At 33.3% G+C, this 72,089-nt stretch overlaps 3 protein-coding genes across 5 annotated transcripts; 2 read left to right on the top strand and 1 right to left on the bottom strand.

The window, feature by feature from the left end:
• Positions 1-16,349: 16,349 nt before the first annotated feature.
• On the top strand, positions 16,350-17,510 carry LOC110655859 (salicylic acid-binding protein 2). The gene is given in 3 exon segments (XM_021812327.2): positions 16,350-16,790; positions 16,943-17,204; positions 17,207-17,510. Coding segments are annotated over 3 exon segments (792 nt in total). The 5' UTR covers positions 16,350-16,415; the 3' UTR covers positions 17,362-17,510.
• A 3,143-nt stretch (positions 17,511-20,653) lies between these two features.
• LOC131181386 (uncharacterized) lies at positions 20,654-21,426 on the top strand. The gene is made up of 2 exons (XM_058149433.1): positions 20,654-20,741; positions 20,846-21,426. The coding sequence occupies exons 1-2, from the start codon at positions 20,654-20,656 to the stop codon at positions 21,424-21,426; spliced, it is 669 nt and encodes a 222-aa protein (XP_058005416.1).
• A 14,530-nt stretch (positions 21,427-35,956) lies between these two features.
• Positions 35,957-41,997, bottom strand: LOC110655858 (methyl jasmonate esterase 1). 3 transcript variants are annotated; one of them, XM_021812325.2, is made up of 4 exons: positions 41,361-41,997; positions 40,986-41,117; positions 40,823-40,914; positions 35,957-36,460 (listed from the first exon to the last, which is right to left on the bottom strand). In XM_021812325.2, the coding sequence occupies exons 1-4, from the start codon at positions 41,865-41,867 to the stop codon at positions 36,370-36,372; spliced, it is 822 nt and encodes a 273-aa protein (XP_021668017.1). In that variant the 5' UTR covers positions 41,868-41,997; the 3' UTR covers positions 35,957-36,369. The 3 variants fall into 3 exon arrangements, with proteins under 3 accessions (XP_021668017.1, XP_021668018.1, XP_021668016.1); XM_021812326.2 differs by lacking the exon at positions 35,957-36,460 and adding an exon at positions 37,761-39,838 and having other exon boundaries at positions 41,361-41,996; XM_021812324.2 differs by lacking the exon at positions 35,957-36,460 and having other exon boundaries at positions 40,112-40,914; positions 41,361-41,995.
• Between the last annotated feature and the right edge of the window lie 30,092 nt (positions 41,998-72,089).

Below are 72,089 nucleotides of genomic sequence, written 5' to 3'. Positions count from 1 at the left end.
AAATTTATATTGCTGCGAAGCTCTCGACGAATGGAGCGCTCTGGTGCTCTCAGTTTTCTCGTGGGGTTCACGGTTTGCGAGAAATCTAGCCAAAAATCAAAATGGGCTAAAGCTTCTCAGACAAAAATTAGACAAACCGCTCGATGGATTTTGGTGTTCTTGGTGTCTATGGAAAGCTCTCGAGGTATAGATGGTGTTTGACACAAGACCTGGCCCATTTGGTGGCCGGATTAGCCGGATTTTGGCCGGGAAGCAGAAACATCGCGCGCGCACAGACGAAGCTTCGCGCGTCATTTTCGGCCGCTTGGAAGGCCGATCGGCGGTGGGGAGGTCTCATGGCTATGCGCCGGCGAGGTGGGGAGGCTAGGGAGGCGGCGGCGTAGCCTAGGGGTGAGGGAAGAGAGAGAAAACTAGAGAGAGAGGAGGAGGAATGGGACGCGCGGGGGAAAGGAAGAAAAGAAGAAGAAGGCCAGTTCGATTCGATCGGTCCGATCCGATCCGATTTGATTCGGCCTATCTGATTTAAGATACAAAATTTTGAATTTTTACTCTGCCTTGGGATCGAAAATGAGGCCCAAAAATTCCAAAAAAACTTCTAGAAAACTCAGAAAAATTCGTAAACTCCAAATATATTTTTAGTTTTGCCACGTGGTCTTTGAATTAATTTTTAAAAATCATCAAAGTTTTATATTCTCAGGAAATCAAACCCGATTTCGAAAATCCGAAAATTTTCAAATAATTTTCTAAAATTTAAATAAAATAAAAATATTAATATTGCTCACAAAATAATAAAATTTAAAATTTTGGGGTGTTACATTATTCTCCCCTTACAGAAAATTCGTCATCGAATTTTACACAAGGCAGAATAAGGTACTAAATTATACATTGAATAGATAAGGGTATTTGCTACGCATGTCCTGCTCTGACTCCCAAGTACACTCTTCCACTGACTGGCTCCTCCATAAAACCTTAACCATGGAGATCTGTTTTGATCTTAACTGCCTCACTTGATAGTCCATTATGGCTATAGGTTGCTCCTCAAACGTCAAGTTTTCTTTCAGCTCTACTACATCCGGCTGTAACACATGAGAAGGATCAGGAATGTATTTCCTGAGCATGGAGATGTGGAATACAAGATGAACGTGGGAAAGGTTGGGTGGTAACTCCAACCGATAGACAACTGCTCCAACTCTATCAGTAACCTCAAATGGTCCAATATACCGAGGTGCCAACTTGCCCTTCTTTCCAAATCTCATGACCCCCTTCATCGGAGAAACCTTTAGGAATACGTAGTCGCCTACTGCAAACTCCACATCCCTCTGTCTGGGGTCTGCATAACTCTTCTATCTACTGAAAGCTGTTTTCAATCGTTCCCTGATTAAAGGAACTATCTCTGAAGTGTACTGTACTAGGTCTACATCATGCAACTTTGCTTCTCCCATTTTCGTCCAACATAGAGGAGACCTACACTTTCTTCCATATAGTGCCTCATAGGGTGCCATCCCTATGCTGGAATGGTAACTATTGTTGTAGGCAAACTCTACCAAAGGTAGCTGATCATCCCATTGACCCCCAAAATCCAAAACACACATGCAAAACATGTCTTCCAGTGTTTGGATTGTCCTTTTGGACTGTCCGTCCATCTGAGGGTGGAAAGCAGTACTAAAGTTCAACTGTATGCTAAGTGCCTCCTGCAACTTTCTCCAAAATCGAAAAGTGAACTAGGGCCCTCTGTCAGATATTATGGAAGCCAGAACTCCAAGCAATCTGACTATTTCTCGAATATAGAGTCGGGCGTACTATGTAACAGAATATGTGATCTTCACAGGTAAGAAATGAGCTGATTTAGTTAGGCAGTCTGCAATTACCCATATCGAATCATATCCTTGTGTGGTACGAGGCAACCCAGTCACAAAATCTATAGTAATCATTTCCCACTTTCATTCTGGGATAGGAAGCTCTTGCAGCTTCCCTGACGGTCTCTGGTGTTCAAACTTCACCTTCTGAAAAGTCAAGCACTTGGACACAAAGTCTGCTATGTCTTTCTTCATGCCATTCCACCAATAGCTATCTTTCACATCATGGAACATCTTGGTGGAGCCTGGGTGGACATTGTACATTGTATAGTGTGCCTCCTGCATGATTTCATTTCTGAGATTGTCCACATTAGGCGCACATATTCTAGAACCTTGCACTAGGGCACCATCAATGGCAAATCCAAACTCACCACCTTCACCCTATTGTACTCTTTCAATGATCTTCATCAATTGTTGGTCTCTGTGTTGGGAAACTCTAACCCTGTCTCGCAGGTCTGGTCTCATTGAAAAATGAGCCAATAATACCCCCTCATCTGAAAGATCTAGGATTAGGCCTTGATCCATCAACTCATGTACTTCCTGAATCAACAGTCTCTTCTCCACTGATATGTGTGCCAAGCTACCAGAAGATTTTCTGCTCAAAGCATCTGCTACTACATTGGCCTTCCCAGGGTGGTACTGGATGGTGCAATCATAGTCCTTCAGAAGCTCCATCCATCTCCTCTGTCTCAAGTTTAAATCCCTCCGTTGGAAGATGTACTTCAAACTCTTGTGGTCGGTGTACATCTCACACACTTCACCATATAGGTAGTGTTTCTAGATCTTTAGTGCAAAGACTACAGCTGTCATTTCCAAATCATGGGTGGGGTAGTTCTGCTCATGACTCTTTAGTTGTCTTGAAGCATAAGCCACTACTTTTCCATTCTGCATCAAAACACACCCTAAGCCAACCCTGGAGGCGTCATAGTACACGATGTATCCTTCACCACTCATAGGTAGTGTCAACACAGGAGCAGTGGTTAGACACTCCTTAAGCTTCTCTCCTCACAGTCATCTGTCCAAATGAATGGAACATTCTTCCGAGTCAACTTAGTTAGGGGAGCTGCTATCCTGGAAAAATCCTGCACAAAACGTCTACAGTAGCCAGCAAGGCCCAGAAAACTTCGCACCTCAATGACTGTTGTAGGCCTAAGCCAATCAGTTACAGCTTCAATTTTCTTGGGATCTACTTGAATGCCTTCACTAGAAACCACGTGTCCCAAGAATGAGATGCTTTGTAGCCAAAATTCACATTTTGAAAATTTGGCATATAGCTGGTGCTCCCTCAAAGTCTGCAACACCATCCTCAAGTGCCACACGTGTTCTTCCTCAGTCTGAGAGTATACCAAAATGTCATCTATGAATACGATGACAAAACGGTCCAGGAATGGCCTAAACACCCTGTTCATCAGGTCCATGTAGGCTGCTGGTGCATTAATGAGTCCAAAAGACATCATCAAGAACTCATAATGACCATATCTTGTCCTGAATGCTGTTTTGGACACATTCTCATTCCTGATTCTCAACTGATGGTAGCCTGATCGCAGGTCTATCTTGGAAAAGAATCTAGCCCCTTGGAGCTGATCAAACAGATCATCGATCCAAGGAAGTGGATACTTATTCTTCACAGTCACCTTGTTCAGCTGTCTATAGTTAATACACAACCTCAAGGACCCATCTTTCTTTCTCACAAATAGAATAGGAGCGCCCCAGGGTGAAATGCTCAGACGTATGAAACCCTCATCCAAAAGCCCCTGTAGTTGCTCCTTTAACTCTTTCAATTCTGCTGGTGCCATCCTGTAAGGTGGCATTGATATGGGGTTTGTACCCGGCACAACATCAATGCAAAACTCTATTTTCGTTCCTGGAGGCAACCCTGGAAGCTCCTCAGGGAAGACATCCATGAATTCTCTGACAACAGGAACATTTTCCATGTTGACACCTTCTACAGATGTATCTCTTACCAATGCTAAATACCCTTGACATCCACACCTCAACATTTTTCTAGCACTAATTGCTGACACCAAATTATATGGAGCCATGCTCCTATCACCATCAAAGCTAAACTCTTCCACACGAGGTATGTGGAAATACACCTTTTTGTTCCTGCAGTCTAAAGTGGCAAAATGAGTTGCCAACCAATCCATTCCCAAAATTACATCGAAATCCATTACTGGTAGAGGAACCAAGTCTGCTGGGAGGATCTTTCCATCCACTACTACTAAACTACCCGGAAAAACCATGTCAACATCTATGTTATCACTAAGGTGGGTAGCTACAAACAAAGGGAATTCTAAAGTTGTAGGGTTCCTACCCAATCTCATGGCAAACACTGGGGAGACAAATGAGTGTGTAGCACTCGGATCTATTAAAACACGAGCCTCATAGGAACAGACTAGAAGAATACCTACCACAACTGCATTGGAAGCCTGAGCATCTTGGTGGGTCAGGGTGAAAACCCGAGCTTGACCCCTATCCTGGGTGGCAAAACCCTGATACTGACTTCTACCTCCTAATCTGCCTCCAAATCCACATCCCCCTTGTCCTTGGCCTTATTGGCCACTGAACTGACTACCTGCCATGCTGGAAGCACTAGGATACAACTGACGAGGAACATTTGCAACAGAATCTTGTGACCCCATTTGTGGCTCGCTGAACACGGGGCATTCCCTAGCAAAGTGACCTGGTTGGCCACACCTGAAACATACTCCTGAACCCATCAGACAAGGTCCTGAATGTCCCCTTCCACACTGTGCGCAAGGTGCCAAGGAGGATTCTAAACCAGACCCAGAACTGCTGTATCCCGAACTGTGACCACTGCTGGATCCGTACCCTGGTTTGAATCCTCGAGATTTGTGTCTAAATCCACTCCTCTTATTCTTACTTCTTCCTCTGTAATTAGTTTGGCCACCACTATCCGTAGCACCCATGTGGGAAACACCTGAAGAACCCTCTGCTCTATTTTTCTTTGCCTTTCCACTGTCATCTCCGGTGTAGCTAATCTCAATCTGTCGGGCTTGATCAACTACCACATTAAAAGACTGATCAGACATCATGGCCAGGTTTGCATACCTCCTGTCCAGTCCCTTTAGGAACCTTTTTACCTTTATAATTCTGTAGCCACTGCTGTAGGGGCATATCTGCTCAATTCCAGAAATTTTGTAGCATATTCATCTACAGACCTGCCATTCTACCTTAAGGCCTCAAAGGCCCACTGCTTTTGATCTCTGAAACTTTCTAGTACAAACCAGTTGATAAACAGTTCCACAAACTGGGTCCATAACAAACCTTCCACCCGAGGTAATATGTAGTCATTCATCCATTGTCTAGGCATAGGCCCCATGACATGCTGCACACACTCAATAAGTCTTTTGTCAGTCAACTGCAATTCTGTTCCTACCTGTCTGCAGGAATCCAAAAATCAATAGGCATCATCTGACACATCATAAGTACCAAGCACCAACTTCTTGAAATTGATTATCTGTTTGTAAGGTTCCCCTCTTGGTGTGGTGGACTGCTGCTGCTGGGGAGGGTGGACCATATACTGTGCCATCATATCGATGGTTCTCTGCAAACCAGCTAGAGTAGCTGCCATTGGGTCTGTGGGACCCTGTGCCATAAAAGACTGATCCTGAACTGGTGGCAACTACTATTCTACTTGAGTAGCTCTAGGACTCCTACCCCGCCTCCTCAGGGCAGGCGCCTCATCCTGTGCCGACACCTTATCAGGCACATCTAGTTCTGGTGCAGTGGCAGCTCTCCTGCTTCTATATATTTTCTTGAAATTCAGCAATATTAGCCTACAAAATTCAAAACAGCATGTTACACAGCTCTGTAGACTCATATTTATACATAATTATATGAAACATAAACTAGAAGCAAAGATGACAATGCAAGACGAATGTGGACCCTATTTTCCGCATGTGACTCCTAGTAGACTCTTCCCAACACTTTAGACAATTATTCCCTATGAATCTGGAGCCTAAGCTCTGATACCACATTTGTCACGACCCAACCTATGGGCCAGACTGGCACTAGGACCTAGGCCAGCCTAAAGCCCCCGAGGCCCGTAGTAAGCCTAACTATTCCTCAACCCAACTCTAAGGCCCATTGGGCCCAATTTCAAGAATTCAACCGGATAGAGTCCGGCCATAAAGTGGACCTTTCAACGGGGAGTTTTTGACTTACCCGACTTGTAAACACAATATATAATCAATTGGGGAGCTCAGCTCCTTCATCCAATCCATCAAACATGCATATAATAATACGTTTACAGGTCCAACATGATAATTATATTACAGACCCAAATCAAATAAATACTTCTAACACATGCGAAAATTCTAGGAGTTAATAAAATTACACAAACATTAATAAATAACCTGCGAAGGAGAAAAGCAGGTTAACCACAGCAAAAATCTTCCTGTAGCCTGAAAAATAATGAACAGGAGTGAGCGTTTGACTCAGAGAGTAAAATATCAATTTTAACCATAATCTCTATAACTATCTAAAGCTAATGCACCCTGTAGAGTGAAATGCAACATCAGCAATATTTTCACATCATAACAGCAAAAAGGTAATTTGGAGCACTCACACACCCGATAATGTCAAACACTACATATATGGGAGCTGATCCCCTATACAGCTCTCTTATTCCAACCTGTGCCAGCGAAGAACTCAGCTCGGACTTCCACTTAATAAACCAAATTGGGGTCCCAGCGAAGAACTCAAGCCGTGTCTACCCCGAAGGACCGGGTCCTAGCAAAGATCTCAAGCCATGTCCACCCGTCCTATCCATAGCCAACACTATACCATACGCACGCCAACGCATGCACACTGCTCCAAATTACCACAACAACATCCATGGCACTTTAACAGTTGTGAATGCAATATAAAACATGCCTAGAGTTTAACTACATAGATATATACATATAAGTGATGCATGGGCATACTTGAACATATAATAATATCGAAATTACAATTAAAATTAATATTTTACTCACAGACTTGACAGCAGTCACTGTGGCGGCTGGGCGGAGGAAGAAGGCTATATCGGCTCACCTGATAATTTTATTACAATCATTTAATAAATTTGACTCAATACAAACTAAGAAAAAGACCAAAAACGTCCTAAGTCATGCCGAAAATCCGACAGAGTCTCCCCTATACCTAGGATCTACCCAACCTGCAAATGGGTTTAAAACACACTTCTATATCCACCAACCATACATCCACATCTCAATCACATCACACAGCCCCTCCTGGGCCCATCCAAATAGTCATCAATTACAATATGTAAAATTACAATTTAATCCTTATAATTGACACTTTTTGCAAAAACTATCCAAATAAACTCTAAAAATTCTAAAACTTTGCCCCGTGGTCCTTAGCAATATTACTAAGCTAATGCAAAAAGAATCATAATTTTTTGAGCTACCACGAATATTTTATGGATTTTTAATCCCATTTTAGCACTAGAAAATTACGAAAAACCAAGGTTCGAGTTTACCTATGCCAATTCCGATCTTGGGAACGCGCTCGGAGCATTTGACAATGGTGGGGTAGCCAAAATCCTGATCCAATTCTAAGACTTTTTCGATAGCCGGTCTGTCTAGCCGGAAATTTACAAACCCGGACAACTATCGAATTTCTGTGAATTAAAGATACTTACACGAAGCCCACAACACGGGGGTTAGTATAAAATTTTTACGGAATTTTCTAAGCTCATTTAATGCTCGGAAAAACACTGCGAAGTTCCGTGGGACCCACCAAAAAACGGTGTCGAAAAATTTTGAAATTTATATTGCCGCGAAGCTCTCGACGAGTGGAGCGCTCTGCTACTCTCGGTTTTCTTGTGGGGTTCGCGGTTTGCGAGAAATCTAGCCCAAAAGTCAAAATGGGCTAAAACTTTATGGACAAAAATTGGACAAACTGCTAGATGGATTTTGGTGTTCTTTGTGTCTATGAAAAGCTCTCGAGGTGTATATGGTGTTTGACACAAGACCAGGCCTAATTGGTGGTTGGATCGATCGAATTTTGGCCGGGAAGCCGAAACGTCCCGCGCTCGAAAAGGGAGCTTCGCGCGTCGTTTCCGGCCGCTGAGGAGGCGTCGGGGCGGTGCGCCGGCGAGGTCGGGAGGCTAGGGAGGCGGCGGCGTAGCCTGGGGGTGAGGGAGTAGAGAGAAAACAGGAGAGAGAGGAGGAGGGACGGGACGTGCAGGGGAAGGGAAGAAAAGAAGAAGAAGGCCGGTTCGATTCGACCGGTCCAATCCGGTCCGGTTCGATTCGGCCAGTCCGATTCAAGATACAAAATTTTGAATCTTTACTCTGCCTTGGGACCGAAAATGAGGCCCAAAAATTATGGAAAAAATTCTAGAAAACTCAGAAAAATTCGTAAACTCCAAATATATTTTTAGTTTTGCCACGTGATCTTTGAATTAATTTTTAAAAATCATCAAAGTTTTATATTCTCAAAAAATCAAACCCAATTGCGAAAATTCGAAAAATTTCAAATAATTTCCTAAAATTTAAATAAAGTAAAAATATTAATATTACTCACAAAATAATAAAATTTAAAATTTTGAGGTGTTACGTTAGATTTTGATCTCACAGTTAACAGGCCTGTGACGCAATCCTTGTGCAGGGAACTCAACGACTTGGTATCAAAGCCAAGTGTTATGGGAGACTCAACTAGTTTAAATAACGTAATCAAATCCCTTCTATGGGAAATACTGGTATAGAACGAAGCTCGAGTTGCCTAAGTTGAATCTTGACTTGAATCCTAACTTCAAAACTTGTCTCGGCGGATGCAAGAACTCTTTAACGGATCAAACGGGCATCGAATTAAGAGAGTTGAGGAGGCAAGCAACAATTTGATGCAACCAAATAACAACAACGGATTGGAGGAAAGGTCTGATACAAAAGCTAGTGCAGGAACAGTTTTGCGATACACGAAATTGGATTTTCCAACATATGATGGGTCTGAAGATCTATTAAGTTGGCTCCACAGGTGCGAGCAATTATTCCTCAATCCAAAAACACAAGAGGCTGACAATGTAGGATTGGCAGCATTCCATATGCTTGGTGAAGCACAATTATGGTATTATAGACTAAAACAAGAAGAACCTGGTTTCTCGTGAATCTGTGTTTCGGTCCACCTCTGAAAGGCAATCCTCTAGGTGAATTAGTCAATTTAAAACGAACAAGTTCTGTTGAGGACTACCAGAGGCAATTTCAAGGGTTGTTAGCATAGGCCAAAACAGTCAGGAATGATCAGCAAGTTGACCTTTTTACAGCAGGATTATCAGAAACCATAAGATTAGATGTAGAAATGCATAATCCACCCAATTTGGTTACTGTGATGAATTTGGCAAGGGCTTTTGAAAGGAAACAGCAGTTGGGGAAAGGAAACAACCTTGAAAAAGGCACTTACTCGAGTTCTTGGTCAATCCCAAGACCATTGGCTCAGGTCAGTTCCACTTTTGCATTAAAGGCAGTTTATAATTTGACAAATACAACTTCTAACTTGAGTGTGTCAATTCACCTTTTATCAAAAAATTAAGTCGAGTAGAAATGGCCGATCAAAGGGCTAAAGGGTTATGTTACAATTGCGATGAACCATATTCTTTTGGGCAGCAGTGTAAAAAGTTATTTTGGTTGGAATTGGATGAGTCGGAAGAATCGATAACGGAACACAATGATCTTGTGATAGATGAGCCCACTATTTCATTGCATGCTATTACAAGATTACCAAATTCACACATGATGCAATTGGTGGCAACAACAAGTGGGTGTCCGGTAACAGTATTGATAGATTCAGGGAGCACACTCAATTTTGTAAGTCAAATCGCTGCCCAATGCCTCGATCTACAATTAATTCTACGCAAAGGTGTGCAGGTAGCAGTGGCAAATAGGGAGAAAATTCCTTGTACTGGACTTTCTGCAAAAATACTTCGGGTTGAGGATGTATTATTTCCCACAGAACGTTTTATTCTACCGTTAGATGAGTTTGAAGTGGTGTTAGGAGTGGAATAGCTTAAGACTCTGGGTCCCATTTGGTGGGACTTCGAGACTCTCACTGTGAGCTTTGTAATGGAATAGAAAACCACTTAGAGGTTGGCGGATTCAAACAGAATTTCGGGTAAGCACCTTACAGGGGCTTGGTATACTAAGGAATTTTGGTCAGAACTACTTGATGAATTTTTAGATTTGTTCCAAGAACCCACAAGTCTACCGCCTATGCGCAAGTGTGACCATAGAATTCATTTATTACCAGGAACAGCTCCAGTGGTGGTTAGAAAATATAGATATCCACATCTGCAAAAGAATGAGATTGAATACATGTCCATTTTTAAATTTATTTAAATTAAAAATTAAAATTTTAAGAGGCGATGGCCTTTTTAGCTCCTTAGATTTGTCATTGTTGACAATCATTGAAATTCATATTGAAATAAAGGAAAATGAATAAAAGTTGAAAAAATGGGGCTAAAATAAAAATTTCAATAGTAAAAAAAAAAAGTTATTTATGGTATATCAGACAAAGGTAATCAATTGAAAGAATCAAAATTCTTTATAAATAATCTCAGTCACTAACTTGTCATTTGGTGAAAAAAAAAATAATAATAAACTTTCAAAAAGTTTTATAGAACAATAAAGAAGCTAAAAGGGTAAATCAAAGTAAAAGCACTATAAAACCGTTAAATTTCTACTATATGTTAGTTGAAATCTCCAATCCTTAATTAATCTAAATAGTCCATATTAACCAAAATGAAGATGATTGCAATAATAATTCGAGTTGAACAAAATGAATAAAGAAGGAAATCACCTCAAACACATACTGCTTGGTTACTGGGGAGAACAAAAACAAAGTAATAACATCCCCTCCAAGCCTTCTAGCAAATTGGAAGATGCTCATGAATAATTGAATACCAGCAAAACTCAAATACTGATAAATGTATGAATAAATCAAAGTCATGAAACAACAAATATAAAACTAATATAACCAAAGACAAATTATTATGCATAATCAAGCAATTAAAAAGCAAATAAAATAACATAGATGAGTAATATAAATAAGCATGTAGTATTTTTTTAGGTGAAGAACAAACTCCTTGCAAAACCACAAGAGCAAACCCTTGCTCTTTTATAAATCCATTTACTCACAATAGTAACTTAATGCTCTAGCACATTTTTTATACAATAAATACTCTCTACAACTTTAAACTCACTCTCAGAACATAACAAATATAGCTAATCAACAAACTCTCAATAAATTAATTGTAGAAACTCAAGTTCTAGAGATAAAAAGTAAGGAAATGCTTTTGAACTCAATAAATTCTCCAATACAAAGTTATTGTTACTTTCCTTCAGTCATAAATGGTTCTCATTTATAGTTTCGATAAGAAAATTGCCATTGAGGATGCATTAAATACAAAAAAAAAAACCACTCAACTACTTAAAACCCTGTTTTATTGAGTTTCAGAAACTCAAGTTCGGCTGCCAAAATCCATTGCTTCGGCTGCCGAAAGTTGGAGTGTCAAAACAACAAGTTTAAAAACGTGACTTCGGCTACCAAAGTTCCCTACTTCGACTGTTGAAGTCGCCACTAGACTAAGGTGCAATTATAGCCAAAGCCTAAATTGATTTAGAGAAATTTAAATTTTATCTACCAAATTTATAATTATGATAACCAAATATCCTAAACGTTAATCAACACCCTAAAATTTTGTACTTTGGTAATTAAATTGATTAATTAATTTTTTTAAAAATGATAACCACATCAATTAAAATAATAAATTCAACTCATTTAAAACATATATAGATGGGTTTCTATGAATTTGGGTAATAAAATTTAAAGTTTATGACATATGATTACTATAATTATAAGTTTAGTGGATAAAATTTAAACTTCTCTAAATCAATTTTGGACGTTGGCTATAATTCTCAAAGGTTAGGATTTGCAGTAAAATTAGAAGGATTGGTATAATTGCAAATTTCTACAAAGTTTTTGGCATTTTATGTCCAATTGTAAATTTTACTTTAAATTTTAACTATAATTACACTCAATGTGAAGGATTGAGGTACTTAATTCAAAATTGAAAATTTTAGATAAAATTATAAAATTACATAAATATTTAATATTTTATGTCTAATTAACCTAATTTTTATGGTTATTGTTATGAGACTCATGATATTCATAATCAATTGCAAGCTCTAATGGTAGAAAGATAAGAAAATTCTATTGTGCCACTTAATTCAGTTGAAGCTTTACAGCATAAGTTTCAAAGCCATGATCTTCTTAAAACTGTTGAAAATTTTGCACTTGTAGAAGATTATGTATGCAGTATCTATCAAAAAAAATCATAAAAGATAAATTTTTATATCAATAGCAATATCGGAGGTCAATATCGCAATTACCATAATATTTCAATGGAAAGCGAACAAAGAAAATTCATCAATTGTCCATTTGAAATTTAAAGTCATAGAAAAAGTAATGCTTGGTGGTCAAAGACTAAGTATTTTTGAAGTTTTAATTATTAAGTATTTTCTTTCTTTATTTTTAATTTAACTAGTTTCAAGTATGTGTGTTTCATGTTATACTCATTATTTATATTCGTAATTTAATTTTTTTTTATATATATAATTTAAAAAAAATTCCTTTCTAATTAATGAATAATCTTAAAATATTCTTTTTTTTTAATTTTCTTAAAAATTTCTATATTATATAAAAAAATTAAGATATCTTTAAATTAATTAATGTTATAAAAAATACACATATATTATCTATCTTAGATTGAGACTACACAAACATGTGCAAGCATAATCACACAATATTTTAGTAATATATATGATATTTTAATTTGGCCTTAATTTATTGTGTGCATGCTCTAAATCGCTAAAGCTTGAAAGGAGTAATTAGTTATAAAGGGAATAAATTGACTTATTTTAAAATTATAATTTATAGAAAATGTTTGTATATAAAATTTTATCTACATAAGAACTTTTTTGTAAATAATAAAGTTATATAATTAATTTGTTTTATTAGATTTTATTAAAAACTAAACATATTTATGTTTACAATGGAGTTATATTTATGTTTCATGTCCATTGTGCAAGCTGCAATTCTAATTAAAAATGTTTTTTTTAATAAAATAGAATTGCAGCTTTTTAAATATTAACATAACCAATTAAATTAAAGTTTTTTAAATATTAACAAATTAGTTAGGTATTTTATTTTTTTAGAAAATATGAATTTCTTGTTTTAGTTATTTTTTTTATTAATTTTTATTTTGAATTATTTTGAATAAAATTTAAATACAAGTAAGATTAAAAAATTTAAATTTATATAATTAACTTTAATATATTTACTTTAAATAATAAAAAATATTGTAAATAATATAAATAATGAAGGACATTTTGGATAAATCAAATGTCCTTCCCCTCTCTTCACACATATATTATTGGTTCAAATATCTTTGTATTAAATTTCTTCAATAATGAAGTATTGAATTTATCAAGACTAATTAATTTTTAATATTTTATAAGTTTTATAAAACATATATAATTAACCTGAAAAATCTAAAGTGCTATTTAAGAATTTATATATATAATAATAAAATTAATTCAATTTGGTATAGTTCTATATAATGTTGATATTTTCTATTTCTAGTTATTTCCTATTCGATTTTTTAATTTTGTTTGATAAAATTAACTATGCTCACCCATATCAATAAGTATTAATATTATTAGTTTTTATTTGATATATAATATTTTACATAATTTCATTTTTTCTTATAATAGGGAGAAAAATTTTAAAAATAAGATTAAGAAATAAATTTTAAAAATAAGATTGAGAAATATATTAATACTAATAAATTATTTGTAGATAATAAATTAATAACTAAAATTTTCTTTTTATATAAAAAATAAAAAAAAATGCTAATAGAATAAAAAATACTAACATTAGTATATTATTATTTTTAATTGGATTGAATATAGTAAAAAATATAGATAATTATTCAATTTATAGTAAAATACTTTGTCAAACTAATTTATAACAAATTTTTAATTAAAATTTTTATGATTATTTTTTTAGATGTAAATATCAAATGTCAATAAAGGAAATTGTTTAATCCAAAAATAATAAAAATTCTATTAAATGATATAATGCTTGTATTCATATGAAAATTGAACTATTTTTAAATTAAAATATCGATTTGTATTTATATTTAGATGTAAATTTATAAAATTAAAATAACAATTATGTATTTAAAGTATGATTCTAATACTTTTTCTAAATATTAAGTATTTGCCAATTTAGAATAAGATTTTCGTACTAAAAAAAAAAAAAAAAGCATTATATTTTTTATATGTACACACATTATTTCTAACTAGTATTAAAAAATCGAAAAATCTATATTATAAAATTTTAATCATCCTATCAATTATATTGATTTTATAATTAAACTCAAGCCTAACATATTACGTTAATTATTAATTTTTTAAATAATAATATTATCTATGTAAATATTTTTTATTACATATGGAATTTATTTTATATGTTTTGTATGCAATTATATATTATATAAAAGTTTTAGGCCTATATAATTTTATTATATATTACATACTAATTAAATATTTTTTTATAAATCAATAAATACAAAGTTTTTTATAATATTTTTTCATTATTGTTATATGTGTGTGTAGTAATATTTACTTAGGACTTATAAATTCAATTTTAATTAGAACTAATTTTTATATTAATGTAATAATTAAGAATTTTAGAAATATATCTATAATTAAAAAATATGAATTTATTTTATATGAAATATTTTTTTAATAAACTTATAAGAATTTAAATTGAAAGAAAATTTTAAAAATATTGATAAAAAAATTCATATAAAAATTAATTTTTTTTCTTGATCTTTTATGTAACTTCATATATAATTGTGTTGAAGTATTTTTATACAAGTAATTATAAGATAGAGATAGAAATTTATTAGGATTCATTAAAAAATTGATACTTATAAATAAAATATCTTCTCATTTTTATAAATAATATAAATCATGAAGGTATTTTTATAAAATTTTATTTCAAATTATATTATAATAAAATTTAATTAAGTAGAATTTAAATACAAGCAGGACTAATAATTTTAAGATTTATATAAATTTTAAAATTATATAGAAATTAAATTTTAAACACCAAAAATTTTAAATTTATATAAACTCTAAAATTAAATTAAATAATAAAAATATAATTATAACTACTATAAATAATAAAGGAAAATTTGAGCAAAACCTATGTTTCTCTTCCCCCTCCCCCTCCCCACCTCGCACGTATATATATTATATAGATTATAGATATAGATAACTTGTAGGCTACAAACATGAAATATTAACTAAATTAAGATACAAATAGTGATCACAGAAGAGGTATATTCGTCTATATAAATTGTATTAATTAAATTGGTTTGTATTAATTAAATTGGTTGTGGGCTTAACAAGGGGTTCCTCATGAATTTGATAGACATTAGATCAAAGCCAATTGGATGAAAAAATTTTAAACTTCTAAATTTATTGTTTATTTTATCCAAAATTTTTAATTTTAGACAATTAAATCAAACATTTTAAAATTTAAGAAATTCTATTCAATACTCAAAATTTATCTCTAAATTTTAATAAGTAAATTATAATTTAATCCTTAAGGCTAGACAAAACGTATAACTTAGTTCTTATATTTTCAAAATAAAAAATTTTAATTCCTAAAAAAAAATCATGCCATCCAATTGACCGTTAATCATATAAAAAAATGATCAAAATACTCTTAAAAAAGAAACAGGGAACATGAGCTTCCCTACCTTCAATTTTGTTGTCACATATTGCAATCAAATCGGGACCCATTTTTGTCCACCAACCCGTCCCCAGACGAATCCATAAACGCAAAAATCAAAACTTTAGGGAGAGATTTCAAAGGTCAAGTCACATTCATAAACCCGATTAGATTATTATTTTCTGATGCAAGATTTTTTTTAAAATTTTATTTCAAGAACTCAAAATTTCACTAATCAAAATCTAAAAAACATATATTAGAAAGCTTGGAAAAAATTCCAAAATAATTCTGATAAATTCTTGACAAAAAGAATAATTAATTTTGGAAATGATAACATATTTATTATATTATTGAAATATAAAACTTAAATTAAAGGACTATATTGTATGTTTTGTTAAATCTTAAAAATTAAATTGTTTAATTTTAAAAATAAAAGTACTAAATTTTAAATTTTTGTCAAAACTCAAAAATTAAATTATAATTTATCAAGTTCTAATTTGGGTGTTAGATAAAATTTTTATAATTTTAAGTGTTTAATTTAATTGTTCAAAATTAAAAAATTTAGATGAAATGAGACAGCACTAAAAGATAAAAAGTTTATCCAGCCAATAGGCCTTATATCAATAATTTAAATGCGACAGTTTTTCACCTAAAATAAAGCACTAAATGATTTTTAGGTAAGATGAAAGATTAATTTTTCAACATAAAACGAGTATTAGCCATCTGCCAAAAATGGTTATTGAGCTCCATCAACAAAAGCATTTTGTTCTAGTCCACGGGGCCTGCCATGGGGCATGGAGTTGGTACAAGCTCAAGCCACTGCTAGAGACCACCGGCCACCAGGTCACGGCACTCGACTTGGCGGCTTCCGGCATCCACATGAAGCCAATCCAAGAAGTTCACACACTTTCTGAATACACTCAGCCTCTGTTAGAGTTGTTGGCTTCTCTGCCACCAAATGAAAGGGTTATCCTTGTTGGGCACAGCCTTGGAGGCCTGAATTTGGCTCTTGCGATGGAGAAATTCCCTGAGAAAATTTCTGTTGCTGTTTACTTAACAGCTTTCATGCCGGATACTGTCCACCAGCCATCATATATCTTGGATCAGGTTGGATTCTTGAACTAAATTATTATTGTTATTATTATTATTATTTAAAATATGAAAAATTTAATGAATCTTTTCAGATTTGTGCGGAGAGAAATTTTCTCATATGTTTATTTCTTTCATAATAAATAATAATAAAAAAAAATTTGATGCAGTACAACGAAAGGACCCCAAGCGAAGCATGGCTGGACACGCAATTTTTACCCTACAGCACCTCTCTTCAGCATCAAACTTCAATGTTTTTTGGCCCAATATTCATATCCTCCAAGCTCTATCATCTAAGTCCCATTGAGGATCTTGAATTGGCAAAGACTTTGGTGAGGCCATCATCACTGTTCCTACACGATTTGTCCAACGCAAAAAATTTCTCTAATGAAGGGTATGGATCAGTTAGCCGAGTATATGTCATCTGCGAAGAGGCAAAGGAATTCCACTGGAGTTTCAGCAATGGATGATTTCAAATTATACTGTTGAAGAAGTGATAAAGATTGAAGGTTCTGATCATATGCCTATGTTCTGTAAACCAAAAGAGTTGTGTGATCGTCTCTGTGAGATTGCCCAAAAATATACTTGATTAAAGTTTTTTTTTTTTTTTTTTTGCACAATATGCTTAATTAAAATTGTGATATTATATGTAAAAGACCAGTATCATTAGATCTTTTTAGGTGGGTATGATGTGAAAGTTGGTTTTGCACAATAAAGTACGTTATGTGTCCTTTTCAATTGAATTTATGGACGGGATGATTGATTGCCTTTGAATTCTTTTTTTTTTAAGGAGCCTTTGTTTTTTTCTTCAGATATATTTAAAAAAAAAAATAAAAATAAAATTTTTATTAAATAGAGATAAAATATAATTTTAAAGTATAAAATTTTATACTACTTTAATTTTATATAAAAAAAATTTAGATGAATCACTTATAAAAAATATAATTATAATTTTCTTGATTTGAAAGATTTGATCACGTTAACATAGCATTTTATTTATCGATTAAGAGAAAATCATGTTTCACTAAGTGATAATCTATTACTTTTTAACTTTATGATTTTTCTATAAATTCGATTTAGAAAATATCAGATTTTGATATTCTCATGAATAAAAAATTTATAATTTCTATCATTAAGCAAAACACCTAATTCAATGATAATAATAAAAAAAAAAACTCAAAAAGCAAATCCATGCAAAAGAAATAATATTAAATTTTCACAAAAGATTAGTGTAGACACCATATTTGTGCCTTTAAAAAAATTCAAAAAATTACAATTTAAAAAAAAAAACTCTAAAAGTTAAAAAAATATATATAATTTTATTGATCAAGTTATTATTTTTAGATAAATTTCAATTTTAATTTTAATTTTCAACTTTTCTTAATCTTGATTTTTAATTGGATTTTAATTCCATCTTCTTGTCAACTTTGATTTGTTAATTTAAAATAAAAAGAAAAAAAAAAAGAAAATGAAAATTTTTAATTTTGACCTTTAAATTTTATGTGTTAATTTTAGACTATTAAATTAAAAATAATAAAAACAAAATTTGATACTTTTTAATCCTAGCCCTTAATTTTTAAAGCTTTTATTTTTAGCCATTGATTGAGTTAAGCATTTTAGTACTCTTTAATTTTCAACCTTGATTTCTTTTTTGTAAGGAAAAATTTTCTATCATTGGATCTGATGCTACTGGGAAGTTCAGGGGCCTTGTCCTAATACCACAGGAACCTGTAATACAGAAAAAAAAGATGAGGTGGATGGCTTTCTGACAGGTCACTCCGATGCTCAAGTCAGAGGATTGTTTTTTGGAATGTTTAGAGAACTTGTACTAAGATTTGGAGAATTAGAATACGCATACCTGTTTCTGGTCACTTAGTTGGTATTTATAGACTTTTTAGGGAAATAGTCATTGCTTCGTTTATAGAGGCAATCTTAGCTAAATTTTCAAGATTGTCTCTATGAATCTGCTCTTTGCTTGATTGCTGGCGTGATTATCGCTCGGTCCATGAGATTCGGACTCTGCTTGATTATTGGCATGGTTGTTGCTCGGTATAACTTTCGTTCGCCTTGTTGGGTGAATGAAGGTTTTATCTGGTCTTATTTTTATTCGGCTCGTTTGACCTCTTGACCATCTAAACATTGTCGGACTTTTTTACTGTTACATTGGACATAAATTTGATTATTTGACTTGGATTTTGGACGGGTAGTATTAGGATCAAAATTAATTAAAGTAAAAATAAAGATAAATTAGTATAATTTATTTTCTACCTTTAATTTAATTTATAAGGATAGATTCTTAACCCTTGGATTAAAAAAGCAATAAGGACAAAATTGTCCTAATTTGATCTTGGCCTTTGATATATTTTTTTTTTTAGTTTAATTTGACAGCTTTAGAATAAAAAGTGATAAAATAAATTGTCTGCCTTAATCTCCACCCTCCATTTAAAGTCTTAAATCTGAGCCCTTAAAATTAGTTGGGTCCCTATAAATACCCTACACTATTCAACCAGAAAAGGAGGGAGTTTATCACTATTGTTTCACCCTTTCCCTTTGCCTTCTCATTCTCTACCCAATACCACTCTTCTATGCAATCCCCTATTTTCACAAAGCAAACCCCTCATCTCTTCTTCCTAAACTCCATTCCCTCACATCCTTTCCTTTGCTTACAAAGCCATTTACACTATCAAAATCAATTTCCCCTTTCTCTGATCTTCAACACTATTTCACACCACAAAATCAACAAACCCAAATCATCACGTCATTTTTCCCTCTCTTTACTGAAATTAACATACCCATTTCAATCGACTTTTCCCTTGCAGACCCTCTACACCATTCTTCTCTAGACCTCATTTTGTTCGTCAAACAACATTCCCTTCTCAGTTCTCTTCTCCTTCACCAGAGACATACCACACTACATGCTCACTCCTTCAAAGACTTGCTAACTGATCTCCTTTTGGTGTTTGACACACGGCTTCCTCGCCACTAGCACAAGAGGATAAAGGGAATCGATCACCGTTTCGTCACTTAAAAGGCCGGGTATAAATTCATTGGGATCTAAGGATTTGCCATAATTGCTTGTGCTATCTTCCACGAATAATAGACTATTCAAAGCTCTTAAGTCTCGTTGAAGCTAATATTTCATTTTGGGGTTACTTGCTACACTCCCATCATGAAAAGATGTGATTAAACCATGCTATTGGAAGTGGGTATTTAGTGATGTGATTTGAGAATCTATTTCCTTTCTCTTTTCATTCTATTTGATCTTATTGACTACTTCTTGATCTTAGTTTAGGAATGAGTTTCATTATGGTATTTAAAAATGATATATAATGGTGTTTCTTTTTTACTTTTTGATTTTACTCAAGCATTGGATATTCAACAACAAAGTTGACACTCATTTTGCCCTTTGATGTTTTGTTTTATTATGTAATAATTCTTGCATTTTGGTTTTGTATCATAAACAAATCTCATTATCTCACTTGTGAGAATGTGGTGATAATATTCAATAGCGGGGTGAGGAGGTGGTGTTGAACTAGTAATGTATTTAGTAAATGAAAGTTCCCCAGTTCTCATATGAGGTAATGCTTGTATTGTAGAAGACTGCTGAGCTGGATTAAAATAGGTGGCTTGTCATATAAGTTGTCCCACAGCTGTTGTAACTTATTTTTTCTCTTTTCTCTTTTACTTTCACATGCGCAGCATGTGTGCTAGACTTGTATATAAAGACACAGACTCTGTATTCTGTTTCTTAGAGGAGAATAGCAGTTACCATTTTTCTCAATTCTTTCTAAGCAAGTTTGTTCATGGTATCAGAGCGAGTTCAATTCTAGGGTTTGTTTCTTTGAGCAAATCTAAAGAAGCTGGAAGATTGAGTTGAGGAAATGGATGAAGAAGTTGTTAATCGAGATCGAAATTCTGCGACGGTAGAACGCGAAGCTACTCGGAATCAGGGTAGCGGAGATCCAATGAGTTTGCTAGGGTCCGACTATCCGATTCTAGTTTCGGCACCATTGATAAGGAGTAATTTTCGATCTTGGTGTCATGCTATGAAAATAGCATTGGGAGCCAAACAGAAGTTAGGGTTGTGGATGGTTCTATTCTGGAACCAGAAGAGGGATCTGAGGGTTATGAGAAGTGGAAACGATGTGACTACATGGTTACATCCTGGATCTTAAACTCTATGTCGAAGGAGTTGGTAGAGGCATTCATATACACTGCTTCAGCTAGGGAATTGTGGAATGAAATAACTAAGATGTATGGAGAGAATAATGGACCTTTGATTTACCATATTCAAAGGAAAATAAGTTCAATTAGTCAAGGAAATGGATCAGTGGCTAAATATTTTACAAGATTGAAAAAGCTTTGGGATGAGCTTGCGTCGATTGAGTGCTTGACTGCATGTAGTTGTGGTGTTGCAAAAGAAATTGCAGATATAACTGATAGGAACAAATTGATGCAGTTTCTCATGGGACTTGATGAGAGTTTTGAACAGGCAAGGAATCAGATTTTGTTGACAGATCCTCTTCCATCAATAAACAAGGCTTACTCGATGGTTATAAAGTTTGAAGCTCACAAACAAATTGCATTTAATTTTTCTGAATTAACTGGTGAGGTGGCTTTATTTTCTAAGGGGCAAGGTATTAAGAAAGAATAGAAGAAATATGATCCTAAGAAGGGACATTGCAATTACTGCAATATGGATGGGCATATAAGGGAGAATTGTTTCAAGTTGGTTGGATATCCAGATTGGTGGAAGTCTAGGAATAAGAATCAACCTAGACAATATAAATCTACTGCAGCACAGGTAGTTAGGGCAGATCAGTCGTTTACAAATATTAATGCAGTGGATACGCCACTAGAGGCTTGTGAAGATAATCACAGTATTAAAGATCTAAGTGTGAGATTGGGGTCAATTCAACAAGAATTACCAAGGTTGATAAAGGGAAAGGCATCTGTGGCAGCTAATGTTATGGGACCTGTCAATAAGAATTATTTAGGCAACACTATTCTTCATATTATCACATCTTTTGCTAGTAATTTTAGTCTTATTAATGCATGTTGTGTAAGTGAATTAGATGTCTGTTCATGGATCATAGACACAGGTGCCACTGACCATATGTCACCTGTCCAAAACCTTTTTAATTCCTTTCAAACCTTACCTAACCCTATCACAGTTCATTTACCTGATGGTACTAAAAATCAAGTTTCACAAGTAGGTACCATAATGTTGAGCTCTAACATTTGCCTTCATGATATTTTTTATTTGCCACAATTCAAGTACAATTTACTATCAGTCAGTAAATTGTTAAAAACAACTAGAATCACACTTATTTTTTATCCCTCTTTTTGTCTCTTTCAGGACCTTCAAACTGAGAAAGTGATAGCGGTGGTACATGAAGTTGCAAGGCTCTATAAGCTAGATAAATCTGGTTTTTTGGCTTCTAGTATAAATGATTGTTTGTTGAGTCTGCAAAACAATTTCTTGATTTCTTCACCTGTAAATACCATGATCTCTAATTCAAGAATCAATAAAGAGAATTACACTTGTTCTAGTTCTAATGTTGTTTCCAAAGTTGATATCTCTACTTTACATGCTAGATTAGGGCATGTGTCAGTCAAGAAAATGAATCACATTTTGGGAATTGAAGGGTGTATTTCAGGAGACAAATCTTTTGATTGTTTTGTGTGTCCTTTGGCAAAACAAAGTAGATTCCCTTTTCCTTTTAGAGAGACACAAGCACAACATGAGTTTGAGTTAGTTCATATAGATATTTGGGGACCTTATAAAGTTACTTCAGTCACTGGGGCCAAATATTTTCTTACCATAGTTGATGATAAGACTAGAGCTACTTGGACTTACATGTTACATAACAAGTCTCAAAGTGTTGCTACTATATCTAAATTTCTTCAGTTGGTTAACACTCAGTTTGATGCTATGGTCAAGATTATTAGGACTGATAGTGGTGCTGAGTTTGTAAATAGTAATTTTACTCAACTGGTGTCTGATAGAGGTATAATTCATCAAAGAACATGTCCCTATACCCCACAACAGAATGAAATTGTTGAAAGAAAACATAGGCATCTTCTAGATACTGCCAGAGCTTTAAGGATACAAGCACAATTACCTAAAGAGTTTTGGTCAGAATGTGTGTTAATAGCCACATATATCATCAATAGGTTGCCTATGCAAAATTTTAATTGGCTCACACCATATGAGCTACTTTACCATAAACCACCAGATTATAGTCATATGAGAGTGTTTGGTTGTTTGTGTTATGCTGTCAATCTCAATCCTTACAAGGATAAGTTTGATGCTAGGGCAATTCAATCTATTTTCATTAATTATTTAGGAGTGAATAAAAGGTATAAGTTGTATAGTTTGAAGGATAAGAAAATATATGTAAGTAGAGATGTCAAATTTTTTGAAAATCATTTTCCCTTTCATTCTGTTTTTTCTTCTACTCCTATTATTTTTTCTGATTCTGTTGTTCTTCCCAAACCAGTTGATAATATTGCAAATGAGCCTTTATCAACTGTCACAGATATTACTACCAATGATAATGATTCTCATCATTCCCCACTTAATTCTTTACCTTCTTTATCTTCTCTACCTCATTCTAATGACTCATCTTCTCTTTCTTTACCTTCACCTCATCCTCCTTTAAGAAGATCAACTAGAACAGTTTCTAAACCAGCACGGTTAAAGGATTTTGCTAATCTAGCTTCTTAGAGGAGAATAGCAGTTACCATTTTTCTCAATTCTTTCTAAGCAAGTTTGTTCATGTATTACCCAAAATGTGGGTTTTAGAAGATTGTGTCTAGCATGTTGAGAAGCTCACTATTTTATGATAAGTGATTCATGATAACAATAAAAATCATAGGGTGACCCTCCAATTCTGTTCTTCAAATCATTTTTAATTAATTAAATTGAATGAAAAATTTTTATATATTTTTTTAAAAAGTGGTTGTAAGGGATACCCTTAACTACTTAAATGGGGGAATACTCTCTCTCTCTCTCTCTCTCTCTCTCTATATATATATATATATATATATATATAGTGGTTGAGGGGGTACCCCTCAAACTAATTAAATAGGGGATACCCCTTAAATAGTTATTAATTTATTAAAATTATTTAAATAATTTTTTTTTATAAAATATCTTCTTTTAGTAGTTAAAGATGGTATCCCTTAAACTACTTAAATAGGGGGATACCCCTTAAATTGTTCCTAATTTATTAACATTATTAAGTCATACAAAATTTTTCTCTAAAAATATCTTTTTTAGTAGTTGAAGGAGGTACCCTAAACTACTCAAATAGGGGTACCCCTTGAATTTTTTTATCAAAAAATAAAAAAGAATTCTTTTATTAAAAAAATAACTTAATTCATTTTCATCTTAGTAATTTTTAAGACTTTCTTCAATTCATCCAATAGAATAGCCCTTATAAAATTAGTTTATGATTTTGAGGTTCTTCTATTCTTTTTAGTTTTTTTAAATTTTGGAAAGGTAAAAAAATAAATAAATGTTTGGTTAGAAAGAATAGCAAATAAGAATATCTTAAGTTTAGTCTAATTTTAATCAAGTTAAGACATTACCTGAAACCTAGTCCACTTCTAGTTGAACTTATTTGATTTGTTATGTGAAAGTTTTTGTTGAGATAGAAGATGTATGGATAAATGTGCAGGCCAAGATGACAAATTTGTACAAGTTGTATTGTATTGAAAATTTGGGAAATGTCTAGCTTTTAGGGAAAACTTTGCCAATTTTTTATGAATTCATAAGTAATGATATATTTGATTTGGTCTATATTAAATATTTTATTATTAAATTATGTTTAATTTATGAATGATGAAATGTGTGTGTATGTTTTTAGTTTAATGGAATTAATAAAGGTTAATATTGTGATTAATTAGTGCCGATGATGAGACTTTGATCTTTAGGCATTGATTGACACATTCTTCGGGGTACTAGTTAAAAAGTATGAAAGTTTTAGCCTAAGTTAATTTATGTTGTTAATGAGACTTTGATCTTGTTTAGCAGAGTATACATTAGTGGGTCAAACTGTTTAGGCATTAATTAATACATTCATTTTAATTGTGGTACTAGTTAAAAAGAATAAAAATATAGACTAATACTAATTCAACTTCTTTTTTATAATTATTAAAATATATTTAAATTATCAATAATAAAATACTTTTTTTAGTTTAACTGAATTAATGAAGATTAAGATTGTGATTAAATTAATACCAATGATGAGACTTTGATCTTATTCAGTGGGGTACTTGTTAACAGGTCAAATTCTTTAAATATTAATTAATACGTTCCTTTTAATCAGAGTATTGGTTAAAATAAATGAAAATTTCGGCCCAAGTTAATTTAATGTATTAATTATAATACTTAAATTTAATAAAAATTAAAATTAAAATTTTTATTGTTATAAAATGGCTTTCACTTTTGATAATATGGACCCACTTTTAAAATTCATATCTTTTAATTTTAAGCAAATTTAACTTTTGGCTAGCAAGTCAGTGTCCATTTTTATTTTTTTCACACCCATTTTAAATTTTAGTAAATTTAATTTTCAACAAAAGATTCTAGATCCAATTTCATTTTTCTGCAAAATTATCTCTTAGGTCCTCTTTAAAATATTTTTGAATTATAATTGTTTTTCATCAAAATTCATCAGTTATCAAATTTGAAAGTCTTTTTTGCATTCTTATATTTTTTATATAAAAATCGGCTACTCTTTTTTAAAATTATTCTATAAAATAAAGTAAAATAAATGAAGTCAAAATTTACTTTTATAGTTGCTTTCACTTACCTTTTGTATTTGACTTACCATAATAGAAATACATTTATGTGTTCCTACATTTATGTATTTTCATTGTTTGAAATTAAATACAAGGAACCAATATCATAATTTAAACTCCATTAAATTTATTAGCATTAAATTACTGTGAGCACACCATTAAATTTACTTACCCTATTTAGGGAAGATTTTGGGATGCCTGATACCCACGTATGCAGATCCCAAACCTTGAACCCTTAGATTAGAAGTAAACATTTTTTTCTACAAAAAAAAAATTTCAAAATAATTAATTTTCTTTAATTTTCCTTCAAAACTAAAGTGGTGTTTCCTTACTTTTCACATCGATGAGAATTGGCTAACGATTGCAAAACCCTTGCAATAAAGAAACCAAATTCTCTAAAGGAGATGACAAAACAAAGATCTATCAACAAGAATAGACAGAGAACAAATATAAATATGTTTCAAAATGATGCAAATTTGAATATTATTGAGAAAAAAAGCAATGAAAAAGGAGAGATATAACCACCGGTAAAAATTACCATCAATGACTACTATATATATATATATATATATATATATATACACGGAAAATAGTGTTTCCCAGTTTAGGTTTTCTTTGAAATTGAGATTGAAAAATAAATTGTTTTTTAAAAGATTATTAATCTAAATATTATTTTAAAATTTATTTAAAAAATTATTTAATTATTATAAATATTTTATAATTAAAATACGTTAAATTTATTTTAAAACTAAAATATTTTTTTAAAAAATACTATCAAACATATTTTTTATAATAATTTCTTTTTTGTATTGTCACGAAGTGATTGATGGCAAATCATTGAATACAAATACCTAATCAAATTCAAGTTGAATATAAAAAATGATAGTTGGCAGACAATAATTAATGCTGCATGAGCATTTAGCTAGTGATGATTGCTACTATTATTAAAATAAAGCCTTTGCACATATCCAAATCCTCTCATCAATTGCATTATTAGCATCTTCATGCATACCTAATGGGAAGTCAAATTAAGAATGAATCTTTTTTTTTTCCTGATGAATACTGAAAAGGCAACCTGCATGCTGACCAAGACACTAATAGACAACTTTCTCAGGAAAACTTCCCATTGAGACTCAATGGGAAGTGAGGATCTCTTTCACCTGCCTTTTGTGAAAAATTATTCATCTAATCGTTGCATGTAATAATGGATATACTTTTAATGTTGATTATGAAAAAATTTACATAAAATTAATCATAATTAATGATTATATATATATATATATATATATATATATATATATATATATATATATATATATTTTCCCTTCAAGTTCAAAGGATATGTGGAGCATATTTTTTTACTCTTTGCTATTTTTTTTTATTTTGATTTTATTTTCTTTTAAATATATATACTTGGTATAATTGAAAGAAATGATTTGTTTTACTTGTTAAAGGGAATGTATTTTAGGCATAAAATTAAATCATGAAATTGAAAATTATAATCAAAATTTAAGAATATTAAAATTAAATTTTTGGGTATGTGAAATGTATGTATATTGTTTATTTATATGTGTGTAAGTGTAATAAATTTAATAAAAAAATATACTTCTAAAATTTAAAAAATGGACAAGGCTAAATATGTCATCAAATACTTGTACTCTTTTATTTTACCTAACAGACATCTCAATTAACTTTTTAGAAATTTTAAAAAACTTAACATTTAAATACAAAAATGCACAATCAGCAGAGGATGTTAATTCACGCGCATAAAAGCGAGTGAGTAAAATAAAATCTACGTGGTAAATCTGGTGGCTTTAATTGATCCGTCTTTTTTCTTCTTTCCTTCAAAATTCTCTTTTTCTTACTTCCTGTTCTTGAAGACTCCTCCTTCCTCCCATCTGTTGCCTAAAGTTTGGTCACACTCCAAAACTTTACACATTCTTTTGCAGAGACGGTGACAACGCCTTGTTTGGATAACAGAACCAATAAATGCCATATTTTGGTGACATGAATTGAAAAACAACCATTTTTCTTCATCTTCGAGTTAGAATATGCTCTAGTATCTACAACTATAGTAATGCATACAACACTCTAATGAGAAAACGATCTATGCATAATTCACAGCCAAAAAAGAGCTTCAATTCACGTTTTGATTACGAAATCAACCCACTAATAATAAGACAATGCCTTAGCTACTATAACTAGACAATTGTAGCATGTTTTGCATGAAACAAAGGTTCTTCAATTAAGTCACATAATAGTCACCTAGTTCTCAACAAGATAATTGCATGGCTCATAATCAAATGTTTCATTTGTTGGTGCCACTCGATTTGGAGCTAAATAAACACTTCCAACACCAACCTTAGCCTTCACTTTGATCCTTCCTTTAACACATCACTTGTTATTAAAGGGAAACTCAGCAGTAAGTCTACCCATTTGCCTCTACAGATCAACAACCGATTCATTTGTTATTTTACCCTTGGCACCCTTCTTTCCATCAACAACTTTCAATTCCAATCTATACAAAGCTTAAGCATCACACTTATTCATCTCATGTTCATAAAGATGCCACTAAAAAGTGTTCACTGGTTGTGGATGCATATAATAAGATCTTTCAGCCCTCTAAATTCATTCATCACTTACTTCCTTGATTCATGCCAACCATGACCACTATAATCTAGCAATAGCCTTAGCTTTCTACTCCCACTCTCAAATGCTCTGCATGGCTTATAAAAAAAAATCCATTCCCTAATTAAAAGATCAAAGAGCTCAGGTGCATTCCATGGAGACCTTGTAGTTGCATATGCACCTGAAAATGACTTGTGTTCCATCATTCAAGAACTACATATGAAGATGATCTATTAGGCTACATTAAAGTTATAGCTGGAGCACCTTTAAATGTCCAAATGTGTAGTGCAACTTACAGCCTCAAGAGTACACCTCTACATCTATTTTGTAAGTGTTTCTTACAGCAATCACAGTTCTAGTAGAGTCACCCTCCACAAGTTTAATATACACCGTCACTTTCCCAAACATGTACTTTATTTTTTATTGAAACCCAACACCTAATGATAATATTATTTTTGTGGCTTGAAATTTGGATATGTTTTTTCATAGACCCGAATTGTGATTCGACTCGAAAGTTTCGCGTTGTGACCTGATTGGGATAAAAAGTGAGATCTGTGGTGGTAGCGGAGGCCACGGGCCGATAGGGTTAGGGTTTGAGAGTTCTAAGTGATTGTATCTTGTTCTTTTCATCGTAGTGGAACTTTTTCTCTTGTCTTGCCAGTGGACGTAGACCTTACGGTTGAACTAGGTTAAATCATGTGTTATTCTTCTTCTCTTTTCTATATTATGTAATTGTGCGATTTATATATGTGCCTTAGATTTGCATGCTTGTTATAACAAACTGGTATCAGAGCTTTGTGCGCAAAACTTAGGGTTTACAGATGGCATCATCTTCAACAAAATATGAGATAGAGAAGTTTGATGGTGGATCAAGTTTCAGTCTATGGAAGATTAAAATCAAATATTCTTTGATCCTGCAAGGTCTATGGAATGCAATCGAGGATAACTTTCCAGAAGGTATGAAAGAGGTAGAGAAGGCTGATATGAAGGAGAGAGCCTTGAGTGCGATTTTCATGAGCGTAATTGATAATATCCTACGCGAGATTGCTAGTGAAAGCTCAGCTTTTGCGGCATGGAAGAAATTGGAGGAGTTATACTCTGCTAAATCGTTGACCAACCGCCTATATCTGAAAAAAAAAACTTTACAATCTGAGAATGAGTGAAGGTACGCCCATTAAAGAACATTTGGATGAATTTAATTCAATCATTATGGACCTGAAGAATATTGATATTGATATAGATAGTAAGGATCAGACCCTTATTATGTTATGTTCTTTGCTACCCTCCTATGAGACTTTTGTTGATACTCTGTTGTATGGGAAAGATAGTGTTTCACTAGACGATGTTAGTAATTCTCTAAAATCAAAGGAGTTGAAAAAGAATTTTCCAGATAATAGAGAAATATTTAAGGTAGAAGCTTTGGTGAGTAGGGAAAGAACACATTCAAGGGAGGGTTCTTCCAGCAGGAAGAAATCTAAGGACAGACCTAAGTCAAGAATGAAAAAGGCAAACTATTTTGAGTGCGGGGAGCAAGGTCATTACAGGAGAGACTGTCCCAAGTTAAAAAATAAAAAGGGAAAGCAACCAGAAAGTTCAGCGAATGTGGTTGACAGTTTTATCGATTCTGATAGTGATGACAATGCTACAAAAATTTTATTCGTGAGTTCATATCATGGACAAAATTCCTAGATTCTTGATACTAGTGCTACTTATAATATGTGTCCACACAGAAACTAGTTTGTCACTTACAAACAGATGAGTAGCAAGGTGTTTCTGGGCAATGATCATGTATTATCTGTGGAAGGAATTGGTAACATCAGATTGAGGATGTTTGATGGCGTTGTTAGAACTACAGAGTATTGGCATGTTCTAGGACTAAAGAGGAACCTGATTTCTCTTGGGACACTTGACTCTCATGGATTCAGATACCATGAAGAGAATGGAGTTCTCCAAGTGTGCAAGGGCTTGATGATACTCATGAAGAGTAGTTTGGTTTCAGGATTGTATTTTCTTCAGGGTAGTACAGGGTTCAGGGGAAGCTGCAATAACATCCAGAAGCAATAATCAGAATCAGACTCAATTGTAGCATCTGCATCTTGGTCATATGAGTGAAAGAGAATTATCCGTGTTAAGCAAGTGGGATTTATTGGACGGGCAAAAAATAGAATCTGTGGACTTTTGTGAACACTTGTGTTTGGAAAACAGACGAGGGTGAAGTTTGATAAAAAGGCAGTGCGCAAGAACAAAGGAACGGTGGATTACATCCACTTAGATCTATGGGGTCCTAACAGAATCCCTTCCAAGAGTGGTGCCAGGTACTTTATAACTTTGATTGATGATTACTCTCGGATGGTATGAGTGTATTTTCTAAAAACAAAAGATGAGGCATTTTCAACCTTTGTAAAGTGGAAGACGATGATTGAGAAGCAGACAAAAAAGAAGGTCAAGCATCTTAGAACTGATAACGGGTTGAAATTTTACAATCGTGAGTTCGATGTATTCTGCAGCAATGAAGGTATAGTGAGACACCGCACTTGTACAAGGACACCACAACAGAATGGTATTACAGAACGCATGAACAGAATGCTTTGTGACAAAGCACGAAGCATGCTCTCACATTCAGGATTAGAAAAGGATTTCTGGGCTGAAGAAATTAATATAGCCTATTTCTTGCTTAATAGATCTCCATCTACAGCTATTGAGTGCAAAACTCATTTTGAGATCTGGTCCGGTTCACCTGCTGATTACTCTCAGCTGAGAGTGTTTGGTTGCCCTGCTTATGCTCATGTGAGAGATGAGTAGCTTGAGCTGAGAGCAAGAAAATGCATATTTCTAGGGTATACATATGGAGTGAAAGGCTATAGGTTGTGGTGCAATGATCCAAAGTCTCCAGGATTAATTATCAGCAAGGATGTGATATTTAATGAGTCTGCTTCATTGGATAGTCAGAGGGAGAAGTCAATAGCAGAATCAGATCACGGTGTCAGAGAATAGGTGGAGCTTGATATTGATATTTCAGCAATTCAGTCTAGTGATTCAGAGGATGAGGCGCAAGATCCTGATCAACAAGAGAATGCACCTGAGCAACAGCAATAGGAACCATATAGCATTGCAACTAGTAGAGAGAGAAGACAGATTAGCCACTGCAGAGATATGCATATACAGATCTAGTTGCATTTGCCTTGTCAGCTGTTGAGCCAGTTGATGTGCATGAACCTAGCAATTATAGAGAAGCTATTTCTTGTTCAGATGAAAATCAGTGGGTCAGTGCTATGAGTGAAGACATTGAATCTCTTCACAAGAATCAGACTTGGGAGCTTGTAACATTGCCTAAGGGACAAAATGTGGTAGGTTGCAAATGGGTGTTCAAGAAAAAGGAAGGCACTCCAGGGGTTAAAGCACCTCGATATAAGGCACGATTGGTAGCAAAAGCCTTTACTCAGAGGGAGGGGATTGGCTTTAATGATCTCTAGTTGTGAAGCACAGTTCTATCAGAGTATTACTTGCTATGGTTGCTCTTCATGATCTAGAGCTTGAGCAACTAGATGTGAAGACAGCATTTTTGCATGGTGAGTTGGAGGAGCAAATTTATATGAGTCAGCCTCAAGGATTTGTCATTCCAAGTATGGAAAACCGTGTTTGCTTGCTTAAGAAATCTTTATATGGTCTGAAACAGTCTCCTAGGCAGTGGTATAAAAGATTTGATACATTCATGGTTCGTAATGGCTTTAATCGTAGTTCATATGACAGTTGTGTGTATCATAAGAAGCTTTCAGATAATTCCTTTGTTTATTTGCTGTTGTATGTGGATGACATGCTTATTGCTACTAAAAACATGTTACAAATTAACATTTTGAAAAAGCAGTTGAGTGATGAGTTTGAGATGAAGGAATTGAGAGCTGCAAAGAAGATATTGGGAATGGAAATTACCAAGGATAGAAGTGTTGGGAAGTTTTTCTTGTCTCAATAGGCCTATATTGAGAAAATGCTTAAGCGTTTCAACATGAATAATGCTAAGCCTGTGACTATTCCGTTTGCTGCCTATTTCAAGTTATCTGCAGATATGTCACCAAAAACAGATGAGGAGATGGAGCACATGTCTAGTGTTCTTTATTCGAGTGCTGTTAGTAGCATCATGTATGCTATGGTATGCACCTGACCTGACATTTTACATGTAGTTAGTGTTGTGAGTAGATACATGACGTGTCCTGGAAAAGAGCATTGGCAGGCAATGAAATGGATTTTGAGGTATTTGAAGGGTACTACAGATGTTGGCCTGACATTTGATAGGGCCAAGATGAGTGATTTAGTTATTAGCTATGTGGATTCAGATTTTGCAGGGGACTTAAACAAGAGGAGATCTTTGACAGGTTATTTTTTTACTCTTTCTGGAAGTGCTATCAATTGGAAGGCAACATTGCAAGCTACAGTTGCTTTATCTACCACAGAGACTGAATATATGGACTTAACAGAGGCAGTAAAGGAAGTTTTATAGTTACAAGGTTTGGTGGGTGATCTTGGATTGATACAGAACAAGGAAACAATGTTTTGTGACAGCCAGAGTGTAATACATCTCACAAAGAATTAGATGTACCACGAGCGAACTTAGCACATTGATGTCAAATACCACTTCATTTGGAAATTGTATCTCAGGGGACTTTAGTTGTGCAGAAAGTCTCTACACATGATAATCCAGCAGATATTATGACCAAGGGAGTCCCAGTCAGCAAGTTTAAGCATTGCCTAGACTGGGTTGGTGTTTGTACTGCTCAGTAATGCACTTGCGAGGGCATATGACAAGACAAAATGTTTGTGGTTATTTTATTGATGATAGAAGGAATTCAAGCTAAGGGGAAGAATTGTTATTTTTATGGCTTGAAATTTAGATATATTTTTTCATGGACTTGAATTGTGACCCGACTCGAAAGTTTTTCGCTGCCACCTGATTGGGATAAAAAGTGAGATTTGTGATTGTAGTAGAGGGTACGGGTTGATAGGCTCGGGCTCGAAGCCTACCACTGATTTTCTTGGGGGTGCAGGGGCAACGCTCCCGCGGTATGGATCAGTATAAATATTGTAATATTCTACCCTTTGTGGCAGAGTTGTGAGATATTCGAAAAATACACTGGGGTTAGGGTTTGAGAGTTCTGAGTGATTGTATCTTTCTCTTTTCATCATAGTGAAACTTTTTCTCTTATCTTGCTCATGGACGTAGACCTTACGGTTGAACCACGTTAAATCCTGTATTATTCTTCTTTTCTTTTCTATAGTGTGTGATTGTACGATTTGTATGTATGCGCCTTAGATTTGCATGCTTGTTATGATAGATAACCTAACAAAGGATTCATTAGCCTAAACTAATCAGGACTAAATAATCACAAATGGGTAGCTGCAGACTATAAAAGAGAAACTAAAAGAATATCAATGCCCAAGGCTTTTGAGCTTTACATACCATAATAGTCGTCAAGCTAGAGGCTAAGAAGCTCTCCATCATAGATGAAGTGATCAAGAGCCCAATTGGTTTGAAATAGCTCATCGAATTTCATTGAGCTAACCAAACCCACCAGCACAATGGCCACAAGCACATATATTGCAGAAAATAGAGAGAGAGAGAGAGAGAGAGAGAGAGAGAGAGAGAGAGACGATAAGAGGAGAGAGAAGTAAGGGAAGGTAAAGTTTTCTCCTTCTTCAATGAAATTCTTGTTGAAACAAAAATACTAGCCTTTTTATAGCCAAGTGCTTTGGCTTCTTCTATAAGAGCTTCCTCATTTTCCTTCATGAACAATGCCCTACAAATACAATACGTTCCTATAGCTATAATGTCAGCTTAGATTGAATTACTTCCATTTAACTGTCATTCGCCACGTCTTCGTGCGTGTATTAAACAATACTTGGATTGTCCAATTTTGTGTTTGAATATTAATTCTTTTTTTTTAAGTTCAGATGTCTAGTGGACAAAAGAATTAATTGAAGTGTTTGTTAAGTAAATGTACAAATGTACAAGTGTCTGATAATTTTTTTGGACAAATGGGCAAAGATCTCAAATCCTGTTCAAATTCATCAGCAGACAATCAGTTTAATAACAGAAAAAGAAATTGAGGGAAGATTCACAAGATCAAAGCTCTCCAATCTTCTTGAAATTTGTAAAATTTTGATAAGAATTTTGAAAACTGTTTACATAATTTAATAGTTGAGCTCAAGGTTGCCTCTTGCTTATATTCTTTTTTAACTTATTGTAACTTTAAATGTGTGACTCCAATAAAATTTTTCTAACTTCACCTTCTTGCAAAATATTTCTAATTATAATTAATCTATTTACTACTGTTGTCAAACAAATGCTCTGTACATTCTATCCTTCAATCTCTCTCATTTTCAAGGAATATTCCTTAGTTTTTTTTTTATTTAATTACATGATGTATTCAGATAAAATCCTTTCAACAAAGATGCTCCAAAATTTAAACACTTGATTATGCAATTTTTTTTTATAAATTTTAATTTCAAACTATGATTTTTTAAAATAACTCTTAAAGAGGCAAATTTTCCTTTTTTTTTTTTGTCGTCTTCATTTTTTTTTTTCATTTTGGTTTACGTAGACATAATATATCATGTTTTTCTTCTAACTTCACCCACTCCCTTTTTTTTTCGTCCTTATTTTTTTTATTTTTTTTAAATTGATATAAGACACACAAATGACTCAATAACGGGAATTAATCGCTATTAAAACCATGACAATTTTAACAGAGTCTGTTTTCCATATAAACCACTCACACACCTAATCCACAACCGATGTGAGATCCCAAAGGACTAACCCATGAGGTATGCCTGGTCACTCACAATCCTCAACCCACAGACTACTACGAACTTAAGACTCCCTCACTTTTCACTAAGGTTCCTTTTTTTTCTTTTTTACGTAGAAATAAGACGCACAAAAGGCTCAGTGACCGGAATGTATCACTGTTAAAACTATGACAATTTTAACAAAGTCTATTTTTCCATACAAGCCACTCATACACTCAGTCCACAATCGATATTGGATCCCGAAGAGCCCACCTCTGCGTATAAGGGTCCACCTCTTTAAAGAGGATTTGGATAGAGTTGACGAGGAGAGTATTCCTCTAAAATATGACATTTTCTAAAAATAATTTTTTTCCTTTTGAAACAATTGGATCATGAGTTTGTTTTTTTATTTTCGAATTTTTAGAGCCGTTTACTTATAGAAAATTGAAATAGGATTTTAGAAATTTTTTTTGAAAAAATTTTAAAAAAAAAATTTCTCATTTAAATGTGTCAGTTTTTAAATCTAAAATTGAAAAATATTTTTCAAATGAAAAACAATGACTTTTCTATAATAAAAGTTATACTATAAATCTTCATAATTAAAAAATTAAATAATTATTTGAAAAAATATTTATTTATAATGATAAAAATTAATTATATAATTATAAAATAAATAAATAACACATACTAAAGTAATTCTAATAATAAAATGAGTTTTAAATATATTTTATAGTGATTTATTTTTTTCATTATGAAAGTTATGAATAATTTTTTAATTTTTTGAATTAGAAAATTGTTTTTTATTATTGAGAAGTGACCACATTTTCTATATTTTTCTTTCTTTTCTATAAAAATTGAAAACTAAAGTTTTTTTGAAAAATAAAAATGAAAAATAAAAAATTATTTTCCATAAATGAACATGTTCCCAGCTTTCCATTTTTAATTTTTATGGGAATAGCCTTCACATGTTAAAGAAAAGGGGCTTATAGCCCATGTACATTGCTTAACGTCTGTTCATACAAGCCGACGACCAAATACATCAACCTAACACTATTTTGCAACTAAGCCCATTAACCCCAAGGCTCGAGGCCTCTTCAGCTAGCAAACCTAAGAGGAACCTGATTCTTGTAACCCAAATAGGACCCGACGAAGCAATTCTCTCTGCCACAGTTCAATCGCACAACACAGCTCCAAGCACAACATTGGCATGCATGGCAAGAAGATCGATCCTCAAACCACCAAAGCGTTGCAAAATAGAGAAGGAACACATACAATAGTAAAAAGGCCATTAACCCAAAGCAAACCCGAGAGTGGTTCAAAGGGGAGCAGCCCATCGCATCGACTAAGGACAGAGACGACAATGATAAAACACGTCGATGTCTCAGTCGCGCCCTACCCACTGCCCAACAACATAGATAACGAAGCCACCAACCTTACACCTTTGGCCTAATGTAAGAAACCACACAATATATCTGCACAAGAGTGGCAATTTCCATCCTCATAGGTTAGCGCAAACCTCCTTAAGAAGCTGCTCGATTTACAAGAACCACCAACAAAAGAAAACCAAAATCTATGTACACCCCAACCGATGGTAGGGAGGATGAAACACCCACAAGTGGTCAGGGAGGAGAATACCCCCTACCCGAAAGGGGCAGAGGTGAGCCACAGAGGAGGCTAGCAAACTAGCACATTTGTGTAGAAAACTAGAGATCAAACGAGAGGATTTCCTCTGTCTAATAAGTCTTTTTGCGCAGTTTTTGTTACTGATTTATCATAATGTCATTTTTCTCATCTTTGACTCTGAAATTCTTTGCCACAAAATTCTTATTACTCTCATTCTTGGTCTTTTTTCTGACATTCTTTGTTTATAAGAACAGCGACAATGTGTTTAGGTATAATGCCCGTAATAGGTACAAAATAATTTTGGGGAACCCTTAAAATAATAAAAGCTGGAAGAAAGAGTTTTATGTGACTGTTCTGAAAGAGGATAATTCTTCAAGTTCTTGGGATTTTGACACTAGTTGAGCAACCACCAGTCACGGGGATTTTAAACTCCAAAACCTCAACCTTTTGGCCGCTAGATCACCCAAAGGACAGACATTGGGGGAAACCTCAAAGCAAATGGGAGGCTACCACCTTGATCAAGGAGAGCTCTACTCTCCCTTCTTATGTTTTGGCCATGTAATAAAGTGAGAACTTAATTGTAAAGTCTTTAAAGTTAGGGGGTTAAATATGAGATATTTAACTCTCTAAGAGTACATGATTAACTAATTTGAAAGGATAAATTAGTAACTCTAAGAAATTAAACCCATATATAATGAATGTTATGGAAACTAATCAAACTTAGTTATTAGTACTCACCGTAAGAGAAAGGAGCTACCACTCTAGCCATAGCGTTTAGAAATTTTCTATTACATACTTAATGTGAATTATCATTAGACAGGTTTTTTAACCTAAACCTGATTCATCATAAATTAAATGAGACCCACCTATTAAATACATAGAACTCACGTATTTATATCCTAGGTTCATAGTGAACTGGGTCTAAGTAAGAATTTCCTATCGTTAGCCATCAAATATGTTTTTGCATTCTCTCTCTCTCTCTCTCTCTCTCTCTCTCTCTCTCTCTCTCTCTCTCTCTCTCTCTCTCTATATATATATATATATATATATATATATATATATATATATATATGTATGTATGTATATATATATATATATGTTTTTGCATAATTATTATATAAAATATATATTTTAAACTGCTATTATTAACATTTAAATTTATCTTATAATAAAAAAAATTAAATTACTAAATTCACCGTTTTCGATACCTGCATAACCTATTGAATTCCTAATAATAACATGATACATATAATAGTGTATATTTGCATTAGTTGTATTTTAATGACTTTGTATAATACATATCTGAAGGACGTCGAGCCGGCCACAATCATACCAGATTTATCAAAAGGCCAAAACGTTGTCCAGTGAAAACTATGGATTAGTGAAGAGAGTTAATTTAAATCCTGTGCAAGGATGACAAAGTGGTAACACAGGTATAAGAATAAGTTATTGTGGAAGAAGAGATGCATGCGAGAATTTGATAATGAAATGTGCCATCCTTTTCTCTTTCTTATGAAATCTGAGTCTCTGTTTTCAGTTCCTCTCTTCCTTTAATTCATTTTTGCCTTTAGTTTACGTTATTTGGGATCAGAGCTGTGATCCTCAGCCATGGTAGAGGAAACTTGTTTTCAAGAATGAAGGAAAAGAATGCAGCAATGATATTAGAACAGGAGCATCATCGAGAAGCCCAACTACAATGTATTGATGATTAGGGTAAATCATCATCTATTGATTTTAGAGGCCTTGATAAGACATCTGATGGGGCCACAGTGAAGGTAGTTGAACTTTACAATCAAGAAGAGAAGTCTGGGTCGGAGTTGGACATAAGTGAATTTATAGCCTTGAATAGACGTGAAAGCTGCAGAAGCAAATATAAAAGTTGGAAACATGGCTGGCAATTTGAAAGGGAAGAGGAAACATGATCAAGTAATAATAATATCTGATTAGGGTCTCTTGGACAACAATAACATAAGCAAGGTTTCCGGGCATGCAATGCATGCAGAATAATATAAAGTTAAAAAATCTGAAGAAGTTTTGGTAGTTTGGTTAGTGAGGATTCTGGCCATACCGTGCAGCTAGAACATATTACTAATATTCCAAAACATGGACAATTTGCTGAAGTGCTGTTTAGTGAAGACATCTTCTGAAGAGTTTGAGGAACAAATGTAGGAGAACGATGACATTATAATCAGAGAAAATGACACAGATTCGAAGGCTGGTGGGAATCTAAATGATCTGTCATCGTTCAAGCTTAGGAAGCATTGCAAGGAGAAGCTTTGAAACTTTTTGAAGAAATAATACAAAAACGAGGGAGCTGGAATCTTAGGGGTAGCGTCTTGGAGCTGCAGTCCTGTAATCACATAATGCTCAAGGAGAATGAGTATGAAATTGGGCAAAGTCAGAGAAAGAAAATACGTTCATGTCAATGAAGAAGCTAAGCATGTGACTTGTTTCTTCTCACTCTAAGGAATTTTCTCTGTTTCCTCTACTGTTTTCCGTTTGGATTCTCCGTAATTTCTCAAAACGATCTATCAATTTCTTGTTCATTGGCAAGGTATGTCTCCAGCTGAAGCAACATGGGAGTTCGCTAGTAAGCTGCAATTGTGTTTTCTAGAGTTCCTTGAAGACAAGGTACCTTTGAAGCCTGAGGTATTGATGCAAACATGAATTGGTTACTGAAATGCAGTGTAGGAGATGGCATGAAGCGGATAGGCCTTAATAAAACACGTGTTTAAGCCAGCAAGAGCAAACAATGCCATAAGGGATTTCTGGTAGCAGTTACAAGAGCTAGAGAAAGGGAAATTCTTACCTACCATGGACCCAAGAAGCAAACATATGGGACCCATGTGGGTCTCACCATATACCCTATGTCTTGGGTCCATGATAGACCAAGTCTAGACAACAAAAATCCTAGAGAGAGTTAGTGCCAAGATTAGCTGGTTGTCATAACCGAATGTAGCTGAGCTACAAGTTTATTACAGTATCTGTTAGGCAGTTGTAACTGTATACATAATCTCTGGTATAAGAACCAGTCATTGTAGAAGAAGAGATGTATTGGAGAATTTGACAATGAAATGTGCCTTACTTTTCTCTTTCTTTTGAAATCTAAGTCTCTGTTTTCAGTTCTCATGTCAATTCCAGTTCTTGAAATAAGAGGGCTGTTAAGATGAACCAGACCGATTACTAGTTTGATTCCCGATTAAAGCTTTGGGATCGGCTGGATTGGCCTATTTCAAACAACAATGATCATGAGATGCATAACAGAATTTCCCTAATTCATAGTTTAATTATTTCATTATATCATTATCATATTCTTGTAAACTATCAGGCCTATCACAATAGCTCCTGAATTAGAGATTTAACAATTTATTGTTTTATACAGTCCCATCATCTTCATCTGATGCAAGTTAAAGAGAAAAAAAAATGAAAATAGCAATTACAGAAGAATAACAGAGAAGGAAGAAGAAGAAAAGAGAGAGAATCAAGAAGAAAGAAGCAAATCCAAGAAGAAACAGTTATTCCATTCATGCTTTCAATTACAGAAGTTTCTCCTCTTTATAGAAGAACATGCAACGTTCATAACAGTAACCCAACAACTAAAACAGATTCTTAACAAACAGCCACATGCACAACTTCTAAACAAACTAACAGAACTCTACCCAAAGTCACGAATCATCATCATAAAGAAGGGTCACTAAAAATGAAATTGTACCAAACATTTTGAAAATTATGGCCTGCTGTAAACTGGCTTAGCATCCTACAAGTGGCTCTTTTATGGGGTCAGATTTATCAGTATCTCCGGATTTTCAGGCTTCATCATCAGCATAAAATATCAAACGAATTAAGATTATTGAACAATTCTTAGAATAATCTAGTATCTAATATCTTGTTTATCAATATTATTTTATCTGCATAAATGATAGAGAAAGTGCTAAACAAAATACAATACAAAATTATGTTGTTCACCCTTTTTTTAGATCTTATTAACATATTTGCTAGTCATATGAGCAAGTGGTAATTAAGTTGAATGGCATTTATCTCCAATCTCCATAAGGCAAGAACACAGATCATGAGGTTTAGAAAACATGACCATATGATCAGAGCCGGGGATTACCTTTACCTCATCAGGAGGATTATTTTCAATCATCAATTTCTGCACAACATCATTTTCTTGATCACAAACTATGTAAACTCGATAAACAGATCCATACCTTTCTTTAGTAAATATTATTTCATTATGAGCTGCTTCTGGATCACTGAAAAGAGGTGAAGGTCGCACCAATAGCGTTGCCAGTACCAAATTCTGAACCAGTTCAAAATCATCATTAAAAGAGGACTATGCAGATGCATTTTGGAAGAAGAGGAAGTTGTTACCTCAGGTGGAGAAAAGCGGTAGTACTTGGAAGCCAAGAATTTGGGACCAAGGATTGTGGCAGTTGGAGGGTTGTTGGGTCCATCGCCATAGATATACTTTGAATCCATGGGGGAAATTGATTCTTTAGGATACTGTACATTTTTGCAAAGAAGATCAGAGTGCAGGTTCTTAAGGATAAACGTTTTTTCATCATGGGTAAATAATTAATTAACACTTGCTCAAATGGCAAATTAGAAAGGTCGCTTCTCATCAATTAATCACATCAAATCAAAATTCCCAAGAACCAATCAAGGATTACGCCCAAAATTCTTCCTAATTTTGAGCAGCCCACATATTGATAATTCATTATCAAGAAATGGAGACGCGAATAGTACCTTTTGTGCTATAGTTTTGAAATCAAAATCAGGACCAGCCATAGTTGCGGCAGCAAAGACTCCAGCAGAAATTTTCTCAGGGAACTTTTCCATGGCGACAGATAAGCCAACACCACCCAAGCTGTGGCCAACTAGTACCACCCTCTCTTCTGGTGGCAAAGACGCCATGAACTCCATCAAGGGCTCAAAGTAGTCCAAGAACGAGCGGAGCTCATGAATTTGCTTTGGGTGCACGCCAGAAGCAGCCATATCCAGAGCAGTAACACTATGACCAGCTGATTTCAAGAGAGCGGAAACTTTGTACCAGCACCAGGCTCCATGACAGGCTCCATGGACTAACACAAAATGCCTGTGTCCTGCATCACTCTGCAATTGTTTTGAACAAGATAAATATCTTTGGGAGTCATCAGGCTTGTTGAAAATGGCAACTCCCTCTGGACCACGTATGGTTGTCTTCAGGGAAAAAGGGATGGACTTCGGAGAGAAAAGTAGAGAATTGAATAGCATTTCCTGTTCTAAAATTCAGCAAATATATGATAATAGAATGTGATTCGGACCGCAGAGGATGTCCTTATCCTCTTTGGAACTTACAGGAAACTGAAGTGACCACAGAATTGCCGGTGACTTGCAACTGTCATCCTTCGCCGTAGGTTATTTAATTTCCGTCTCAAAACTTAACTTTAATTTATTAAACATGCCTACCTTTGGAATTAATTATAATTATATTTTTATTATTTAAATTAATTTTAATATTTAAATAAATTTAAAATTTTTAATTTTAAAATTCATACAACTATCAATAATTCACATTACGACATCATTAATAACTTTAGTGACAGTATTTTTATTGCTCTATATTATTTTATTACTAATAATTTTTAACAATGTAAAATTTATTGCTAAATTCATGAATAATTTCAATTCCAAATATTACTATACTTAATATAAATTAAAATTTTAATAATAATTATACTTATACCAAAAATCATATTATAATTTTTAATATAATAATTTTATCATTTCAACCCTATAAATACTATTAAATTATTAAAAATTATTTAATTTAATAAAATAAAATAAATAAATACCTTAAACGCTAAATCTCACTTTCACTGATTTATTTTTATTAATTGTTTTAAGTATTTACAAATTTATAATATAAAATAAATAACACTTAATTTAATTATATAAAAGTGTGAATAAGGGGGAATATTGAGATTACTAAAAATTACTCAAAATAATTCAATTTTATGAAATAAAAGATGAAATTTAATTGACCATTAATATTTTTTTATTAATAATATTAATTTACTTAAAAATAAAATATAAATAAAATATGACTCGAAGTGGCAATAATTAATTATTATTACTATTAATAAAAATATAACTAAAGAAATAAAAAGAAATGCATTAGAAGTTTAAAGATTCACTTTTCACACTCAGGGTAAAGTAGATGGACATGTATTAATCTATATTAACCTATTTCACATTGTGATTTGCAGGTTTTTTAATTTTTTAAATTATTATTATATAAAATTAAAGAGTATCTCTTTATTTATTTATTTATATTTATTTATTCTATACAATTATTCATAAAAAAAAATAACATTTATTAATTAGATAGTGTTAATTGTCATTTGAAAAAATTATTAAACTAATATTATATCATATAAAAAAAATAAAAAAAAATTATATAAAAATAAATTAACGAGTCACGAGTGTGAATAACGCGCATCATACGTTCAAAAGAAATTAATTAAAATAGAGAACTATAACTTGTATAGTAAGTCCACGTACTAAAAAGAATCAAATTACATTTTACTCTTTTTTTTAAGTAAATTATCATTTTACTGCTCTCTTTGTTTTTTAATTTTTTTCTTTTATTTTTATATTTAAATTAATGAATAATTGTGCATCAATAAAATTATTTTATTTTATTTTTTAAATTTATTAATAAAATTATTAATTATTATTAATTAAAATTTAATTAATTTGAAATTTGATTAATTTAATTATTATATATATATATATATATATATATATATATATATATATATATATATATATATATATATATATATATATATATATATATTAAAGTTAAGCCTCGAAAATAGTTTCACAGTAGTATGACATCTACGTTAATAAGAAGCATAAAAAATCGCTATGTAATAAAGTCTCTTTTTTTAGTTTTTTTAATATGTTTTATATATAAATGATCTTGCTATATTAAATATTAACTTTCTATTTAAATGTTTTAAAATCTTTTTTTTATAAAATAATAATAATTATATAAATTTTTTTTACTATATCTTTTAAGAATTTTAAAATTCTTAAGGTTAAAATTTTAGGCATTTAAAAAATAATATTTTTTAGATAAATATTTAGTTATAATTAGAAGAAGGGTGAATTATTTTTTTTTAAATTATATTAATATATATATATTAAATAATTATTCACTAGAAAATTATTTAAAAATTTAAACATATATTTTATAAACAAGAATTTTAATAATAATACTTTAAAAATTACTATTTATCCTTTTACTAATTTATTAATCAATTTATTTTAAAATTTCAAAAGCTGCCTTAAAAATGACTTTATAATAGTGCGCTATATAACTTAATGAAAGTATTTAAAAACTGGCATGTGGTGTATTCTAATCTTTTAAAAGTTTTAAAATTTTTAAATTTAGAATATATATATATATATATATATATATATATATATATATATATATATATATATCTTTTTATGAGTTAGTTAAAATAAAAAAAAAGTTAAAATATTTTTTAATTATTAATTACATAAAATATTTAAATTTAAATATTAAATAAACTATAACTGTTTTTTAAAAAAAAAAAATAAAGTATAACTGAATTTGAAATTCTATCTTATCATTATATAACCATTCAATTTATCATTTATTTCTTTAGCACTCATAAGTGGGTATTTAGATTTTTGCATGAAACGGGAAATAAGCTTCTATTGCAGCTTCAATTAGTTAGTGGAGTGCTTTAAATTCTAAATCATCTTCAAATGCATCTGTCACATTTTGAAAATCTTATAAAACGTGTAGGAAGCTCTTCTAAGTTATAAATAGAATAAAATGCAAGCATTTCAGGTTCACATGGGCTACTAGGAGGAGCTCCAAGTTAAGCAGAGTTGTCTGAAGTGATAGATGACTGGGAGGAAGCTTATGATTGAGAATATTCAAGAGGTTAATAGAATTTGAAATCTGGACAAGATAGGGCGACATGTGATCTACACCTGTCTTATTGTTTTTTCTTTTTTGTTCAAAATAGTTACATCACCCTTTAAAATTTGGGTGTTTTGTTGTCTTAACTCATATTTTAATAATAATAAATAATTAGTGTGCAACTAATAATATTGGAAGTGTTTGTAATGAGTTTGTAAGCTCCAAATTCAAAATTGTCAAATTACTTCAAATCAAAACTGAAGAAGAGCAAGATAAGAAAATAAACCTTTTTGGGATCCTACAATGTAATATTTATTTATTTTTATGTCTTGTTAATCCCATTTTATTAATTGTGTTGGCTCAAGTCTAGATGTTATTAAGAAAATCTTGTTTAATTTAATTTTTACCTGATTCTTGACCAAGAGGGAATTAAATAAATTTTTTATTTTTTAAAAAATGTAAAATTTATTTTGGAAAGTGTTTTAGTTGAAAAATACATTGAATTAGCTTTCTAATACTTCAAATATATCAAAAATATGATTTCAGAGTTAAAAGTTATGTATTTTTCAAGTTTTTGGGTAAACTTGATAAAATGGACTTCGACAGCTAAAATGGGGGAATTAGGTAGCCGAAATCTCTTTTTCAAAAATGATATTTTGGCACAATAAACTTTGACAACTGAAGTATGGGACTTTGGCAGTCGAACCTCAGATTCTAAAAGCCATTAGAATGCGTTTTTAAGTAGTTAAACCGTTAGTTTTGCATTTAATGCACCCTCAATAGTCATATTTATGCCAAAACTATAAATATAAAATGTTTTTCATCTGAAAAAAGTCATAACAATTATTTATTTGTGAATTTATTGTGTTAGAACCTTCTTTCACACTTTCTCTCTCTAGAACTTGAGCGAAAACATTTAATCCATTGTGATTTCTTTTGAGTTGTAATTTCTTTATTGTTCTGAGATAGAAAGTGAGTTTGTCGAGTGATTTATTATTTCTCTTCATTAGAGAATGGTTGTAGAGTATTAAATTACTTTTGAGTAAAAAGGGTATATAAAAGTGCTTGGGTTTGCACTAAAGGTTGCAAGGGTTTGTAGGAGTGCTAGAGATTGCACTCAAGATTATAAGGTGTTTGATCTTCACCCAAAGAAGATTGTTATAGTAGAGTGAATTCTCAAAGAGGGCCTTGAGAAGAGAGAACGTAAGTTTGGGATAGTCGAACCTATATAAATCATTTGTGTTATCATTCTTTCTCCACCCTTCTTCGTGTTTATTTTTCTTAAATTTCTTTTAGCCTTCAAATTTGCAATTAGAACCTAATTCAACCCCCCCTCCCCCCTATTCGATTGCTATAAGGGACAACAATTATTATTATTATTATTATTATTATTATTATTATTATTATTATTATTATTATTATTATTATTATTATTATTATTATTATTATTATTATTATTAAATTCTAGGGCACATAAGTGCCTTTGTTGTATTGAAGAATTTTTATGCTACAAAGTTTAACTTCTTAGGGTTAATCATATTGGCCTCTTTCAAATATGAACTATTTTTTTTATTGATTTTCCTTTATAAAAACCCTCAAATTATGAAAAGATATGTATTCTAAATTATAGTGAGACATAATTGGTTTCACTTTTTCTACAATTACTTTGTCTTGGATTCATTCAGACAAAGTTGATATATTAATTCATTCAGACAAAGTTGAAGATGTCTAGACACACTCTAACAATCTTTAATGTGTTATTTGTAGATGATACTTTACTTTTTGAGAGAACTACTCATAGAGAGGCCGAAGCTATAAAGGAGATTCTTTCCTAATATACAAATGCAACAGGGCAGTGCATCAATTATAACAAGTCAAGCATTTTTTTTCAGCAAGCTAATCCCTCATCAATTAAAGAAGCAGATCCTTGATTTTTTTTGATATAAAGGAGATGAGGATGGAAGATAAGTATCTAGGGTTGCCTTCTTTTTGGGGAAAATCAAAAGTACAAGCTCTTTACTTCATTAAGGAGAAAATAGAAATAAAAACTCAAGCTTGGAAGCAGAAGCTCTTATCTCAGGCAGGAAGAGAAACTCTCATAAAATCAGTTCTATTTGCCATTCGTAATTATTCTATGGCTATTCTAAAATATCCTAAAACTTACTGTAACCAGCTAAATAGTATTGTTTCCAATTTCTAGTGGTGAGAAAAGAGAAAGAAAACAAGATGCATTGGATAAGTTGAAGAGCTTTGTGTCCAAAATCTCAGGGTGGTATGGGTTTCAGATATTTCAACTTATTTAATCTGGCTTGTCTTACCAAGCAATGTTAGTGTCTTCTCCAAAATTCTAACATGTTATGGACAAAAGTTATTGAAGGGCTTTATTTCCCTCATTCTTCATTTTGGCAAGCATTATCTTTTAGGAAAGGTTCCTGAATTTGGCAAAGACTCCTAGCCAAGAGGGATGTTCTAAAGGAAGCTTTCAGAGCTAAAATAGGAGATGGTAGAAATGTATTGATTTGGTATGATCCTTGGGTTCCCTCAATTCAACAGTTAAGATTAAATAGACTTGTCAATTATCCTATCAATATTAACACAGTATCAGATCTCATAGACCATGATACCCTTCAATGGAAAAATCAACTGGTGAAGGAACTTTTATCCAGGAAGGAAGCTTTGGCTATTCAATCAATTCCCATTGCTCCTTTGGGTTATGAAGATGTGTGGGTTTGGCATTATGCTAATTCAGGCATCTTCTCGGTGCGATCAACTTGTAAGATGCTTGTGAGTGGGCAAGTCCACTTCACGCTATCATTCTTCTTACGATATAAGTACCTAGGTATGGAAGAGGGCTTGGAATTTTAAGGTGCAGCCCAAAATCAAGGAGATTTTATGGAAGGCATTTTTGAATACTCTCCCTGTTAGAGAGAATCTAACTAAGAGAGGTATTTCTATCAGACCAAATTGCCCAATTTGTGATGATAATGTTGAATCAGTGGAGCATGCCATTTTCTAGTGCAACCATGCTAAAGCCTCATAGTTTGAAAGTTTATGTTCTTTGTTTGCTGGTTTTACAACCATCACAAGTGCACGGATCGCTAATAAGTAATAAAGTAATGAGTAGAGTATCGTTCCCACAAGGATCGTGTTGAGTACCAAACTATAGTGATTTTAATTATCTAGATGATTGAGTTATAGAGAAATAATAATTAAATCTAAACTAAAAGAAATAAAGTCTAAAACAATTATCTAAACTAAAATATCAATGGATGGAAACAACCCAGAGTTAGGAGTTCACACTTCAATCAATTATGGAATCAATCTAATTCATTCAATAAATGGGAGATTATTACTTTTATGAAAATTAATCCTAAGGTATCCTAGATCCTTTCTCAAGATATCTAAGGTATATTTTAATTAGAGCCAAACCCTACTTTTGTTAGTGATTAGTCCTAATCAAAATTCTTTGAGATCTATGATTAATTTTGGAACTCCACAAAGGTTATTAGCCTATCTCTAGGTCAGATTTTCTAAGTTCAAAATTTTCATTTTTCAATACTAATCTTCACCTCTCAGTTCATCAATCAGTATCTTAGATCATGGCGGGGTGGGTACCAACGCATAGCATGCCATAAGAACACAAAAGATTGAATCAAAGAATAAAATTCCCAATGTATTAAATAAAATCAAACAAGATCCATAATTAAATTGAGAGTGTCACACCATAACCCTAGAATAAGAAAACTACTCACACATGGTGAGTTTTACAATCAAGTTCATAAAAAGATAAAGAGAAGACATGAGAAGAAAATAGAGTGAAAGAACCCAGAAAGAGAATTACAGCCTTTGACTTTTGGAACTTCAGCTGAAAATCTCTTTTAGCTATCTTGCAGATCTTGTTTCTCCCTTGCCTCCCTTGAAGTTGATGTACATTCTTGAATGCAAATTCTTTCTCTCTTTTAATTCTTGGCTTGTTATATTTATAGCTGGTGTAAAAACCCTAATTTCAGAGTCTTAGAAGCATTAGGAGTTCATCCAGGTCGGTTTGGAAGCAAGAAAAGTCGAGTTAGAATTGCTGTCAGGAAACTTTACACGGGCCGGTAGTGTTACACGCCCCACCCTGTGTAACTTTCTGCCACTTCAATTTTTTAGCGCTCTTTCATCTAGAAGGTTACACGGGGTGCAGGAAATTACACGGGCTGTGTAATGCTTTTGGCTCTTTATTCTTCACGTTTTTACGTCCAAATCTCTTCCAAACTCATCTTTGATTCTAGAACCTCATAAAAACACCTGATAAAATATAAAAAATCAATGAATTGAGTTGGATTAACATGTTTTCTAAAATAATACTAAAAAAACATAAAATAAAACATGAAAGGAGACAAAATGCCAACTAAATGCAATGAATGTTAATATTAAATGTCTATATAATTTGACTTCATCAAATACCCCCAAACTCAAACATTTGCTTGTCCTCAAGTAAAATAAAACCTTTTTTCAAAAAAAAAAAAAACACTCATTGGGATACTTATAAATATAACTAAAAACTTAACTAGCACAAAATTGAACACTCTTCAACCTTCATATCAAATTCCCACTTTCATGGCATAAAGACCTCAATAGCTGCCTGTTTAAAGCTTGAAACCCTTCATGGTACTTCAACTAATTATTCCTCTATGCAAAGCCATTAATAAGTCACAAATAACTTGTTTTATCAGGATAGACTTAAGAAACACTTACTCCCCCCAAGTTGCCTCTATTGAGGATGATTGTGGTGAGTTTGATTTAATTCCAACTCTATAGGCATATCTCAATTCCCTATCTCTAGTAATGTTGCATACACTTTTCAAAAGATTAAAAGGTCTTTAAAAAGGTCGTAATGGGGCTAAAAGGATAATGACATGATTGCCAATGAAAGATTTTTAGGGAATACAAATATGATGATAACATTTATGCATAATATGCCAAGTATACTAAGTTTGTTTCTATAGATTTTGTATGGAGAAGAGAGGTTTTTGGTTTTTATAGTGCCAAGCATGCTTCCATGATACTTATCTTGGGACTTCTTCTTCTTCTTCTTTTATTTATGTCTCTTTTGTCCTCTCCTCCAAACTCATTGCTTTTGCTGAGTTGGAAAGGTAAATTTTTATTTGATTTTAATTGTACACTTGCACTCTTTCTTGAGTTCTACATCCTCTCTCCATTTTTTTCTTTATACCTAATATACTTTTTACTTATGCATTTAGCTTCCTCAAAAGGGTAGGGTAGGTGTTTAGGCTAGGGGCTAGGTAAATAATATGGGTAAGCAATAAATTCTAAGGGATAGATGTAAGTTTCAAATTTGCTGCAAGGGATATATATTTTAGTTAAGGATGGCTAAGGCTTAATGGAGCTATATCAAAGAATGACTTAATCATCTCTTCATCAAGCATATGCTAGGATTTTGCCTTGATAGGTCCAAGAGACATGTTCTAGAGCTGGTGAGGTATTTTTAGGTTTGCTTATATTTTAAAAATTTTCTCCTAATTTTGCAAGTTCAATGTGACAGATTAATGGCTATGAAGGGGTTAACTACTTTAACTCCATTTAGGTGATTAAGTTTTTCACAAACAACATATTGAAGCCTTTTTTCCTATTCAGTTATATTCATTCCTCTTTTCCAAATAGTCTAAGCATTAGCTTATCAAGGTTTTAGTTGTAATTCTAAGTTTAAAGCCTTTTAAAAAAGTCCAAAATTTTCAAAATTTGCAAAACTTTTCTGGATTTTTGATACACAAATACAATATAGACATAATAAGGTGATGCAGAATGAAATACAATATATGAATGCAATGCATGAAATGCACCCCCAAACTCAAATTTGACATTGTCCTCAATGTCATCAAGATATCAAAATCAGTTCAAGAGCAACATCATAAATGTAATAACAAGGAAAAGCTAATGGACATATAATACTCCCCCTTGAAGATTTGTGAGTTTGATCTCCATTGCTCCCTTCAAGTGCTTCTTGAACCTACAAAGTGAACAAACATCGAAATCAAGTTTGGGAGGGTGATAAAATAAAAGAAACGGACAAATGCAAATATTAAATTTAAAACTTGGGTTACCTCCCAAGAAGCGCTAATTTAAGGTTATTAGCTTGACCCCTTTTAGAATTGCTAATCAAAAAGTGGTTTTCGTCCATAATAATTGTCATGTAACACCACGTATGGGTCTTGATTTATGGTACCCTCAAGATTGATAAGATCTGAAATAAGATTACATGTAGAACAAACAACACATGGCTTAGAGTTACATGCTTGGGAAAAGGACTGTTTTAGCTCATGGAGGACATGTGATGATGTAGGAGGTGCCTATGATAGAAAATGGTCTTCTAGTGGTGTATGTGTAAATATCATTAATGAACTTAAATTGATAGTCTCATCAATTTCTTCATCCACCACCTTCATCTTTGATTTTTCTTCATGTAAGCACTCTTCTAATGACCCTCCAACAATAAAGGAGTTGCTTTCTTTAATTTTAGGTTCCACTTTTTCTTCAAGTAGCTTCTGTTCCTATGGAAACTCTATTGGTAAGTCATCTTCATAAGAATTTTTTTCTTGAGGTTCAACTTCTTCTGTAGGTTCAAATTCCCATGAAGCTTCTTCATTTTCCCAAATTTGTTCATTTAATACGTCCTCATAAAGAGATAGCTCATTGTTCACCATTAGGTTGTTAAAATTTTCTAATAGAGTTACCATCTCTTCAAGTCCCACACTCTCATCTAATTACAGCTCAAATGATTAGTGTGAAATATTAGGTTGATAGATTTGTGGGGGGTATTAGTGGTTTCAACCTTGCAGTGAAGGATCCCAATGCCAATGGTAATTAAAATCTATCATGTCATTCAATAAGTGAATGGCATCCTCATGGTTTCTTTGAAGAACATGATCACCGGTAGCCCAAGCTCCATAATCTACCCAATTCCTTGTCACTTCATCCAGACCATTGTATAAATTGAGAGTGAGTTCATAATTTGAAAGACTATGATTGGCAAATTACTCTACCAATTCATTGAATCTTCTCCAAGCATTGTAAAATGATTTATTATGTTGTTGAATAAAACTTGTGAAGACTTGTTGATGAAACATCTCAATGTACCTCACAAGAAAAATAAGTAAAAATAAAATTAGACAAGAAATAAACTATAAAAGAAATAAGAATGTCTAGAGTAATCAAATCACTAATCGTTTAATATCAAGCACTAGTTCCTGGCAATGGCACCAAAAACTTATTTGCTGGCTTTACAACCACTGCAAGTGCACGGATCACTAACAAGTAATAAAGTGATGAGTAGAGTATCGTTCCTACAAAGACCGTGTTTCGTACTAAACTATAATGATTTTAATTATCTATACGATCGAGTTATAGAGAAATAATAATTAAATCTAAAGTAAAAGAAAAAAGTCTAAAACAATTATCTAAACTAAAATACCAATGGATGAAAACAACTCAGAGTTAGGGGTTCACACTTCAAATAATTATGGAATCAATCTAATTCATTCAATAAATGAGAGATTATTACTTTGATAGAAATTAATCCTAACGTATCCTAGATCCTCTCTCATGGTATCTAAGGTGTATTTAAATTAGAGCCAAACCCTACTTTCGTTGGTGATTAGTCCTAATCAAAACCCTTTGAGATCTATGATTAATTTTGGAACTCCATAAAGGTTATCAGCCTATCTCTAGGTCAGATTTCCTAAGTTCAAAATCTTGATTTTCCAATACTAATCTTCACCTCTCAGTTCATCAATCAGTATCTTAGATCATGGCTAGGTGGGTGCCAACGCATAGCATGCCATAAGAACACAAAAGATTGAATTAAAGAATAAAATTCCCAATGTATTAAATAAAATCAAACAATATCCATAATTAAAGCGAGAGTGTTTCACCGTAACCCTGAATAAGGAAACTACTCACACATAGTGAGTTTTCAAATCAAGTTTATTAAAAGATAAAGAGAAGACATGAGAAGAAAATAGAGTGAAAGAGCCCAGAAGGAGAATTACAGCCTTGGACTTTTAGAACTTCAGCTGAAATCCCTTTTAGCTATCTTGTAGATCTTGTTTCTCCCTTGCCTCCCTTGAAGTTAATGTACATCCTTGAATGTAAATTCTTTCTCCCTTTCAATTCTTGACTTGTTATTTTTATAGCTAGTGTAAAAATCCTAATTTCAAAGTCCTAGAAGCATTAGGAGCCCATCCGGGTTGGGTTGGAAGCAAGAAAAGTCGAGTTAGAATTGCTATCAGGACACTTTACACGAGCTGTGTAGTGCTACATGCCCCACCTCGTGTAACTTTCTGCCACTTCAATTTTTTAGTGTTCTTTCATTCAGAAGGTTACACGGGGTACAGAAAATTACATGGGCCAGGTAATGCTTTTGGCTCTTTATTCTTCACGTTTTGACCTCCAAATCTCTTACAAACTCATCTTTGATACATAAAAATACCTGATAAATATAAAAATCAATAAATTGAGTTGGATTAATATGTTTTGTAAAATAATACTAAAAACACATAAAAATAAATATGAAAGGAGACTAAATGCCAACTAAATGCAATGAACGTTAACCTTAAATGTCTATATAATTTGACTTCATCATTCTTACAGACCAAACTCAATTAGTTTTCCATCCTCTTCCCAATGGTGGTCCTCTCTAATTCAAGAATTTGGTACAGAAGAAGAAAACCTTAACATGATAACCATTTCTTGCTGGATCATTTGGAGGGCTCAAAACAGGGCAATTTTTAATCATATTCCACCAAACCCTATGGTAACTGCTCATTGTATTGCAAGTCAAATTTCTGAGCTTAAAGAAGCTTTGGGGTCAGTTATAGCTAGTCAACAAATTGTCCCTGTTGATAGTATTAAATGGATGCCTCCAGGTGGAGGAGTCATAAATTCAACAATAGTCTTGGTTGGAAGGGGGGAAGCAATAAATTTGCCATTGGTGTGGTAGCTAGGAATCATAAAGGCCTTTTGCTTGATGGAGTAGCAATGAAATTTTAGTGTAATTCTCCTTTAGTAGCGAAAGTTAAAGCAATGCTAGAAGCCATTTCTTTGGCCAGGGACATGGGATCTACAATAATTATGCTTGAAATAGATTCCCATGTTATGTTCTCTACTCTATCTACATCCATGGAAGTTATAAGGTAGGATATTAAGGCAATTATTGAGGCCATTAAGGCTTTTTTTTCCCTTTGTTCTTGTAGATCTCTTTGTTGAAGATTAATAGAAAAGTAAATCAAGTCGTTGATTGTGTTGCAAAGTTATGTTTGAAGGGAAATCTTCCTCGTAATTGGCTTCAGAATTATTGAGATATTTGTACTATAATGCTTTTTCTGGCTAGTTTAATGCTATATTTGGCAGTTTAAAAAAAAGTTTGTATAATTAAAAATATAATAATAATAATAATTTTATTTAAAAATATAAAATCATTATTTTATATATATATATAACGACTCAATTCCATGGGCTGGAACGACACTAGGACTTGGGCTAGCATAAAACCACCAAAGCCTATAGTAAGCCTAATTGCTCCCAAACCCATGACCAAACCCAAAAATTCAAGGCCTAACATCTAAAATAAGATAAAATAAATTATTTATTTACGTCCAACTCAACTCGATAACTACCAGAAATTCACTACTAGTGGAGTCTAGCCAGCCTTGATACACAGCATGTATAAACTACTTAATACCATAAACTCTTCATTAATTAATACAATATATTCATAAACTAATGCCATAGCAGAATTCTAGTAAGTGAACAAATAGATAAATAAATAAATAAATATACACAATAAAAACTACTAAATTAAGAATCACCATAACCTGTGAAGGAAAATGCAAGTTAGACTCAAAGAATAAACTCGTTCCTCCTGTAACCTAGGAAAAATATTTGAACAAGAATAAGCATTCGAATCAGAGAATATAGATATTGATTATAGATATAATTTCTATAACTATCTAAAATTGATACAATCCTGCTATGAAATGCACATTCATCACAAATAACAAACAATGCACTCAATATTTGCACAAGAAAATAGTTTAGAGCTACTCATGCACCCAGTGTATCATATTAATGGATAATATGAGAGCTGATCCTCTATATAGCTCTCTCAATCCAAATCCCGCCAGCTAGCTCAACTCAAACTGAACTTTCACTTAATTCTAAATGTGGGGGCCAGCGAGATCAACTCAAAGCTGTGCCTCACCCTGACTTTTCATATCTATAAGGACCGAGTTCCAGCGAGACTAGCTTAAGCCGCTACTATTCGTCCAATCCATGGCCATCATAAGCCATATATAACACACACAAAACTCCAAATTATCCTTAAGGTGGCAAATATAAATAATTATCAATAAATAAATATGCAACAATAAGAATGCTCCTAATTTATTTAACTAAGTATGTAAATATATTTATAAAATGCATTAGCATACCAACAATATAAATAATATTGAAATTACAAAAATAACCAATATCTAACTCACATACTATTCTACTTAACTACAATTGGTCCGGCAGAAAGGAGAAGATGGTAGGCACCGATCACCTAAATATTTACACTAATCTCTATCAAAAGACTGACAAAATTAACTAATTAATTTGAATTATAAAATTAAAAATAAATCCTAAGGTCTTGTCAAAATTTTAGCAGAGTCTCCTCTATAACTGAACCTAACTCCCTACAAGAAAACTCAACTAAAAGCAATAATACAATGCCTCAGGCTCATAACAATAATTATAATGCTCATTCGAGGCCTATAAGAAACCTAATTTATGTCAAATCTTCTAAACTCTAGCTCGGATCTTTAACTCCTCTATGGTCTAAATAATTATTTTTAATACTTCAAAAATTATAAAAATATTCTTGGAAGTCCTTTACATCAACCTCGTATTAGTGAAATTTATTTTATTTAATTTTTCTAAGTTAGGAATATTTTATAGATTAATAAGCTAGTTTAGGTAAATAAATTATTTATTTACGTCCAACTCAACTCGATAACTACCAGAAATTCACTACTAGTGGAGTCTAGCCAGCCTTGATACACAGCATGTATAAACTACTTAATACCATAAACTCTTCATTAATTAATACAATATATTCATAAACTAATGCCATAGCAGAATTCTAGTAAGTGAACAAATAGATAAATAAATAAATAAATATACACAATAAAAACTACTAAATTAAGAATCACCATAACCTGTGAAGGAAAATGCAAGTTAGACTCAAAGAATAAACTCGTTCCTCCTGTAACCTAGGAAAAATATTTGAACAAGAATAAGCATTCGAATCAGAGAATATAGATATTGATTATAGATATAATTTCTATAACTATCTAAAATTGGTACAATCCTGCTATGAAATGCACATTCATCACAAATAACAAACAATGCACTCAATATTTGCACAAGAAAATAGTTTAGAGATACTCATGCACCCAGTGTATCATATTAATGGATAATATGAGAGCTGATCCTCTATATAGCTCTCTCAATCCAAATCCCGCCAGCCAGCTGAACTCAAACTGAACTTTCGCTTAATTCTAAATGTGGGGGCCAGCGAGATCAACTCAAAGCTGTGCCTCACCCTGACTTTTCATATCTATAAGGACCGAGTTCCAGCGAGACTAGCTTAAGCCGCTACTATTCGTCCAATCCATGGCCATCATAAGCCATATATAACACACACAAAACTCCAAATTATCCTTAAGGTGGCAAATATAAATAATTATCAATAAATAAATATGCAACAATAAGAATGCTCCTAATTTATTTAACTAAGTATGTAAATATATTTATAAAATGCATTAGCATACCAACAATATAAATAATATTGAAATTACAAAAATAACCAATATCTAACTCACATACTATTCTACTTAACTACAATTGGTCCGGCAGAAAGGAGAAGATGGTAGGCACCGATCACCTAAATATTTACACTAATCTCTATCAAAAGACTGACAAAATTAACTAATTAATTTGAATTATAAAATTAAAAATAAATCCTAAGGTCTTGTCAAAATTTTAGCAGAGTCTCCTCTATAACTGAACCTAACTCCCTACAAGAAAACTCAACTAAAAGCAATAATACAATGCCTCAGGCTCATAATAATAATTATAATGCTCATTCGAGGCCTATAAGAAACCTAATTTATGTCAAATCTTCTAAACTCTAGCTCGGATCTTTAACTCCTCTATGGTCTAAATAATTATTTTTAATACTTCAAAAATTATAAAAATATTCTTGGAAGTCCTTTACATCAACCTCGTATTAGTGAAATTTATTTTACTTAATTTTTCTAAGTTAGGAATATTTTATAGATTAATAAGCTAGTTTAGGCAAAGTAAAAACTACGCAACTTGAGTTCGAGACTACCTTTACAAATTCCGCTACCTGGAACGTGTTCAGAATGTCTAAAAATATTGGAAACAACTATAAACATGATCACCTTTTGAGTCAGCCCACCGAGTGCCCAGACTGAGCAAAAAACTTAGTCCCGAGCGCCAGTGAGCTATTATTGATCTGCTTGCACCTATACAAAGCCCATAAATTATTAATAATTATCATATAATTATATTAAATTTATGGGCATAAAAAAAGGTAAAAAATCTTACCAAGAAAACTGGACTGTTCGATGATCGCCTCTTTTAAGTAGTGTCCGATCGGAGCAAGGTTGGTCCTTTCTTGAAGGTTTCGACGTGCTGAATTCAACATTGCTCTTGGATTTCAAATTCAATGGTCAGATTGACTGGAATCTTACCAGAAAGTGGTAAAAACCCATTTTTCTCTCCCTTTACTGGTGCCGGAAACAACCACCAAATCCGGCATGATTGGTCCCATTTGAAAGTACTCTTCACCATGAGTTCATAGCAACTGGAATCACTTCAATTGAATGTCGAGATCGCTAGATATGAGCATTCAAAGTTTCGAACCCATTTCTCCCTCTCCTCTCTTTGTGTCACATGAAACCACCATATGCCACCATTCTGAGTTCTTGTAGGTTGTTGGAGTCTTGCCTACTCACTAATGGTGTTGCTGGTGGTGAGTGGTGCTTTGCAGAAGAGAAAGAAGGAAAGAAAAGAAAAGGGAGAGTGAGGGTGGAGTTGAGTGGTTGAAGGGGGGGGGGGGGGTGTGGGTTGGAGAGGGCCAAGGAAGCTATTTCTCATTTTCAAATTTTAGTTTTTTTTTTTAATTGGTCAAATCTGCCGCTGCATGCCTTAGTGGTCTTTTAATATATATATATATATATATATATATATATATAATTCTTCTAATTTTTAAACACATTATTTTATTAAAATATCTTTATCAAATCCCTAATAAAATAGTATTAAAATATTATTAGTATTTCATTATAAACTCTCACTTAATAAATTAATTAAACATAATAATATTAGAAAAATAATAACAATAGTAATTATATTAAATTTAAAAAGGTTAAAACATAAGATTATAATCAGAATTCAATACTCCAAAAGATTAAATCCAAGACTTCAAAATAATCTTATAAAATATATTAAAATAACTAAATAATATTAAAGTAATCAAATATATAAATTATTTATTCCTTAGCTAATAGTAAGATTAAGCCCATATTAATATTATGTAATATAATTTATTAACTATAAACTAAAAATAAACTTATTTACAAATCATCTTACTTTGTAATGATTGCATAAATCAATTATACAATATTAAAATAATATCAATATTTACAAAAAAAAAATCATTAAAAAAAATTTAGGACATTACAGTCTTTCTCCCTTAAGAACATTCATCCTCAAGTGTTCAACCAAATATGGAACTTCTCTTCCATCATTTACTGATGTGAGTTCTTGTGACTTGCTTCATTTCTCTATCTCATCAATGTCTGCTCTCTATGAACGTGACTTGCATTCCTTATCATGTTATCGTAACTTGTTAAACACCCTGTGGTGTGTCCCGTTCATACCATTCCATTCTATATATCTAGCATGCTCATTCCTCCTTATAACCTACTTTTCTCAAGCCTTTCTTTATTCCATAGGTCTTATTTTCTTCATCTTCCTTGTTTCTACTGCTGTTAATAACTTAATTGAAAGAAATATCCACCAATTGCAAGAAAAATTCATCAATAGGTGTAAACATTAGCAATTTAAAATTTTTCATAACCTAGGATTTTATACATCATGCAACCATATTAAGCTACTGAAAAATATATTATTTAGTCACACTAAATCATGTTTTAAATGCTAATTATGCCTAATTGCCATTAGGAAACAATTTTCCCAAATTTTAATAAGTTAGAGCTTTTGGAGAAGTCTTACCCAATAGGCACAGAATCAAATTCCTATCACCTAATCCAAGGAGCAAGGCCACCAATTGTTACCCCTCTAGCTTGTCCACACAAGCTCTTTGATCAAAACCTCTTGATCAGCTCAAAAACTTCTTCCTTAGCTTCCTTATAGTTTGGCCAACAATTAGGAGGGAGGAAGAGCATGTTGTTTGAGTTTTTCTCTTATCGAAGTAGTGAGAAACACTTTCTCAATTGTAATTCAAGAGCAACAACACTTAGTGTTCTTGAATTCTTATCTCAAGGATGAAGATGAAACTAAGAGAAGAGAGGGAGAGAGTGGTTGGCTAGAATGGGAAGAGAAGAAGAAGTAATTCTCTTCTTATCTCTTCCATTAATATCTCAACTTGATAATTAATTAAGCTAACAAGCATTCACCCTTAATTGGCTAATTAAAAGTGTTGCCCAATCTTATTGGTTCACTTGTCTAAGCTTAATCTTAATTAAAAAAAAAAGATATGATTAATTAAAATTAATCATGCCAATTAATTAATTAATCAACAATTAATTAATTAATTTTCTCCATGTTTGACCAAGTCAATATAGTCAAACTTTGATAAGTCAAACTTTGGCTAGTCAAAATTCATTTTCTTCCTTAAGTTAATTTTCAAGTTTATATTTAAACACTTTAAATATTAACTTGAAAACTTCCATCGATTAATTTAGTTTCAAGTCATGTCAGAGACTTTGTAATCTAATTGCGAACTAAATTAGTTAGTTCAATTAATCAATTAAACCATTTAATTAATTAATTAAATTAGTTAATTAAATTAATTTTGCTTTGATTAAATTACTCTTATGTGTGTGAATTACTAGGTTTATTTTTAATTAGCAATGAGAACAATATTAACTGCTTAATATTATTGGAATCGTTCTAAACTTAAAATGAAATTTCCTTTTCATTCAAGTTCGCATAAGCCGTAGTTGACATCTAGCATAATGTGCTATGACTACCCAATTAGATATGAATTGGTTCTCCAATTTATGAACCTTTGATCGTACACACCATGCACTAAAATTCTCCATTATAAAATCTCAATTTAAGCTGAAGTCATAGTTTATGTCAAACTCCAATTGCTTTGAATCATATGTTCTCTTTTAATTCCAATTCTCGATTAATAAGACTTTCTTTTCAGAAACTCTTTTTTGACTAAGTCTATTTGTCCTAGCTAGGAACTTAAATTATCAAGAACAATTAAATGAATATAGGATTTTATTTTGATTTACTTAGGGTAACAGATCCCATCTTGATTAACACTTATCTCCATATATAACTAGTCGAAGCCAACACATGCCCTTATACCTATACATAGTATAAGTATGAAAGCAATATAAAACTCAAACCACCTAATAATAGATAACTGTGTTATCTTAGGTTAAGGAATTAGGTGCACTACTATGATCTGGATGACTTTGTATTGACAAGAGTAAACTCCATGTACAAGTCATCTTGTGTTATTGGTTCAGCCTACTTATCTTATAAGTGCCTACCATGTTTGTTATATGGCATGAGACTCACCATTCTATCCCATTAGTATCTCATACTAATCCACAAAAATAAACATAAGTGACAATCTTTATGGATAAGTCATGCACAATGAAGTTGAAGGAGTGGAAGCATGAAAATTGTTAGATTAGAACATTGAATTCAAAAATTTTCTTCTAGGGTTTCATGCATCATGCCACATCCATTATGTGCCTAATTGATTTCAATGTTCAATTGCATATTAAAACACTTTTAATATGTATTAGGATCTACATTTTCCATTTAAAATTTTTGAATTAACAAATTAATTTATTTGAACCCTAGATTGATACAAAAATATGTGTACTAACCTTTTGATGCACTGTAGATGTAATTGGTACCTTTGTGAAGCACCTAGGACCCCAAGAGTTATCCCTCCCCAAGAGTTGTCCCTCTAGCTTGTCCACACAAACATCACCAGTGGCAGCCCCTAAACCAGCTTCTCAAGCCTCGCCAACCAATTAGAAATTAGAGATTTGCCTTTAGAGAGGTTGTAGATGTGTATAGAACACTAGAAACAATTTCTAGCAATTTTAATTCAAAAGAATTTGGGCAATTTACTTTGAATTGATGAGAAAAGATAAAGAAAGGAAAGAGAGCTATAGGTGGCAGCACAATTGAAGGTATAAGAAGAGTGGCTGAATTTTTCTTTCTTTTCCCTTTTATAATTAGGTCATCACGTAAAACCCTTGTCACATGTCATCACTTGATTGCATCTTAATTTTAATTGACCTAATCACATTAAGCCAAGTGTCAAAGCTAGATTTAATCTTGACTTTGATTACCTTGCATGATAGGAAGACAAATGGCAAACTTATATGGTGCCATGTGTCACCATCTCATGGTGCCACATGTCACCCTGTGAAATGACCAAATTACCCTTGTGTTTTAATTTTGAGTTCTCAACTCAAAATAATTATTTCTCCTCTTCTAATCAATTTATATCAAATATAAATTAATTAATTAATCTCTATTAATTAATTTCTCATCATTAAATTCATATTTAAATACTTTAGATATAAATTTAACTTATACTATACATTCAATAACCTAGATTTGCTTTCAAGCCAAGTTAGGGACTTTGCAATCTTATTGCAAACCAAACCTATTTAATTAATCAATTAAACTCTTTAATTAATCAATTAAATCACATTTAACTTGGTAATTATCTTGTGTATGTGTGTGACTTACTAAGCTCATCACTAATTGGCAATGAGTTATGATATTAACTCTTAATATCATTAGAACTCTTTCTTACCATAAATGATTTCTATAAATCATTTTAGGCTTCTCATAGACCATGGTTGACACCTAGCATAGCATACTATGGCCACTCAATGAGTAACAAGGAATATCTTTGAATGAACCTATAATCATATGTTACCATGCACTAGAATCTCTCTGTTACAAAATCCCAATTCGAGCTGGAGTCATGGTTTATGTCAAACCCCATTTTCTATGAATATTATGTTCTTTTTTAATTCCAGTTCTTGATTAATTAGATTTTCTTATCAGAAACTCTTTTCTGACTAAATTTGTCTGTCCTGGCCAAGAACTTGAAACATCAAGAATAATTAAATGAACATAGGACTTTGTCCCTATTTACTTAGGGTAACAGATTCCATCTTGATCAACACCTACCTCCATATATAACTAGTAGGAGCCAACACATGCCCATATACCCATACACAGTACAAGTATGAAAGCAGTATCAAACTCAAACTACCTACATACAAGATAACTGTGTTATCTCAGGTCTAAAGATTATATGCACTAATATGATATATGACAATGCATTGACAAGAGTAAACTCCATGTGCTTGTCATATGCGTCACTGGTTCAGCCTACTTATCATGTATAAGTGCCTATCATGTTTGTTATATGGCATGAGACTCACCATTCCATCTTGTTTATATCTCATATAAATACCTTGGGAACAAACATGATTACAATCTTTCTGGATAAGTCATGTCCTTATTGTGAAGTATCCTCAATTGTGAACCAATTTATGATACTTTGTGCTAGAAATACTGTCACTCATATTCTTAACAACTTAAAAATAGAATTTCTAACAAAATATCAATGGACCTTTTCTATTACACATAAATACATTATGTAAACAGAAAAGTGAAATTACCTTTTTATTAATAAAATATGTATAAGATACATACTAAATAATATGCTCTAGGGCATACTACTAACAATCTTCCATTAGCACTAGAGCCATTCATTACAATAACTTAGACCCATCTTCTCAAGATGTCAGTCTAACTGAGCTTGTGACATAGGCTTCATGAATGGATCAGTTGAATTTTCAGCTGATGCTATTTTCTGTATGCCTACATCGCCTCGCCCAACTATTTCTCTGATAATGTGATAGCGCTTTTCTATGTGTTTGGATTTCTAGTGAGACTGGGGTTCCTTAGCCTGTATGACTGCTCCATTGTTGTCACAGTAGATTGGAACTGCTGACTCAATGAAAGGAACTCCTGCATGTTCTGTCACAAACTTCTTTATCCAAAAGCTTCTTTTATAGTATCTAATGCAGTAATATACTCAACCTCTGTAGTGGAATCAGCACTCGTACTCTGTTTGGAACTCTTTCAACTGACTGCACCTCCATTACAAATGAACACAAACCCAGAGGTAGACTTTCTATCATTGATATCTAATTGGAAATCAGAATCAGTATAACCAGTCAATTGCAAGTCACCACCTTCATAAATCAAGAATAAATCATTAGTTCTTCTTAAGTACTTAAGGATATTCTTGATAGCTATCTAGTGTTCCAAACCTGGATTGGATTGAAAACTGCTAGTCAAACTAACAGCATGTACAATATCCAGCTTAGTACACATCATTGCATATATCAAACTTCCAATAGCCGAAGTATATAGAATCTTGACCATTTTATCTCTTTCTTCAGGTGTCTTTGGAGACATCTCTTTAGAAAGGTGGATACCATGTCTCACTGGTAACAATCCTCTCTTGGAATCAAGCATGTTAAACCTCTTTAACATCTTTTCTAAGTATAAACTTTGGGATAAACCAATTATTCTTTTCGCTCTATCTCTATAGATGCGAATTCCAAGAATATAGGTTGCCTCCCCTAACTCTTGCATGGAGAATGTATTTGACAACCATACCTTTACAGTTGTCAACATACCTGTTTCATTACCCATAAACAAAATGTTATCCACATATAAGATAAGGAAAGTGATAGCACTATCACTAACCTTCTTATATACACATGGTTCGTCCTCATTTTTGATAAAACCAAATGACTTAATGGCTTTATCAAAATGGATGTTGCAACTCCTCAAAGTTTGTTTCAACCCATAAATGGATCGCTTCACCTTGCATACTTTGGAACCATCTTGGGATTCAAAACCCCTAGGTTATTCCATGAAAATATTTTCTTCAATGTATCCATTGAGAAAAGCTGTTTTGATATCCATCTGCCAAATCTCATAATCATAGTATGCAGCTATAGCTAATAGAATCCTAATTGATTTAAGCATGGCAACAGGCGAGAAAGTCTCCTCGTAGTCGATTCCTTGCCTTTGGTGAAACCCTTTCGCTACTAGCCTTGCTTCATAGGTCTCTACCTTTTCATCAAAACCAATTTTCTTCTTGAAAACCCATTTATTCCCTATAGGTACAATACCTTCAGGTGGGTTAATGTCACACCTTACCCCTCTATAAGGAATAACATGATCCCGTAGAATACCTATTGAACTACCAAACTTCACCTACCAATAACTCATTAAGTACCCTACAAGGGATTTTAAAATCATTTTCTACTTTTTAGAAGTGGTGAGTATTTTCTAATAGGTATTAAAACATTTAATTAAAGTTTATTAACAAGTTAAAATTTTTGTCCCTTTTTATTTTTCCATAAATTTTAGAAAAATTTCGACAGAGTGCCGTCTGTATTTTGATAAAACAGTTCTTCAAATTCCTAAAAAAAAAACACTTCCAATGATTTACCTCATCAACTCAACCTCCATCACAACAAATTTCAATATCATTTCTCAACTTCCAAAATTCAAATCCATAATTTCCAATTCAAAGATCATCCAAAATAATACTAAGTAATTTCATTCAAATTAAAACAAAATAATTTCATCCATATTTCATTAAAGTTAAAACAATTTACATTCATCCAACTAGAATTTACATTAGAAAATCCAAACTAATATTATTACAAACTTTATACAACTGCTCATGACCAGTTCTACTTGTACATACATTTACATACATCAAAATAATTATTACAATCAGGGTATAAAATATACCCGATAAAACTTCAGGGAAGGTGGCTCTACAATCCTCAGCAGCTCACTTTGCTACTCCTCTAGTCTTTATATCTGGGACAGTAATAACAGCCATCGCTGAATACTATGACTCAGTGGTGCACAACATAATAAAATAACCTTTATGCAGAATTTAAATTATACTTATTCAAAAATTGAACTGAGTATGAGAAATAAATACAACACATGATTTATATGCATTTAATCCAAACAATTTCATTTCGAAAGTCTCAAAACAAATTTCATAAAAACACACAGTTATATCATGCCATTCGAAATAATAATCATCTCAATAGCTAGAGGCTTATGAGAAGTCACATCACAAGGCTAGCTAGCTCAAATATATGGGAACCCATTCATTTTCTTCTTCTACTGGCACACACCTCAACACTTCAGCCAGAGAAGAAATCAAAATTCGAAATTGATTTCCCCCATTAGTCATGCTAGTGAGGCATTCAAATATATGGTCATGACACTATGGTTTCAAAACTGTCTTAGCAATTTACTAAACATTTATTGCCATTTCAAACCCAAACAAATAAACTTCCAACAATTTAAGTCAAAAGCATAATACATATTTCATGCACTTTGTAAATGAATTTTAAAGAATATGGATGTTGTGCACAAACCTTATACGAGTCACCTCTTGGCCTTGACTTGATACCTCGGGTTCTTTTCCGGTATTCTTTTCCACTGAAACACATAGTTTCACAGTGTTTCAGTATCACAACTTATCATAATTCCAGAAATAAATTCAAATCTACTTATACCTAGTTTTAATATGCTAAACTTGACGTTCTTAAAAATTTGTATTTTGGAGTTACTATTCACGACACTATTAAAGTTAATTTGTTGACTTTCTTATGCTTAATAGGCATGGAAATTCTAATTTCACCCACATACCACATTTTGGTTACCTAATTTGTTGGTTTTCGTTCTTTTCTCAAATTTTAAGTCTTTTAGGCAAAGTTTTAAATTTTTAGTTTTGGTGTCCTGTTTTGCACTGTTCCATTGGTCATGTTGCTATTAGAATTTGGCTAAGTTTTCTTCATAGAAGTTGTTCCTTATTGTCTTAAATTTATTTCCCTTTTTGAATCACTCTATTTGGAGTTTTGTAGGTCAAGTTATAGCCATTTAAACATGTCTGGCCATATTGGTTTAACCCAGATTTTCTGGGCAACTAATTTGGTTTTGGTAGTTTTAGGTCACTAAATTTGGGTGGCTAAATGACTTGGTTAAGGGCATAATTTGGGTTTGTGTTCTTCATGAAAGTTGTAGTACTATATCATACCTTTCTAATGCCACAAAAATCAGGTCATTTGGACCTGCCTAACCCAAGTTATGGTTTTGGTCATTTTTGTACAGGGCAAAACACCCAATTCCGGATTTGGTCAATTTGTTCACTAGGTTTTGGTCACTTTCTAGGCATGATCCCTAAATGAAAAATATGCCATTTTGTGTCTAGTTTCATTCCCAATTGGCCTCACACCAATTGGGTTGGTAAATTTTCAGTTTTAGTCCCTGAAAGTGACCTTGGTCATGCTGCCTATAGAATGACCATATCCAATCCGAATTTCAATTTGATTCTAACACTTCCTACACATCACACTTGGTCATACATGACCATTTTTCAACTCAAGCAAAGTCAAACACATCATTTGACTAATTCTCAAAATTTTATCTCCCAAACCCTAGGTCAAAACCCTAATTTCAAAATTTTGAAATCTAATGCAATTAAAGTCATTATTCAACACCTCCCCATATATTTCAACTCAAGTATGCTTTTTAATTCATCAAAACCATGCAATCTCTACTCCCTTAAGTTCTAGCCGAAATTTATATATAGTCCACCTACTTGATTTGTTAATTCCAAGTATAACTTAGCTACTTAAACATAAATTCAAAGAGAGAATGAAGAAAGAACACTAACCTTAAGTGAGTAGAATTTTTCACCTCTTCAAAACTTCTTCCTTTCTTTTTCTTTTTGTTGTCAAGCTCCTTATCAAGGTCTAAAATGATGGAAAGTAGAATTTCTATGGTGGGATTTAGGGTTTATGGAGCTTGCGTTAGTGCTCTAATAGAGTTTTTGTGAGAGAGAGAGAAGGGTGAAGGTTTACGACAACAAGAAGAAGAGTGTTATTTTTTTTTCTTTTCTTTTATGAATTTTTAAGCCTTTAGTAAGACAAAAATTATCCTAAAATTTTAAATTTTTAATTATTAAGTTTATTGCATCATGCATGATGTAATAAACTTTATCAACTTTTTCCTTTTCTTTTTTTTTTCATTTATTTTTCTTTAGTTCTTTAATTTAATTCTTGATTCTGAAATTTTCTTTTCTCCGATTTTATTTGACAGTTAGGTCAGGAGTCAATTCTAGAGGTGAATTAACTAAATTGCCTCTCGCCGGTTTGACCTGGTTTGCAAATAATTCAATATTTCTTTCGGATCCCTGATCTAATTATTTGACCTGCTTAACCATTCTTTTTTGTGATTTTCTCTTTTCCACTGTGTTCGTAATGGTCCTAAGGACCGCGGCATCACATTTTACGGTTCAAAATTTAAGTTTAAATCGACATCGTAGTCCTTCCCGAGAAGGTCACTAATCGCTGTGACTCTCGGCTCATTTAACCTCTTATGTTCTGTTTTTCTTATTTATACTTAACTAGTTGACAATTTACTAATTATTTATGTTCAGGGCTTATCTAATTGTCTTAGATGTAGTTCTAATTCCCTTAATTATCCAGACCGACATCAGTCATCGGAATAGTGAAACATACCAGGCTATGCAAATAAGGGTGTTACAATTCCCCCCCCCCCCCCCCCTCTTAATAAATTTCGTCTCAAAATTTTACCTGGTATCAGTCTCTAAATAGCTGTGGGTGCTGTCTCCTCATGTCCTCCTCTCGTTCCCAAGTAGCCTCCTGGCCTGAATGATGGTTCCACAACACTTTCACTAACGGTATCTACTTCACCTCATAAGCCAGAATCTCTATGGGTTCTTCCTCATATGTGAGGTATGGATTCACTTCAATTTCTTCCACTGGTAGTATATGAGATGAGTCTGATCTATACCTCCTCAACATAGACACATGGAAGACATTATGTATCTTCTCTAACTCTAGAGGTAGTGCCAAACGATATGCCAAATGACCCACTCTCTCCAAAACCTCATACGGCCCAATGAAACGAGGACTCAGTTTTCCCTTCCTGCCGAATCTCATAATTCTCTTCCAAGGGGAAACCTTAAGGAATACTTTCTCACTCACTGCATACTCAATATCCCTTCTCTTTAAATCAATATAATACTTTTAATGGTCTGATGCAGTCTTAAGTCGATCTCTAATCAATCTGATTTTCTCTTCAGTTTGCTGAATAATTTCTGGCCCAATCAACTTTCTTTCGCCTACTTCATCACAACATAGGGGAGTTCTACACTTTCTACCATACAAAGCTTCATATGGAGGCATCCCAATGCTTGATTGGTAGCTGTTGTTGTAAGCAAACTCAATCAAAGGCAAGTGTGTGTCCCAACTGCCCTCAAACTCAATCACACAAGCCCATAGCATGTCCTCTAAGATCTGAATTACCCTCTTAGACTGACCATCTGTCTGTGGGTGAAATGTCGTACTGAAGTTCAATATAGTTCCTAGGGCTCTCTGAAGACTATCCTAGAATCTAGAAGTGAACCTAGGATCTCTGTCTGATATAATGGATACTGGCACTCCATATAGTCTTACTATCTTATCAATGTACAACTTGGCCAATCTTTCTAAAATGTAGTCCATCTGGACTGGCAGAAAATGAGCAGACTTGGTCAGTCTGTCAACAATAACCCATACTGCATCATGACTCTTCTGTGTCCTTGGAAGTCCCATCACAAAATCCATAGTTATTCTCTCCCATTTCCATTCTGGTACTGGTAGTGGATGTAACAAACCAGCTGGTACTTGATGCTCTGCCTTCACTTGCTGACAAGTTAGGCATTTGGAAATAAATTCTACCACATCTCTTTTCACAACCATCCACCAGTAATGCTCCTTTAGCCCTCTATACATTTTTGTGCCACTAGGGTGCATGGCAAAAGGAGACTCATGTGCTTCCTTCAAAATGATCTGTTTCAAGTCAACGTCATTAGGAACGCACATTCTGCCCTGGTGAAGCAGTAGGCCATCATCTCTCACTGAGAATTCAAGTTTCTTGCCCTGCTGGACTTCTTCTAATAGCTTCTAATACTTTTGATCATTCTGAGCAGCCATTCTGATATGATTAATCAACACTAGCTGTACATGCCATGCAACTGCTGTCTGCCCCTCATCATCAATCTCTAAGCTGGTATGTAATGATCTCAACTCATGTACCATAGACAAAGGAGTAACCCGTAGACTTGTCATAGTCTTGAGACTTAAGGCATTAGCCACAACATTAGCTTTCCCTGGCTGATAGTCTATCAGACAATCATAGTCTTTTATCAACTCTAACAAACTCCTCTGTCTCAAATTCAACTCCTTTTGAGTGCCGAGATACTTCAAACTCTTATGATCTGTGTAGATGTAACACTTCTCCCCATACAAATAATGTCTCCAGATCTTAAGAGCGAACACTATAGCTGCAAGCTCCGAATCATGTGTTGGATAATTCCTCTCATGCGGTTTCAGCTGGCGTGATGCATAGGCAATGACATTCCAATCTTGCATCAGTACAAAACCTAACCCATTATGAGAAGCATCACTACATACTGTATATTCTTTACCTGGAGTAGGTAAAGTCAGGACTGGAGCTTCAGTCAAACATTTCTTCAATTCATCAAAACTCTGTTGGCATTTATCCGTCCATTGAAATTTCACATCTTTTCGAAGTAATTTGGCCAATGGAGATGCCAACATGGAAAATCCCTTCACAAAATGACAGTAGTATCCAACTAAACCAAGAAAACTATGAATCTCCATGATATTTCTGGGTGGCCTCCAGTTAAGGACAGCTTCTATCTTACTGGGATCTACCTTGATGCCCTCTACTGATACTACGTGCCCTAAGAAGGATATTTCCTTCAGCCAAAATTTATACTTTGATAATTTAGCATATAGTTGTTTCTCCCTCAAAATCTGCAGTAAAATCTACAGATGTCTATCATGCTCTTTTGTACTCCTAGAATAGACTAATATATCATCTCTGAATACCACAACAAACTGGTCGAGGTATGGTCTGAAGATAGTGTTCATCAGATCCATAAAAGAAGTCGGAGCATTAGTTAACCCGAATGGCATGACTAAGAACTCATAATGGCATAGCGGGTTCTAAAGGCAGTTTTAAGAATACTCTACTCTTGTACTTTTAGCTGATAATAACCTGATCTCAGGTCAATTTTAGAGAACACAGCTGCACCCCTCAACTAATCAAATAAGTCATCAATGCAGGGCAATGGATATCTATTCTTTATTGTCACCTTATTCAACTATCGATAGTTAATACATAAGCGGAGAGTGCCATCTTTCTTCTTAACAAACAACACTGGCGCTCCCTAAGGTGACACACTAGGGCGGATAAAGCCCTTGTCAAGAAGCTCTTGCAATTGCACTTTCAACTCTTTCAATTCTGCTGGTGACATTCTATATAGTGTTATGGAGATTGGGTCCACACCAGGCATAACATCAATCTCAAACTGCACTTCTCTTTCTGGAGGTAATCCTGGTAGTTCATCAGGTAATATATCCGGAAAGTCACATACTGTAGGGATGTCCCTGAGTGCTGAACTCCCAACTTAGGTGTCTATCACATGTGGCAAGTATGCTTCACTCCCCTTTCTGATCATCCTTCTGGCTAGTGCAGTGGAAATGATGTTTGATGGCAGTAAATGCCTCTCCCCATGTATTGCCACATCACCGTACAGAGGGAGACCAAAAGTGACTGTCTTCAGTCTACAGTTAATCATGGCTTGATGCCTGGCTAACCAATCCATGCCCAAAATAATATCATAATCTCTTAAGGGCATTTCAATCAAATCTGACAGAAAAACATGTCCTTGGATTAGTAAAGGACAGTCTCTATAGATTTTGTTGACCCGAACCTCTTGTCCTAACGGACTAGTTACTAGCACTTCAAAACCCATTTTGGCACATGGAACAGCAAGTGAACTGACTATGCTAGCACTAACATATGAGTGGGTTGAACCCAGATCAAATAGTACAAATACATCTTGATCAGAGATAGAGAATGTACCAGCTACAACATCGGAAGTCTCAGCCTCTTCTCACTGTCTTATTGTGTAAACCCTGGCTGAAGCACTTCCTTGTGCTGACTGACCAACAGTGCCTTGACTGCCTGAAGCATTGCCTCTACCTCTGCCTCTTCCTCTGCCAATTGATTATGAACCTCTGATAGCAGGACTCTGAACAGACCCTTCTGCAGTTGTAGGAGCTGGCCCGAATCTAGGGGCACTAATGCAGTCTTTAGCAAGATGGCCCTTGCCTCCATAGTTAAAATAGGCTCCTATTGCCCAATAGCATTCTCCCCCATGAATCTTGCCACAAGTCTCATAGGGGTGGGGAGGTTGCGAACTCCTGGTCGACTGCTAACTATATCTAGGGGGTCTCTGTCCAGAGAATTTGCCCCTTCCAAACCTTCCACCTCGACCTCTTCTAGGTCCCTCAAATTTTTTCTTTTTCCCAGAGGTACCACTAGGACTTTGTTCAACTGATTTTTCCCCTTTATCTTTCTCTGATTTTTCAGCCTTCTCTGATTTTTCTTTTGCTAGGGTCGCTTCTGATTCAATTCTTTCCAACTCAAGTGCCTGAGAGATGAGCTTTGAGAAGTTACTGTGTTGCAATCCCACTACTTGCATCCTCAAACTGGGCTTCAAACTAGTCTCAAATCTCTTGCACCTTTCCTTGCTAGTAGAAAGGAGACTCCCAGCATAGTGGCTTAAGCGGGAGAACTCCCTCTCATATTCTACCACTGTTCTGTTGCCTTGTTTTAAACTAAAAAATTCTTGTAGTTTCTGATCCACATTTGCATCTGGGACGTATTTCTATCTAAACTCTATGATGAAGTCATCCCAGGACAGTACTGGTGGTTCAGCCAAGCTGTGGGGGATGTTCTTCCACCAATCATACGCATCCCCTTGCAGTAGCGATACTGAGTACTTGAATTTTAGTTCATCTTAGCAGTGCAGCTTCTTGAACACTCTGTCCATTCTTTCCAGCCATTGCTCAGCCTCTAATGGGTCTACTGTACCCTTAAATTCTGTCTCCCCATATTTCAACAGCTTGTCATACTGTCTAACTGGAGCTTGAGGTTGC

This window comes from Hevea brasiliensis, chromosome 7, assembly GCF_030052815.1.
Source record: "Hevea brasiliensis isolate MT/VB/25A 57/8 chromosome 7, ASM3005281v1, whole genome shotgun sequence".
Classification (NCBI taxonomy): Eukaryota; Viridiplantae; Streptophyta; class Magnoliopsida; order Malpighiales; family Euphorbiaceae; genus Hevea; species Hevea brasiliensis.
The sequence above is the reverse complement of the archived record's forward strand: the minus strand, read 5'-3'. Positions and strand labels throughout refer to the sequence as shown.

What these genes read in the sequence shown, in the direction of transcription:
- LOC110655858 (XM_021812324.2), bottom strand. Translation starts at nt 41,867, where the DNA reads ATGCTATTCAATTCTCTACTTTTCTCTCCGAAGTCCATCCCTTTTTCC. An exon ending in TCAAAACTATAGCACAAAAG is followed by an intron (nt 41,118 to 41,360) that starts GTACTATTCGCG and finishes AAAAATGTACAG; the next exon opens with TATCCTAAAGAATCAATTTC. An exon ending in ACCGCTTTTCTCCACCTGAG is followed by an intron (nt 40,915 to 40,985) that starts GTAACAACTTCC and finishes GAACTGGTTCAG; the next exon opens with AATTTGGTACTGGCAACGCT.
- LOC131181386 (XM_058149433.1), top strand. Translation starts at nt 20,654, where the DNA reads ATGGATGAAGAAGTTGTTAATCGAGATCGAAATTCTGCGACGGTAGAA. An exon ending in GGGTAGCGGAGATCCAATGA is followed by an intron (nt 20,742 to 20,845) that starts GTTTGCTAGGGT and finishes GGAGCCAAACAG; the next exon opens with AAGTTAGGGTTGTGGATGGT.